This window comes from Ovis canadensis, chromosome 14 (assembly GCF_042477335.2).
Source record: "Ovis canadensis isolate MfBH-ARS-UI-01 breed Bighorn chromosome 14, ARS-UI_OviCan_v2, whole genome shotgun sequence".
NCBI lineage: Eukaryota > Metazoa > Chordata > Mammalia > Artiodactyla > Bovidae > Ovis > Ovis canadensis.
The window spans coordinates 39887000-39959088 of NC_091258.1; the positions used below are offsets into that span (position 1 = coordinate 39887000).

Genomic DNA, 72089 nt, shown 5'->3' on the forward strand with positions numbered 1-72089 from the left:
TCACTTTGATTAGTGTCTCCAAACCTCTGGGTTGTTTTTTAAAATCTCTGTTGGCAGGCATTATAGAAGTCATTTGGGATGGCACTTTGGGTCCGAACTGATATAATAAGGCAGAAATTTTATGATTAGCAATTTGCATCCCATTTGTAATATTTTTGCTTCCAAGTCATGAAGATATTTTCTTATTTTTTTCTAGGAGCTTATTGTTTTATTATTTACTTTTACAATTCATATAAAATTGAGTTTTATATATGGTGTGAGGTAGGAGGTCAATATTTCTGTTTGCATTTTCAATTGGCCCAGTAGCAATAAAGGCTGTTTCTCATTTTGTTGCGATTTCACTTTTGGACTTAAGAAAATCTTTCACTGGTCTTTTAGTCTTTCCTTATATCAATATCCAACAGTCTAAATTGTTGTAATTTGATAATTAAGTTCTGATTTCTAGTAGTGTAAGTGCACAGCTTTGATATTTAAAACAAAGCTTGGACTATGCTTCCCTAAAAATTGTTCTTACTGACATTAATTTATGCACATAGACACCTTTGAAATTTCTTTCAAAATTGCATAAGATCTGCAGATCAGTTTAAGTAAAATTGATACCTTTAGATCACTGAGTTTTTGAGCATGACTTTTCTTTCCATGTATTTTTCCCATTTTTTCTTTCATTCCATCTTTTTATCCTTTAAATTTTTTTTCTCAGTATTAGTTTTTAATTTTTAGCACCAAAGTCTTTCATACTGTTCTGAGATAAATTTCTGGGTATTCGATTTTTGGATGATATTTTGATAAACATTTTTGAAAAATAAATTTATTTTTGTTTCTGATATTTATCAATACAAATATTTTTTTGTATATTGACATTTTCATTAGGAATTCTTGCTAAGTTCACTTATTATGTCTAATATATTGTCCATAGAGTTGAACTATGTACACAACCATATAGTGTGTAAATAATGACACTTTTAATTTTGCTTTTCTTTGCATTTTTTAATTCTAAAGCCTTGGCTAGACACTTTTTCATTATTAAATGTTGGATTGAATTGCTAAACAGTGACTTTGTTTTGTTATTCCTGATCTTGGGGAAATCTTTCAATATTTCAACTTAAAGTTGGAAGAATTTTTACATGAAAGCATATGAAGTATGATTTTTTTTAAAGATGTGATTTCTCAGATAAAGAAAATGGCGTGCTATTTCTAATTTGCTGAAAGTTTCATTTTGAAATAATGAAAGAATTTTGAAGTTTATTAAATACCTTTTCTGTATCTGTAAAAATAATAGTAGATTCCCCCCCTCATTTTATTTTCTTATTTTGATGCATTATATTGAATTTTCAATGATAAACTAATATTGTTGAGAAGAAATGCAAGTTGGTTGTAACATATTTTCCTATATACTGGTGAGTTTTGTTGTGTTCAGGAATGTGTGTCTATGTTCTTTAAAAAATAGGTTTCTCTGATTAGATTTTGATGTTAGCTTAAAGGCAAACCATTTCTAAGGCAAACCATTCAATATCACAGTAATCCAAGTCTATGCCCCAACCAGTAACGCTGAAGAAGCTGAAGTTGAATGGTTCTATGAAGACCTACAAGACCATATAGAACTAACACCCCAAAAAGATATCTTTTTCATTATAGGGGACTGGAATGCAAAAGTAGGAAGTCAAGAAACACCTGCAATAACAGGCAAATTTGGCCTTGGAATGTGGAATGAAGAGGGCGAAGACTAATAGAGTTTTGCCAAGAAAATGCACTGGTCATAGCAAACACCCTCTTCCAATAACACAAGAGAAGACTCTACACGTGGACATCACAGATGGTCAACACCGAAATCAGATTGATTATATTCTCTGCAGCCAAAGATGGAGAAGCTCCATACAGTCAACAAAAACAAGACCAGGAGCTGACTGTGGCTCAGATCATGAACTCCTTATTACCAAATTCAGACTTAAATTGAAGAAAGTAGGGAAAACCACTAGACCATTCAGGTATGACCTAAATCAAATCCCTTATGATTATACAGTGGAAGTGAGAAATAGATTTAAGGGCCTAGATCTGATAGAGTGCCTGATGAACTATGGAATGAGGTTTGTGACATTGTACAGGAGACAGGGATCAAGACCATCCCCATGGAAAAGAAATGCAAAAAAGCAAAATGGCTGTCTGGGGAGGCCTTACAAATAGCCATGAAAAGAAGAGAGGTGAAAAACAAAGGAGAAAAGGAAAGATATAAGCATCTGATTGCAGAGTTCCAAAGAATAGCAGGAAGAGATAAAGCCTTCTTCAGCGATCAATGCAAAGAAATAGAGGAAAAGAACAGAATGGGAAAGACTAGAGATCTCTTCAAGAAAATCAGAGACACCAAGGCAACATTTCATGCAAAGATGGGCTCGATAAAGGACAGAAATGGTATGGACCTAACAGAAGCAGAAGATATTTAAGAAGAGGTGGCAAGGATACACAGAAGAACTGTACAAAAAAGATCTTCACGACCAAGATAATCATGATGGTATGATCACTCATCTAGAGCCAGACATCTTGGAATGTGAAGTCAAGTGGGCCTTAGAAAGCATCACTATGAACAAAGCTAGTGGAGGTGATGGAATTCCAGTGGAGCTATTTCAAATCCTGAAAGATGATGCTGTGAAAGTGCTGCACTCAATATGCTAGCAAATTTGGAAAACTCAGCAGTGACCACAGGACTGGAAAATGTCAGTTTTCATTCCAGTCCCAAAGAAAGGCAATGCCAAAGAATGTTCAAAGTACCGCACAATGGCACTCATCTCACACTCTAGTAAAGTAATGCTCAAAATTCTCCAAGCCAGGCTTTAGCAATACGTGAACCGTGAACTTCCTGATGTTCAAGCTGGTTTTAGAAAAGGCAGAGGAACCAGAGATCAAATTGCCAACATCCCCTGGATCATGGAAAAAGCAAGAGAGTTCCAGAAAAACATCTATTTCTGCTTTATTGACTATGCCAAAGCCTTTGACTGTGTGGATCACATTAAACTGTGGAAAATTCTGAAAGAGAAGGGAATACCAGACCACCTGACCTGCCTCTTGAGAAATCTGTATGCAGGTCAGGAAGCAACAGTTAGAACTGGACATGGAACAACAGACTGGTTTCAAATAGGAAAAAGAGTAAGTCAAGGCTGTATATTGTCACCCTGCTTATTTAACATCTAGGCAGAGTACATCATGAGAAATGCTGGACTCGAAGAAACACAAGCTGGAATCAAGATTGCCAGGAGAAATATCAATCACCTCAGATATGCAGATGACACCACCCTTATGGCAGAAAGTGAAGAGGAGCTAAAAAGCCTCTTGATGAAAGTGAAAGAGGAGAGTGAAAAAGTTGGCTTAAAGCTCAACATTCAGAAAACGAAGATCATGGCATCTGGTCCCATCACTTCATGGGAAATAGATGGGGAAACAGTGGAAACAGTGTCAGACTTTATTTTTTTGGGCTCCAAAATCACTGCAGATGGTGATTGCAGCCATGATATTAAAAGATGCTTACTCCTTGGAAGAAAAGTTATGACCAACCTAGAGAGCATATTCAAAAGCAGAGATTACTTTGCCAACTAAGGTCCGCCTAGTCAAGGCTATGGTTTTTCCTGTGGTCATGTATGGATGTGAGAGTTGGACTGTGAAGAAGGCTGAGCACCGAAGAATTGATGCTTTTAAACTGTAGTGTTGGAGAAGACTCTTGAGAGTCCCTTGAACTGCAAGGAGATCCAACCAGTCCATTCTAAAAGAGATCAGTCCTGGGTGTTCTTTGGAAGGAACGATGCTAAAGCTGAAACTCCAGTACTTTGGCCACCTCACATGAAGAATTGACTCATTGGAAAAGACTCTGATGCTGAGAGGGATTGGGGGCAGGAGGAGAAGGGGACGACAGAGGATGAGATGGCTGGATGGCATCACTGACTTGATGGATGTGAGTTTGAGTGAACTCCGGGAGTTGGTGATGGACAGGGATGCCTGGTGTGCTGGGATTCATGGGGTCGCAAATAGTCAGACACGACTGAGCGACTGAACTGAACTTAACTACCCTGGCATTATAAAATGAGTTGGAGGTTTTCTCCATATATTCTTCTGTTTTTAGGGAAGAGGTTGTATACTGTTGGGGTTCTTTATTTCTTAAATATTTAGAAGATTTTACTAGGCAAATAATCTGATTTGAAATTTTATTATAAAGTTTAATAATAGGTTTAATTTCTCTAAATTTGAGTATAAAACTATTTAGAAATTCCTTATTTTTCCCTGTATTTCTTTTAAGAAGATAGTTTAAGTTGTTTTTAATCTAGACAATGTTTTGTAGCATCTAATTTTAAAATTTATTAGCACAGAGATGTTGATAATCACATTGTATTATCTTGTTACCATCTGAAGAATCTATAGAAATATCCCTTTGTTCTTAACTGAAATGGATGGTTTGTGCATTGCTTTTGTCTGTTTTTGTGAATCATTTTTGTTAGGAAACTGTTAATTTTTTTTATCTTTTCAAAAAATTTTCAAGTTTGTAGACTTATTTAATATATTTGTCTTCACATTATTTTCTGCTCTCGTTTTGTTACTTCTTTCCCCCTGTTTCTCCAGATTTTATTTTTTATTCTTTATTTTTGAAGATTTTCCTCTTTGAAGTGATACTTAGTCATTTCTCTCCTAATACACGCATTTAAGAGTAGCTTTAACTGCATGCAAATGTTGGTGGGCACATTGCTCTGTTGCTGGATGTGTGTGTGTGTGCCTGTGCAGAGGGTCTCGTCCACTTAGGTTTACTGTTACATTAACTGACTTAGTATTTGTTCTCTGTTTATCACATTGGTCATATTCTTTTTTCTCTCATTTCTTGCCTTTTATTGATTATCATTAAAAGTTATTATTTCATTTCCATCACATTGTTATTTCACTTTTCTTTTTGCGGTTTTTCTAGGCATTAAGACATTAAGACATGCATCCTTAATTTATTCCAGTGTAATATAGTTTAATACTTTTACTAATTCAATAAAAATTCTAGGGCTGTAGCGCACTTTATTGATTTAACTCTTGCCTGTACTGTTATTATTCTACACTTTTTAATGTATATTAAATACCTTAATTTATTACTATATTCATTATTTTGCCTAATAAATACTTATTTTGATTCATCTACCTTAAAAAAAAAAACCATTTCCTTGCTCTTTATTTCATCTTCTATTCTCATATTTCCAGCTGGGATCATTTTCTTTCTGACTAACCAACACACTTTAAAAGGATGTTTACCATATTTTTTGCTAGTGTTTCTGGTTGTTTTTAGGAGCTTTTTCAGGATAACTAACCAAGTTCCAGAAATATAAATCTGTTGGTTCTTTCAGTGGACTTACTTTCTCTTTTGTAGAATTCTCAAATTAAACTGGATGAGCTCTCAGATCTTTTTTTTGTATCCTAATATTACTTTAAATTTAGAATTTAGTAGAGTAATTTTGGACTAATAAGCTCAATTAGACTTCATTTATTTTTTATAGCTAGATTGTTATGTAGTGTTGATGCTCAAATATGCAGGGAATTAATTTCTTTTAAACTTGTTGAAAACACATGGTTGATTGAGGCTTCCTAAAACAGAAATATTCTGTATCTATATATTTTTGCCTCTATCAAATATCACATCTACATTTTTCTATAGTTGTGTAGTCCTGGATTGAACCTGGGCCCCCTACATTGGGAAAGTGGGGTCTTAGCCATTGTGGTATTGGAGAAGACTCTTGAGAGTCACTTGGACTGCAAGGAGATCAAACCAGTCAATCCTAAAGGAAATCAATCCTGCATATTCATTGCAAGGACTAATGCTGAAGCTGAAGCTCTAATACTTTGGCCACCTCATACGAACAGCTGACTCATTAGAAAAGACCCTGGTGCTGGGGAAGATTGAAGGCAGGAGGAGAAGGGGACGACAAAGGATGAGATGTTTGAATGGCATCACTGACTCAATGGACATGAATTTGAGCAAGCTCTGGGAGATGGTGAAGGACAGGGAAGCCTGGTGACCTGCAGTCCATGGGGGTGCAAAGATTCAGACAAGACTGAGTGACTGAACATCAGTGAGCCACTGGATTACCAGGGAAATCCCTCATTGTATTTACTTTTGTATTTGATTAATTTTATCCCCTGAAACATCATGCTTTTCTGTATGGCAGCTTGGTGGTAATAGTAGTAGTAGAAATAGTTGTTATTGTTTTTACTTCCTGTTCTTTTACAGGACAAAGAAGAGCCCAAGGAATTTTGCCTGGTGAAACCCTGTTTTGAATTTGTACTAACACCTACCTTGTTTTCTTCCTGAGATAATACACACAAGGTCATGGTATCAGAAACATCCTAGATGTTAAAAATCTGTATTAGCAAAGGTCTCTTTCACAACCTGCAGATGGTGACTGCAGCCATGAAATTAAAAGATGCTTACTCCTTGGAAGAAAAGTTATAACCAACCTAGATAGCATATTCAAAAGGAGAGACCTTACTTTGCCGACAAAGGTCCATCTAGTCAAGGCTATGGTTTTTCCTGTGGTCATGTATGGATGTGAGAGTTGGACTGTGAAGAAAGCTGAGTGCCGAAGAATTGATGCTTTTGAGCTGTGGTGTTGGAGAAGACTCTTGAGAGTCCCTTGGACTGCAAGGAAATCCAACTAGTCCATTCTAAAGGAGGTTAGCTCTGGGTGTTCTTTGGAAGGAATGATGCTAAAGCTGAAACTTCAGTACTTTGGCCACCTCATGCAAAGAGTTAACTAATTGGAAAAGACTCTGATGCTGGGAGGGATTGAGGGCAGGAGGAGAAGGGGAGGACAGAGGATGAGATGGCTGGATGGCATCACTGACTCAATGTACATGAGTCTGGGTGAACTCTGGGAGTTGGTGATAGACAGGGAGGCTTGGCATGCTGCAATTCATGAGGTCGCAAAGAGCCGGACTGACCTGAACTGAACTGAATTTTCACAACCATAATCTATTAGCCTGGAAAACTGTTACAATGTTTCCCCCCCTCAGGCTTCATTTGGGATGTGAAATTTATAAACACTGCCTTTGCCTCAGATCCAAATGTTAGAAAATTAAATGCTTTTGAAGAATCTGACAGATTCGCCAAAGCCAAGTTTCATTTCTATTATGAAACAAGTATTGTCTGTTTGGATTTATTATATATCATTAGGAGCTTACTAGAGTCTAATGAAGGCTATCTGTATATCACCACTATTGCAAAAAGGTACTTTTGACAATCGATTTTTTGCGTGTAGAATAGAATTTAATTTTGTGTGTTAGAGATATTTTAGTATTCAGGGATTGTCAGACCTTTGGTTTAAGGAAGTTTGATGGGGTTACTGTGGACTTCATTGTTCAAATGAAAAGTTCAGAAATGAGAGTATAATGGAATTTGGAATCTACTCTATCTGCTTTTGAATACAGTCCAGCTATTATATTAATACCAGGATAGATAGAACAGAGCCGACCCTATGTGCAATTTTTCTTACTTTGAAGCAGGCTACATGAAGAATTTTTATGTTTTGTTTTTGAAAAGTAGGTAGATTATATTCTTGGTTCATCTTTGTTTTGCAGAGGTAAAATTAGAGGCCTCAGCCTCCTGCTGGCAGAACAAGCTCTCAATTTCTCACTGTCGAAATTCAATCTGATTTCTATCTTTTTCACTAAAAAGCTGTCAACAGCAAATAAGCATTCCCCATCAAAGAGCCACATTCATTTCTGAGGTATACAAATTCCTCTCATGGGAGAGGATTCAAGTAATTTAAATTGTTTCTGACTTTTAATTTCTTTTCTGGGAAATGGGAAATGATATTAGCATGGACTTTAACTGCAGTCCAAAATGAAAGAAGAAAAGATATGCACGGATAATCTTCAGTGTGACATTCCCAGTACTTTTATGCCTCAGAGTGCAGCATGCTTACAGAGCATAAAACAGTGTTTCCATCCACATTCTTGTTTGCAGCTAGTCATCTAGTCTGAGCTATAGTTTCATGCTTTTAAGATGCATTAATACAAACTCATTTTTTTAGAAGCAGATTTGCTGTTGGAATGTATATTGCCAACATAAAGGAAGGAAATGCCTCTGAAGTAAAAAAAAAAAAAATCTTTCTTTCTTAAAAGTTAGTTTGGGAAGTGGCCTTTTCTTTAGGAAAAGATGAAGTTCTGGGCATTATCTTGTCTCCTGATTTTTACTTTTTTGGGGCTTAGTTTATTTATGGAAGATAAGCGTTTAATTGAGTATATTGGTTTGTAGCTAAACATTTATGGTGAGCATATGCATTACTTTGGTTGCTGAACTTTTTTTTCATTTTTCCCTTTTATTATTTTTTTATGTTTATTTTTTAATATAAACTTATTTATATTGATTGGAGGCTAATTACTTTACAATATTGTATTGGTTTTGCCATACATCAACATGAATCCACCATGGTGTACACGTGTTCCCCATCCTAAACCCTCCTCCTACCTCCCTCCCCGTACCATCCCTCTGGGTCATCCCAGTGCACCAGCCCCAAGCATCCTGTATCATGCATCGAACTTGGACTGGCGATTCGTTTCATATATGATATTATATATGTTTCAATACCATTCTCCCAAATCATCCGACCCTCTCTCTCTCCCACAGAGTCCAAAAGACTGTTCTATATGTCTGTGTCTCTTTTGCTGTCTTGCCTACAGGGTTATCATTACCATCTTTCTAAATTCTATATATATGCGTTAGTATACTGTATTGGTGTTTTCCTTTCTGGCTTACTTCACTCTGTATAATCGGCTCCAGTTCCATCCACCTCATTAGAACGAATTCAAATGTATTCTTTTTAACGGCTGAGTAATACTCCATTGTGTATATGTACCACAGCTTTCTTGTCCATTCATCTGCTGACGGACATCTAGGTTGCTTCCATGTCCTGGCTATTATAAACAGTGCTGTGATGAACATTGGGGTACATGTGTCTCTTCCAATTCTGGTTTCCTCGGTGTGTATGCCCAGCAGTGGGATTGCTGGGTCATAAGGCAGTTCTATTTCCTGAACTTCTTTAAACAGACTTGTAAAAATGTGAGCTTTTGGTTTTAAACCATAAATTTCATTGTCTTTCATTGTTCCCTGGCAGTTCATGCAAACTTTCACAATCTCAAAATCTTATGATTTGGATAAAAGTAGTAGGCATGGTGCATGCATGCCAAGTCACTTCAGTTGTGTCCAACTCTTTGTGACCCTATGGACTGTAACCTGCCACGCCTCTCTATCCATGAGATTCTCCAGGCAATAATACTGGTGTGGGTTGTCATGCCCTCCTCCAGGGGATCTTGCCAATCCAGGGATCAAACTCGCGTCTCCTGCAGCTGCTGCACTGCAGGCAAATTCATCAGCTACTTGCAGGAGAGGCTGAACAGGGGAGCAGTGGTGGCAGCGCTGAGACTCTCCTCATGAGGAAGTTCAGCTATTGCGGGTTTTAGCCACTCAGCCCCTCTGAATTTCACCGTCGCCAGCAGTTCCATAGTACATACTCTAAAGGACTCCAGTAGATTCAATTTGTCTTCTCATTTCATTTCTCTACCTTTTCTAGAGGAGGACTCTGAAATGTTGGGTCTCCTGAAGTCTCCCTGAGAAATGGTGTTTAAAGAGCCTCTGAGGAGGAGGAAAAACTGTGCGTTTGAAGAAGGACTGGGAGAAGGAGTCTGAGAAAAAAGGAGCAGTATGTGCAAGAGCGCTGGGGAGAAGAGAGCAGCTGCTGAGACCAGGAGGTCAGCGGAGATGAGAGACACCAGGGGATCAGGGAAGGGATACAGAAATACGGGAGGCTGACTTGAGATGGGGCTAGAAGGGTGGGTCAACTTAGCCCCTTTTATTCACTTGTACCCGCAGTTCTATTCTTTTCCCTTTTCTGCTCTTTTCTTTGCTTTGCACAGTTGACCCTTGCAGATCACCTCACTGAGACTTCCTGGCTGGAAGGCTAATTGTTGGATTTAACCAGTAAGATGCAATGGCAGTATACTGAAAGGTGGAGGGAGTGAGAGGTTGGCATGTATCTCTCCAAACCCTCTTCCTGCTTTGGTTCCTGTCTCAGGCAAGAACTACATATCCCCAGTTTCTCTGGAGAACTCTCCTCCAAGGCTCCATCTCCATCTTGGGTTCCTAGAACATCTTAGCTTTGGCTTTAGGGATATTAATATCATCTCTTCATATTATTATTATTTTTAAAAAGTATTTATTTATTTGGCTGTGCCAGGTCTTACTTGCAGCACATGGGATCTTCCATCTTCATTGTGGTGTGTGGGATCTTTAGTTGTGGCATACGGGATCTTTTTTTTTTTTCAGTTGCAGCATGTGGGATCAAGATTCCTGACCAAGGATTGAGTCTGGGCCCCCTGCAATGGGAACGCAGAGTCTCAGCTGCTGGACTGCCAGGGAAGTCCCCACACTGTTACTTCTCATTGCCCATCATCTTGGATTGTTTCCTAACTATGGCTTCCCTGGTGGCTCAGATGGTGCTGTGTCTGCCTGCAATGTGCGAGACCTGGGTTCGATCCTTGGGTTGGGAAGATCTCCTAGAGAAGGAAATGGCAACCCACTCCAGTACCCTTGCCTGGAAAATCTCATGGACAGAGGAGGCTGGTAGGCTACAGTCCATGGGGTCGCAAAGAGTTGGAAAAGAGTTGGACACGAGTGAGAGACTTCACTTTCACTTTTTCTAACTATGCCTGTACTCTTGTAATTGTCCCTAATTTAAAATATCTTCATCTGAATGATCTAGGATCAGTTCTGCTTCCTGCATGGAGCCTGACTCATTTGGGTGCGTTCTAAGGCTGTGTAGTGGAGGAAACATCACGTAAATCCAATAAAAGTACCACTTTTCTTTCCTCACCCAAGATGTTTGATTCCCACATCCTAGCGACAATAAAAAGAGGGAGACTTGGTGAATCTTAGTAATTGCTATCATGCCCCTTTCTGGTATGAACCATATATGAGACTGGCCGCAGGCTTATCTGTAAGGTTGTGTGCATGCGTGCGTGCTAAGTCGCTTCAGTTGTGTCTGACTCTTTGCGACCCTATGGACTGTAGCCCATCAGACTCCTCTGTCCCTGGGATTCTCCAGGCAAGAATACTGGAGTGGGTTGCCATGCCCTCCTCCAGGGGATATTCCTGACCAGGGGATCAAACTCACGTCTGCCTATGTCTCCTCTATTGTAGGCATCTTCTTTACCCACTGAGCTACCTGGGAATCCCATCTGTAAAGTTAGGAGGAAGGTTTTCCATATCTCCTGATTTCCTCCTCTCCCTGCCTACTTGGAAGGCCATTTCTGACCTTTCATGTTGACTGCTATTGTGTGCTAAGCTGATGAATTTTAAAAAATGATCCCAAAAGCTGCACACATTTTCAGATCCGCAGCCAATACATAGGCTTCATGGATCCATGATATATGGCATATGATATATATATATGGTCTATGATGATTTAGTAAGTTACTCCTTTCTCCGAGACAGGAATCCTGGTGATAAAAACTTGGCCCAGAATGTAGTATTTCAATATCTACCTCATTTATGATGTGGGTCACAAGTAATTTGTGACCATTCATAGTTAAGTGCTGAAGTTTGCATATAATTACCTCTGGATTCATAGTTACCTTACAATAACAGAATACTTTCTTACAGAGTGCTGTGCTTCTTTGAGAAACAAAAAAGCAATTAAGATTAGCTAGCATGCAGGGAATTGTATAGAAAACCCAGCCTCTTTGTCTATGTCACAGTCATCAATGGAGTGGTGGTTCTGGTATTTAACCGGCACCTTGGAATAAAAAGACCGAGAACCACTGCCTTCACAGTTAACTATGACTAGAGGTATAATTTCTTATTTTGTGATGTGTGTATAAGGAGATCCTATTTTCTTTTTGTGGGAGAGTAGATAGCGAGGAATAATAATCGCTCAAAAGCCAAGAGTGTTTGCATCTAGGATGTCAATTTCAGGACGGTGGAGCCTTTGTTTTTCAGTGCTTTGGCCCCAGTGAGTAGACTAATATCTGGCATATAACAGATACTCAATACATATTAGTGGAAAGAAGGGAGAATTGGACAGTTTCCTTTCTGGACACACACAGGTACTTCCTTCTCAACCTCTGAGCCTGAGATGCATTATAAGAGGGCGGTAAGAGAACAGATTTTAGAGGCCAGTAAAACTGCTTGCATGCAGAGCTGTCCTTCCTTTTGAGTGCCATCTTAAATGTGATTTAACTAATTTTTTGCTTTTCAACTTCTTCATCTATTCTTTTGTAAAATAAGGTACTAATATTCATGTCACTGTTGTAAGAGTGGTATAACATGAGGTGTGTGGAAACATTAAACAAATGATTTAGCATTATTATTCTTTTTACCATATGATATTACTTATGAGCAAACTGTTTTTTGTAATTTCTGTGTCAGGAGAAATAGACAGATGCAAAACTGGTAGAATCTTTGGGACGGAAGAATAAATTGTTGGGGCTAACCATGGTTTACACCAAGACCAGGGTCTTTCTCCACCTGAGTTTTACTAAATATGGGTGAAAGATGGCTCTGATTAAAGGAAACAATTGTTTTGATCAGTTTGGTTCAAATTACTCTTCATGTCAGGGGAAGAACAGCCAAATAGTTTTTCTGAAAAGAAGCACAATAGGAAATTGAGTCAGGTTTCTCATCCCTGCCTTCTCTCTGTTACAGAGCTGCTAGGAAAACCATCTCAGAGAATGGACCGGAATGTCCTATGTTAACTTTGGAACCTGTACATATCTTAGAAGTTACCATTCCCTCCCTCCCCCTGAATTTTATTTATCAGTTTACATTACCATGCAGAGTGAAGTAAGTCAGAAAGAGAAAAACAAGTACTGTATATTAATACACATATGTAGAATCTAGAAAATGGCACAGATGAATCTGTTTGCAGGGAAGGAATAGAAACACAGATGGAGAGACTGGATATGTGGATACAGAGTGGGAAGGGGTGGTGGGATGAATTGGGAGATTAGGTTTGACATAAATACACTCAGTTCAGTTCAGTCGATCAGTCGTGTCCAACTCTTTGCGACCCCATGGACTACAGCACTTGAGGCCTCCCTGTCCCTCACCAGCTCCTGGAGTTTACTCAAACTCATGTCCATTGAACTGGTGATGCCATCCAACCATCTCATCCTCTGTTGTCCCCTTTTCTTCTTGCCTTCAATCTTTCCCAGCATCAGGGTCTTTTCAAATGAGTCAGCTCTTCACATCAGGTGGCCAAATTATTGGAGTTTCAGCTTCAACGTCAGTCCTTCCAATGAACATTCAGGACTGATTTTGTTTAGGAGGGACTGGTTGGATCTCCTTGTAGTCCAAGGGACTCTCAAGAGTCTTCTCCAACACCACAGTTCAAAAGCATCAAGTCTTTGGCGCTCAGCTTTCTTTATAGTCCAACTCTCACATCCGTACATGACCACTGGAAAAACCATAGCTTTGACTAGATGGACCTTTGTTGGCTAAGTAATGTCTCTGCTTTTAATATGCTGTCTAGGTTGGTCATAAATACACTACCATGTATAGAATAGATAGCTAGTGTGAAGCTGCTGTGTAACACAGGGAGGTCTCTCAGTGCTCTGCGAAGCTGCTGTGTAACACAGGGAGGTCTCTCAGTGCTCTGCGAAGCTGCTGTGTAACACAGGGAGGTCTCTCAGTGCTCTGCGAAGCTGCTGTGTAACACAGGGAGGTCTCTCAGTGCTCTGTGATGACCTAGAGGGGCAGTATGAGAGGAAGAGAGGTTCAGATGAGAGGGAATATATCTATGCATATAGCTGATTCATGTCACTGTATAGCAGAAACTTACACAGTAAAGTAATTATACTCCAGTAAAAAAATTAGTGAATCAGAATGGCCATCTCGGTAAAGACTAACCCATGATGGCAGGTGAGAGTTTGAAAAATTTGTAAACACCTGACTTATTGATTTTTTGTAGTCTGGCCTTTCAGCTCATGAAAGTTGCTTCCTGTTGCCTATCTAAGAAACCAGGGGAACAAACATCCCCAGTCCAAAGGAGAAAAAAGATGCCCAGTCTTTTCCAGGAAAAGTACCTGAAGCTTCCAGGGCCCCTCAGACTGAAGGCACAAGAGCTAAATACTGTTGCTCATAGAGAAATCAATACCAGCTTTTGTTGGACTTCCCTGGTGGCTCAGATGGTAAAGAGACCCTTCAATGTGGGAGACCTGAGTTCAGTCCCTGGGTTGGGAAGATCTCCTGGAGAAGGAAATGGCAATTCACTCTAGTATTCTTGCCTGGAAAATCCCATGTACGGAGGAACCTGATAGGCTATAGTCCATGGGATCACAAAGAGTTGGACACGACTGAGTGACTTCACTTTCACTTTTTCTGTTCTGAAGAATGAGACAACTCTGTTCCAACTGGAGTGGGATGCTCCGGGTCTCAGCTGGCCAGCAATTGCTGAGGTAGGACCCTGATAACTCCAGGTGACTGTGACAGTGAAACCCACCGGGGACTTGAAAATGAGAATGTTGGTGCATTGCTTCTATTTACCTATTTCTTTTCTTTTTTTTTTATTTTTATTTTTTAAATTTTAAAATCTTTAATTCTTACATGCATTCCCAAACATGAACCCCCCTCCCACCTCCCTCCCCATAACATCTCTCTGGGTCATCCCCATGCACCAGCCCCAAGCATGCTGCATCCTGCGTCAGACATAGACTGGCGATTCAATTCACATGATAGTATACATGTTAGAATGTCATTCTCCCAAATCATCCCACCCTCTCCCTCTCCCTCTGAGTCCAAAAGTCCGTTATACACATCTGTGTCTCTTTCCCTGTCTTGCATACAGGGTCGTCATTGCCATCTTCCTAAATTCCATATATATGTGTTAGTATACTGTATTGGTGTTTTTCTTTCTGGCTTACTTCACTCTGTATAATCGGCTCCAGTTTCATCCATCTCATCAGAACTGATTCAAATGAATTCTTTTTAACGGCTGAGTAATACTCCATTGTGTATATGTACCACTGATTTCTTATCCATTCATCTGCTGATGGACATCTAGGTTGTTTCCATGTCCTGGCTATTATAAACAGTGCTGCGATGAACATTGGGGTACATGTGTCTCTTTCAATTCTGGTTTCCTCGGTGTGTATGCCCAGAAGTGGGATTGCTGGGTCATAAGGTAGTTCTATTTGCAATTTTTTAAGGAATCTCCACACTGTTCTCCATAGTGGCTGTACTAGTTTGCATTCCCACCAACAGTGTAGGAGGGTTCCCTTTTCTCCACACCCTCTCCAGCATTTATTGCTTGCAGATTTTTGGGTTGCAGCCATTCTGACTGGTGTGAAGTGGTACCTCATTGTGGTTTTGATTTGCATTTCTCTAATAATGAGTGATGTTGAGCATCTTTTCATGTGTTTGTTAGCCATCCGTATGTCTTCTTTGGAGAAATGTCTATTTAGTTCTTTGGCCCAGTTTTTGATTGGGTCGTTTATTTTTCTGGAGTTGAGCTGCATAAGTTGCTTGTATATTTTTGAGATTAGTTGTTTGTCAGTTGCTTCATTTGCTATTATTTTCTCCCATTCAGAAGGCTGTCTTTTCACCTTGCTTATATTTTCCTTTGTTGTGCAGAAGCTTTTAATTTTAATTAGATCCCATTTGTTTATTTTTGCTTTTATTTCCAGCATTCTGGGAGGTGGATCATAGCGGGTCCTGCTGTGATTTATGTCTGAGAGTGTTTTGCCTATGTTCTCCTCTAGGAGTTTTATAGTTTCTGATCTTACATTTAGATCTTTAATCCATTTTGAGTTTATTTTTGTGTGCGGTGTTAGAAAGTGATCTAGTTTCATTCTTTTACAAGTGGTTGACCAGTTTTCCCAGCACCACTTGTTAAAGAGATTGTCTTTACTCCATTGTATATTCTTGCCTCCTTTGTCAAAGATAAGGTGTCCATATGTGTGTGGATTTATCTCTGGGCTTTCTATTTTGTTCCATTGATCTATATGTCTGTCTTTGTGCCAGTACCATACTGTCTTGATGACTGTGGCTTTGTAGTAGAGCCTGAAGTCAGGCAAGTTGATTCCTCCAGTTCCATTCTTCTTTCTCAAGATTGCTTTGGCTATTCGAGGTTTTTTGTATTTCCATACAAATCTTGAAATTATTTGTTCTAGTTCTGTGAAAAATGTGGCTGGTAGCTTGATAGGGATTGCATTGAATTTGTAAATTGCTTTGGGTAGTATACTCATTTTCACTATATTGATTCTTCCAATCCATGAACATGGTATATTTCTCCATCTATTAGTGTCCTCTTTGATTTCTTTCATCAGTGTTTTATAGTTTTCTATATATAGGTCTTTAGTTTCTTTAGTATTTACCTATTTCTTAAAGACAGAAGTGGAAGAGGTTTAAAGCAAATATTGTCTTTAAATAATGGAATGTACTGAAACTCTTTTGCTGTTAAACTAGCCCGAGATCTGAATCTGCCTTATACACAGTGGCTTCAAACACTTTTTGACTATGGGATCCCGTGCTGAACCCAGAAGCCCAGTAAGTGATACAGGTAACGAGGAACCTATTCCCGTTGAAGGGAAGTGGGGGCCATTGGTTTGGTCCCTGACTACGTTGTTTGCATGGTGATTGTCATCTCTAAGATGAAATTCTCTTAGCTCTGGCCACTCTGCTCAGGTTGTTCACCCCATATGTTGGGTCACCTAAATGATGCCCCTTCCTGCTGGGCCTCTCAGGTAGAGTCATCAGGGACCATGTGGGCACTTCAGATGAGGACTATCGCATCTCCTATCTTTCTAAGGTATAGTGAAGTACCTGGCACCTATGGATGTCGGTGTGTGCTTGCTTGGTTTACCTGGATTCCATTTTGTCCTCCTTTCTGTTACCACTTGTACCTGGGTTCTTCTTGTTTCTTCTATCTCTGTTCTCTGAATTCTCGCTGCCTTCAGGTCTGGGCTATCCTACTGACAATTGACCTTTACATTGACATGCCAAGATGTAATATTTGGGTGGAGATGTTGAACTCTTTGGAGACAGATGGGGGCCTTGAATGCCGAGAGGAATCACTGTGTGTTGAACAAGACCCCTCTCTACAATTTATTTATGCATGAATATATCTAACTTGTCTGTGTGATCAGTTGTTCTGTCGTGTCCAACTCTGCAGCTCCATGGACTGTAGACTGCAAGGCTCGCCTGCTTATGGAATTTTCCAGGCAAAAATACTGTAGTGGATTGCCATGCCCTTCTCCAGGAAATCTTTCTGATCCAGGGAGTGAATCCATATCTTTTATGTCTCCTGCATTGGCAGGCAGATTCTTTACCACTAGCACCACCTGGGAAGCCCCATATGTCTACTTAATGAGCATTTATTGAGCACCTACTATGTTTCTGACACTGTTTCTGATGACAGGAAAACAGCAAAGAATAACAAACAGAATCCCTGCCCCTAAAGAGCTTACTTTCTAAGGGAGGAAAACAAATATAAACAACATGGAAAAATGAAAAATATAGATACCACAGTGATAATTAATATAGGCTGATGTAACAGAGAGGCTGGGTGCCTCTGTTTAGTCAAGAAAAGCCTCCTTGAGAAGGTAACAGGCTGGGAACTGAGTGACAAGAAGGAACTAATCCTGCAAAGATTAGAGGAAGAGCATGCCAATAAGAGGAGACAATTAATGCCAAGGCCTTATGGATGCTTTCTGAAGGAGAGTGGAAATGTGGCAATAGATAGGATCAGAAAGATTAGAGGGGACAAGATTGGATAGGGCTCTGTAAGCCAGGACAGGTAATGTAATGTTATTCTCTTTTTTTAACTTTAAAAAATCCTTTTACAAGTTAAGACCTTTATTAAGATGGGGTTTGTAGTTTGTTGATTTTTTTTTTTGAAAAAATCAAGTTGTAAACTTTCATTTACAACTTAAAAATGAGGTTCTTAAAAATCTCAGCTTCACTAGATATGAAACAATTTAAAACCTTTAATGCTGTATTGAGAAAAACCAGGGTTCAAAAAAACAAAAAACCAAAAAACCAACCACATTTGTCATTACCAAAAAGAGATGTCTTTAGGTAAAAATGAAAACCCCATGCTGCAGGGACAGTGCAGATAGTTCTAGTCATTTGGTCAATGGGCAAAAAGTAACCAGTTAAGGTCTTCAGCGCCTATCTTCTGTTCATTTCTTACTGCTGGAATCTCATGTTCATTTCTTCTTCTTGGATGATTAAACTGGATGACTGCAGTGGTGATAAGCTGGCATTGACTTAGAACTGCCCTATTTAGTCAGCCCTGGGAGTGGATGAATTCTCAGTGGGTGGATGGACTGTATTTGTCTCTTTGCTCTCCTTAGGTTGAGGGTTTTCTGGGTGTCTGCGTCAGTAGTTGAAGTTGCAGCAGTATCCATGTTGAGGTGGCCATTGACCTTGGTCTGGTGTCCTGGGTTTTCCTTATCTTCTTTACTGCCCTTCTCTCTAGGCTGTCTGATAAGGAGGGTTCCTACAGAATTTTGGTCTCTAACCTGATATATATATTCTGTCTCACGGGCCTACCGTTTTCGGCACCTCAGTTGTCAGCTCCCTCTGTCCCTGCTCTGTGTGCAGGAGGCTTGGAATACTGCGGTCCCCGCCTAGGCGGTCTCTGCACGTGGTGAGGTGGACACTGGGAGCGTGCACCCATCCCGCAGCTTCTGCCGCTCTTACTATTTGGTAGCTCTGCTGCTCATGGTGTGGAGGACCCTGCCTGGACCACGCCTACCTGCTTGTGGTCCGCACTGACCGCCCTGCACTGTAACTCCACCAGCCCCTGCACCATGTGCTGCCTACCCCATCTTTTCTTTTTTCAACAATGTCGTACTCCATACTTTCTCCATCTCCTACCCTGCAAAGGTGCTTCTGGGGTTATTCTTCTTTATGGCAGTCTGGTGTACAAATACATCTTCCTTCCATTCCGTTTCTTACATTGAACTATTTGGTTATTCCCAAACCCCTGTGCAAAACCTTCTCGTCCCTCTTGCCTTCATTCATCATGCCTTTTAAAGCTCTCCAGAGAATGAGACTAGACACAGGATTTCTTTTTTCCATCTTACCACACTTCCAACTTCCTGAGATATTTTCTCTGCGGCAGACTCCCACCCTCACCCCATTAAATAAAAGACACTGATGAAAGGATTGTGGGTTTAATTGAGAGTGAAACAATAACCGCAGTGAGTTGGAGACAGTAATCTGGTCAGTCACACTGCAATGGAACTCAAGTGAATGGAAAACTGAACTTGAAACTCAGTATGTGAGCTGATAGCATCAACTAGAACTTGTCTAATCCCCTCCCATCTCTGGATTTCTAGAAGGTAATTAGCGATGTAGAAGGTAGTGTATGGAGTGCTTACAGTGTGCTACACTCTTAATGTATTTCATTTTATTTAATTCTCTATGTAATTCTACATGGCCGTTAGCTATCTATCCCTTTTACATATACAAAGACAAAGCTCTGAAAGACTAAATAATTTGTTTAAACTTAGTTAGAACACTAGTAGTAGAGTCAAGATTTAAATGTGTTCTGTGTAACTTTTGTTCTTTTCCTGTGCATAGGCTGAAAGATATGCAGTGGCAGAGCTAAGGTATTTTAACCTCTTTCCTATTTTCTGTAACCACGTTAATTAGGATTCTTTTAGTCTCAGTGATAGAAACCCAACTCTAAGGTGCTTTGAATAAAAAGGGAAGTTTGTAGGCTGACAATTTAAAATATTAGCTTCAGGTATAGCTAGATCCAGGTGCTCAAACAACATCATTGGGAATGAGTTCTCTACGTCTTTAGATTCTGCAGTTATGTTTTGTTCTCATTTTCAGGCAAGCTCTCAGTTCAAGATGGTTCCAAGATAGTGCTGGCTCACTTTTCCACTTTCTAAGTCTATGGAGAAAACTCCTTATCCAGTTGTTTTGAAACTGACTTTGAATTGATGTAAGCCTATTTCAATCCTATGGAACTAAGTGGATTGGTGAGACCTGTGATATGTATGGTTTCACCTCTAGAACATGTGTCACATACATAAACACAAAGTGGAAAAAAGTTAGCTCCTTGAGAAAAATACTGGGTTGCTATTATTACATTAGATAGGAATAAACGATGAAAGGCCACAGTGGTACTCTGTTAACACCACCTTACCGAGGCTTTTCTTTTCCCCTCCTTCCCTCTCTCTCCCTTCCTCTTCCTTTGCTTCCTTCCCCTATCCTTTGTTTCTATAATCTTTGTTAAGCACACATATACAGTATCTTCTTAGATTCTTCTTTGGACTTTATAAGATGTGTCTCTCTTGCATGCTCAGTTGTGTCCTACTCTTGCAACCCCGTGGACTGTAGCCTGCCAGACTCCTCTGTCCATGGAATTTTCCAGGCAAGATTACTGGAGTGGGTTGGCATTTCTTTCTCTAGGGGATCTTCCCAACCCAAGGATTGAACCTGCAAGGATCTATTATTATTATTCTCATAGAGTGGAATGTTGAGACCCAGAGGTTGAAATGACCCTCTTTTTTTCTATAAGAATTTGTCCATGAAGAAAACATAGTCAGAGCTGGCAAGATTCAGTGATACTTATGTCTAAACAAGAGAGGGATAATCATTTGTACCCATGAGAAATTAAACCTGGGACTTTGACCTCATTAGCACTGAGCTACTAGCTCTATGGAAATATAAAGCAGTGAATGGTATGAGAGCATTAATGCACATACCAAATGTCTAATGTGTTACTAGCCTGAGAAGGCCCAGGGGCAAATGCAGCTCATTCTATGACTACAATATGAGCTATAAGTCATTAGGAGGCCTCGAAGGGGATTTATAAGGAAACACCCTCCATATATTTAGAAGCAAACTCTTGTCTTTATTTATTGTCGACTGCTTTTTAACATTGAGGGAATTGATGCTTAGTCTAAAGAAGCTATAAATGTGTTTGAGGCGTAGTAGAATGGGATCTGTGGCTCTTTTGGAAGGGCGATAAATCATAGGTACCATTACCCTGGCTCTCCTTGATCAAAAGGTGTGTCAGGTCGAGCTTAGAAAATGAACCACCATTGCCTCCTGTGATTATGAGTCTGAGGTTTAACAGGCTTTTCTGAATCATCAACAGCGTTAAGATGTATCTCTGTCTGAGGCCTATGCTATCAAAAAATATCAGAAAGTGAATTGCATAAAATATCAGGAATATTTTTTTTAGATTTTGTTTTAAAAATACATTTTTACAACTTATTTTTAAAAAATTTATTATTTTAATTGGAGGATAATTACTCCACAATACTGTGATGGTGTCCACCATATATCAACACAAATCAACCATAGGCATACATTTTAATCTACCTCCATCCTTTACCCACCTCCCACCTCTTTCCCTACCCGTTCCTCCACGTTGTCACAAAGCACAGGCTTTGGTTGCCCTGTGATACACTTCAAACTCCCAAAGGCTATCTATCTTACATATGGTGAGGTATATGTTTCAGTGCTATTCTCTCAAATCATCCCACCCTCTCCTTCTTCCACTGAGTCCAAAAGTCTGTTCTTTATGTCTGTTTCTCCTTTGTTGTCCTGTACGTAGGATCATCAGTACCATCTTTCTAGATTCCATATATATGCGTTAATATATGATATTTGTCTTTCTCTTTCTGACTTACTTCACTCTGTATAATAGACTCTAGGTTCATCCACCTCATTAGAACTGACTCAAGTGCGTTCCTTTTTATGGCTGAGAGCCTTTGACTGTGTGGATCACAATAAACTGTGGAAAATTCTGCAAGAGATGGGAATACCAGACCACCTGACCTGACTCTTGAGAAATCTGTATGCAGGCCAGGAAGCAACAGTTAGAACTGGACATGGAACAACAGACTGGTTCCAGATAGGAAAAGGAGTACATCAAGGCTGTATATTGTCACCCTGCTTCTTTAACTTCTATGCAGAGTACATCATGAGAAATGCTGGACTGGAAGAAGCACAAGCTGGAATCAAGATTGCCAGGAGAAATATCAATAACCTCAGATATGCAGATGACACCACCCTTATGGCAGAAAGTGAAGAGAAACTGAAAAACCTCTTGATGAAAGTGAAAAAGGAGAATGAAAAAGTTGGCTTAAAGCTCAACATTCAGAAAACGAAGATCATGGCATCTGGTCCCATCACTCCATGGGAAATAGATGGGGAAACAGTGGAAACAGTGTCAGACTTTATTTTTTTGGGCTCCAAAATCACTGCAGATGGTGATTGCAGCCATGAAATTAAAAGACGCTTACTCCTTTGAAGAAAAGTTATGACCAACCTAGATAGCATATTCAAAAGGAGAGACATTACTTTGCCAACAAAGGTCCATCTAGTCAAGGCTATGGTTTTTCCAGTAGTGATGTATGGATGTGAGAGTTGGACTGTGAAGAAGGCTGAGCGCCAAAGAATTGATGCTTTTGAACTGTGGTGTTGGAGAAGACTCTTGAGAGTCCCTTAGACTGCAAGGAGATCCAACCAGTCCATTCTAAAGGAGATCAGCCCTGGGATTTCTTTGGAAGGAATGATGCTGAAGCTGAAACTCCAGTACTTTGGCCACCTCATGCGAAGAGTTGACTCATTGGAGAAGACTTTGATGCTGGGAGGGATTGGGGGCAGGAGGAGAAGGGGACGACCGAGGATGAGATGGCTGGATGGCATCACTGACTCGATGGACGCGACTCTGAGTGAACTCTGGGAGTTGGTGATGGACAGGGAGGCCTGGCGTGCTGTGATTCATGGGGTTGCAAAGAGTCGGACACGACTGAGCGACTGAACGGAACTGAACTGAACTGAATATTCCATTGTGTATATGTACACAACTTCCTTATCCGTTCATCTGTTGATGGGCATTTAGGTTGCTTCCATGTCCTAGCTATTGGGAATAGTGCTGCAGTGAACACGGGGGCACATGTGTCCTCTTCATTTCTGGTTTCCTCAGAGTATTTGCCCAGTAGTGGGATTCCTGGGTCATAAAAAATATTTTTATTCATTTATTTGACTTTGCCAAGTCTTATTTGTAGAATGTGGTATCTTTGATTTTGTTGTGGCATGTGAGATTTTTGTTTTTTAATTGTGGCATGCAAAATCTTTAGTTGTGGCATGTGGGATTTAGTTCCCTGATTAGGGGTTGAATCCAAGCCCCCTGCATTAGGTGCATGACATCTTAACCACTGGACCATTAGAAATATTAACTAATCTCTCTTCATTTTCTATTGGAGTGAATCTGGCAAAAGGAGGCGGCATACTCCTGTGAACAATTATTCATTTAAGATGTATTTCATAGATATTGATTGTGTATCTCGTGTCTGTTAAGCAGCAGGCTTGACATGGACCCGTGTGATCCTTTTACTCAAAATCATACAATCTAGATCTGGAATGGGTAAAATAATAAATATACAAGAAGACAGGCAGACATTAGATTGAATCCCCATTCTCTCATCTGCAAATGTAAAGTTTCTGCTTTTAGTTTCCTTTTAAATGGGTAAATATTACCTCCTATAGAAATAAAGTTAAAGAGACAATTTCTTTTTAAAAATTTTTTTATTTTATAAATTTGTTTATTTTAATTGGAGGCTAATTACTTTACAATATCGTATTGGTTTTGCCATACATCAACATGAATCCGCCATGGGTATACACGTGTTCCCCATCCTGAGCCCCCCTCCCTCCTCCCTCCCTGTACCATCCCTCTGGGTCGTCTCAGTGCACCAGCCCTAAGCATCCAGTATCATGCATCGAACCTGGACTGGTGATTCGTTTCATATATGATATACATGTTTCAATGCCATTCTTCCAAATCATCCCACCCTCTCCCTCTCCCACAGAGTCCAAAAGACTGTTCTATATATCTGTGAAGAGACAATTTCTTTAGAGTGCCTATCATGTGGCAAAAATTAGGATGTCAGAATTTTAGCACTTTTCCTGTTTTCTACCACTTTGTCTTGACAAATTGCCCTTTTCTCTTCTTCTTCCCTCCCTCCCAACTGATCAAGAGCTGAAGGCAAAACGTACGTTATTAGGGGAGAAGCCACCCTGTCCAGATTCTTCTGTATTCTCTCTTGTCTTAGGGCTCATTGACCGACTGGGATGGAGCATAGACTTGTCCATCTTAGAGGAAATAAACATTTTTCCCTCAAAGGAAAAGAATCTTAAATCTAGGGAGCATTAATATATGTGCCTTTTCTTTTTTCTTGTTTATTATGGTTTATTACAGGATGTTGAATATAGTTCTGCTGTGCTATATAGTGGGGCCTTGTTCTTTATCCATTCTGTATGTAATAGTTTCCATCCACTAGTCTCAAACTCCCAGTCCAGCCCTCCTTTAGCCCCTTTACCCTTGACAACTGCAAGTCTTTTCTCTATGTTGATGAGTCTGTTTCTGTTTCATAGATAAGTTCATTTGTGTTATATTTTGAATTCCACATATAAATGATATCGTATGGTATTTATCTTTCTGACTTGCTTTGCTTAGTATGATAATCTTTAGGTCCTTCCATGTAGCTGCAAATGGCATGATTTCATTCTTTTTTAGGACTCAGTAATACTCCATTGTCTGTCTACCGATCTATCACATCTTCTTTGTCTACTCATCTGTCGATGGACATTAAGTTGTTTCCATTTATGGTTATTGGAAATGCTGCTGCTATGAACATAGGGGTGCATGTATATTTTCAAATTATAGTTTTGTCTGGCTATAATGTATATGCTTTTTAAATCTGGGAGAAATATTTACAATTATCAGACCCAGATGTGCATCAGAATCACCCTGAGGACCAGGTTAAAATATGTGGAAAAACTCTGATGCAGTAAATCTCAGTTGGATTTTTCTGTTTAAAAAATGTTCACCACTGTAAACAGTAGATTTGATGCTAAAAACAAAAGACTGTCAAGCCATGAAAGGTATGGAGGAAACTTAAGTGCATATTACTAAGTGAAAGAAGCCAATCTGAAAAGGCTACAAACTATATGACGTTATGGAAAGGGCATAACAATGAGGACAGTAAAAAGATCGCTTGTTGACAGGATGAACAGACAGGGCACAGAGGATTTTTAGGGCCATGAAACTGTCTATATGATACTCTAATAGTGGATGAGTGTGTGTGCGTGCATACCAAGTCGCTTCCCTTGTGTCTGACTCTTTGCAACCCTATGGACTGTAGCCCGCCAGGCTCCTCTGTCCATGGGATTCTCCAAGCAAGAATGCTGGAGTGGGTTGCCATGTTCTCCTCCAGAGTATCTTCCCAACTCAGGGATCAAACCTGCAGCTCTTATGTCCCCCTCATTGGCAGATGGATTCTTCATCACTAGCGCCACCTGGGAAGCCCCTAACGGTAGACACATGTCATTATATTATGTGTGATGTACACATATTTAGGTGGCGTGTTATAAGGTTTGCAGATAGAGTAGGTGGCAGAGCTCAGACTTAAACCCACGACTTTCTAACTACAAAGTCTACTATCTTTTTTCTGAACCAGGCTGCAAACAAGATTATAAACACGGAAGGTGTCACCTCTGCTCTTTGCTCCTGGACTAGGGGAGATACATCCTCCAGAAGAGGGAAGCTGACCTTGCCTCAGTATGCCTAAAAGGACTACACTCTGGTCTGCAGATGGTTCTCTGTACTTCTCAAAATTCATAACAGGAACAAGAAGTTTGCCTGGAGTCCATTTGATGGTTTATTTCAGGATGTCTGGCCCTGGCAACCCATGGGATGCATATCAAACAGGGAGTGAGGCCCTTGGACTGAATAAACAGCTGAAGACAGAAGTGGTGGATTGGCATCAGACAGGGCAGAGGTGACTTGGCATCAGCCCAGCCACACAGCTCCTTTCATTCCTGTTCATTGGGATGATTATTAAATGCATTGCTTTTTCATCTTGATTTTTTTCCTCTTGGCATACAAGAAGGATATTTATCTCATGATAGGATTTTAAAGCCAAGTGTCAGGCTTTAGGTCTCTAAATGCCACTCCTGAATTCATATCACAAAATATATTATATTTCAATGAATGCACAAGCAAAGCAAAGCATACCAGAGACCCAGAGTTCTGAATGAAGAGGTTGGGATGTACTGGGTTGGCCAAAAACTTTGTTTAGGTTTTTTCATAAGGCGTAGTGAGAAAGCTTGGACAAAACTTTTGGTCAATCCAATATTTGCTTTCTAGAACGATTCCCTGGTTCACTTTGTGCTGTGGTGGATCAGAAAGACACTCAGCAAAGGAAAAAATAGCTGGGTGATGGAGGACATTGTGGAGAGATGATTCATATTGTACCATCAAAATGCAATTCATAAATTAGGATTTGTTAAAAATTGGGTTTGGAGTTAGAATGACTAGTGTCTAAATCCTAGCTCTTCCATCTACCAGCTTTGTTATTTTAAGGAATTCCAGCTTTGCTAACTGTGAAATTGAAGCATAGTGGGGATTTAAAAGGATAAGGCCTGTCAAGTATTTAAGTGCTAGGCACTTAGATGGTGCTCAGAAAAAGCAGGTTCCCTTTTTTCTCAGTTCTGTTGTGTAGAGCTGATTTACAAGGTTAAGGAGGAAGAGGAGAAGGAGGAAGAGGAGGTGAAGGAAGAGGAGGAGAAGGAAGAGGAGGAGAAGGAAGAGGAGGAGGAGGAGGAGGAGGAGGTGGAGGAGGAGGAGGAGGCTGTTTCTTCTTTATATTTCCTTTCAGACCTCTTATCGGCAGAGAGATGTATGGGGTATATAGCTGAGGAGAGGAACAGATGAAATTTTTAGTTGGATAGTGTGGTCAAGGGGCTTCCCAGGTGGCACTAGTGGTATCTACTTGCCAACGCAGGAGACATAAGAAATGTGGGTTTGATCACTGGATTGGGAAGATTCCTGGAGGAGGGCTTGGCAACCCACTCCAGTATTCTTGCCTGGAGAATTCCATGGACAGAGGAGCTTTGGCGGGCTATAGTCCATGGGGTCGCACAGAGTTGGACACGACTGAAGCAACTTAGTGCGCCCACAAGCGAGCGCGCACACACACACACACACGTACACAGAGTAATCAAAGCAAAGCAAAGAAGAAACTGAATGGTTTAGGTCCATATTGTGGGGGCTGGAGGTAGAAACAGAAGTGGAGAGTTGACTGAAGCGACTTAGCAGCAGCAGCAGCAGAGGGTAAAGTGAAATGTGAGACAGATATAGATAAAGTGCAGGCTTTTTATTGGGGCAGTCTTCTGTAGGCTCTTGTATACTTTTCTTGGATGGAAATTGTAAAAAGTTAATAAACAGAAACCTTGATTAGAGTTGGGAGATCAGTAGGTGGAGGGTTCACCCAGTGGGGTGAGCCAAGCCCAGCAGGAAGGAGAACACCTCCTCTTCTTTCCTGGCAAGGACTCAGCCAATGACCAGCCATGGACTCTGTTTATTATGAGCCTCCCAGCTTCTTTTTCCTCTCTATAGAAATGTTTTCCTTTTCTTGCTGTGGGGGGACTTGCCTGAGGCTTGCCATGGTTGCAGACCCTGAATTGCAGTTCTCTGCTGATCATGAATAAACCCATCTTCAGAGACATATCAGACAGTCTATTTATTTCAGGTCAACAGAATCGAAAAGTCACAATCAGGATGAGAAAAAAGGACCTGCCTTTATCTGCTTCAGTTTGAGTTATATTCTTTTCAGGTATTTGACCATCATCCCTGAAGAGGGTAATTTATTTATTTTTAATTTAATTTTATATTGGGATATAGTTGATTTACAATGTTGTATTAGTTTCAGGTGTACAGCAAAGTGGTTCAGTTATATATATATATATATATATATATATATATATATATATATATCTCCATTATTTTTCAGATTCTCTTCCTGTGCAGGCTATTATTGAGTAGAGTTCCCTATGCTATATAGGAGGTCCTTGTTGATTATCTGTTTTATATATAGTAGTGTATATATGTTAATCCCATCCTCCTAATTTACCCCCACCCCCCTCACCTTTCCCCTTTGGTAACCATAAGTCTGTTTTTGAAGTCTGTGAGTCTGTTTCAGTTTTGTAAATAAAGTGATTTGTATCATCTTTTTAGATTTCATGATAAGTGATATCATATGATATCATATGATTTTTCTCTGACTTCACTTAGTATGGTAATCTCTAGGTCCATTCATGTTGCTGCAAATGGCATTATTTCATTCCTTTTTATGGCTGAGTAATATTCAGTTGTATATATGTATTATATTTTCATCCATTCATCTGTCAATGAACACTGCTTCCACGTCATGGCTTTGTAAATAGTGCTGCTGTGATCATAGGGTGCACATATCTTTTCAAATTATGGTTTTCTCCAGATACATGCTTAGGAGTGGGGTCAGATATTTAACCATCATCCCTGAAGAGGGTACTTTAAATACACTGGTCCCTTGCTCACAGTTTGTGACCTAAATCCTCTCCATCTATCTTTTGTTTACCAAATTCCAGAGTACTGGTTTCCTTTCTTTTTTCATTCTAACGCCTTTCCTTGAATAAGGCAACTGCTTTCTCTTCTCTGGCCACTATTCTCTTTCCTGGATTTGCCTGAGCCTTGCCCTTTGATCCCTCATGATCTGGCTGCTGCCCTAGATAACCCCTCATATGAAGGAGCCATGTGTTCCGGAACTGACCCAGCCTTGGTTCACTTGACTGAGATCCCTCACTGAAATTAACTCACCTCCCTGTAAAGGGGAATGTGAAAGTCTTTGTCTTCGCCAGTCAGAGAATTTTGATGTGCTCATTGAACTTTACAATCAAAACAAATTTTAAGGGCCTCAGCTTGTTTCCAGTGGTAATCTGTTTGAAAAGGCGTATGAAAGTACAAACTTGTTTTCATCTCTTTATCTGAGTATCAGTGTAGAAAGGAACCAACCTGATGTAGAGAAATAAAATGAAATAATTAACAAGTTGCAGAATGTGAACCACCTAAGATAGAGCCAAGCAGGCCCATTGGAGATAATGGTTATCTATTTGCAGTAAACATGAAGTGAGAACAATTCTTGTCTTGTGATAACATTCAACTGAAAGGAAGTAAATTAGATGTAGACAAGGCCAGGAGAGGATTACAAACACATGCAGGGCCAGACAGTACAGAGGGAAGATGGGGGCACGGGGGCAGAATTTTTTCTTTATCAGGTAATTGAAATAATGCTTTTTATTAACAGTATGAGTTAAAGTGGAAACTGGAGTCAGGGAGGTACTGGAGAAAAAAAGAGGGAGATGGAGGGAGAGAATGCCAAGACCGCTAGAAACTGAGTTAAGAAAATAAAGAATAACTGAGGGGCTGCTGTGTGCCAAATGCTTTTACATATAATCTCACTTAAGCCTATGGGATCAGCAGTTCCATTTTTGATGGAGGGGGAGTGGACTCAAATATAATAACTTGCCTCGCATCTTTGTATCCAGTAAGTAGTGGAGCTGAGATAAAAGCTAAGGTGTACCTGACTTGAAAGTCTCGCTCTCTCTAATACACCTCACCATCTTATAACTGCTGAGTGATTTTGTACCGTTGAGACCGAGATTTGTTGTTGGTAGTCGCTAACGCATGTCCAACTCTTTTGCAACCCCATGGACTGTAGTGGGCCAGTTTTCTCTGTCCACAGGATTTCCCAGGCAAGAATACTGCAGTGGGTTGCCATTTCCTCCTCCAGGGGATCTTCCCAACCCAGGGACTGAACCCATATCTCCTGCCTTGGCAAGAGGATTCTTTACCACTGAGCTACCTGGAAAGCCCCTGACACCCAAAAGACTGTTACAAATCTAGATATGGCTGGGGCATTAAGGGGCGTGGGCTACTCTGTTTCTCTGTTACTCATGTATACACACTCACATGCACACATGCACACACACACACACACAGCCTTAGTCCCACATTGAGTTGCTAGCTTTTTATATCCATTTGAGTGTTTCACAAACAGATCAGATTCAACTTATGTAGAAATCACTGAAGCATCCTTCTTTGATTGTCACTTTTTGCCTCCTCTGTCCATCAGCTCAAGTCAGAAATTTGAAGTTTCCTTTGATCCTTTCTTTCTGTTAACCTCATGTTCAATAAATCTCCAACTCTTATCAATTCTACCTCCAAAATGTCTCTGTTTACTTTTCCCCCCCCATTCATTCTATATCAGCTTTGGTGCGGGCTAACATCCTCTCCTGCAAAGCACACTGGTCTTTTCTAGCATTTATTCCTCTCTCCCCAAATCTACTTTCCATGTTGCAGACGCAGAGATTATTATAAAATACAAATGTGCATTAATCTTCTGTACCTCTCCTTTTCTTTAGTATAAAGTTCAATGTCTGTATATAATAAGTCTGTTTAATAGTTTTTGCGTGGATATCGCCTCTCCCCGGCCTCCAGTTCCGTGAGTAGGTGCAAAAATTGCATTCTCTGCGGTGTCATCACGCTTTCATAATCATCCAGCTTTTTGAACATGCTCTTCGTTCTATACGGTTCTACATGGAATATTTTTCTGCCTTTATTTTGTTTTTACCTGGACTAATTAGTTCCTACTTGTCCTCCAGAAGCCAGTACAGATATGTCTTCCTGCATTATTTCAGGAGAAAGAGCAAGAACATTAACCAAGATCAGATCTGTCTTTAGAGAAGGGGAAAGATGTTTCATCCTTCTTCACAAGCTCCCTTTCTGATTGGAGAGGTCCCTGTCTCATTTCATCACACCACAGCATATAGTCATAACACCAGTTATCATGCATTTCAGGGTAAATAATTCTTCTAAAGAGTTGTTTTCTATCTAGTTCACGTCTTCTCTTTATGGTTCTGAATAGGAGAGCAATTGGTTGCTGCTGCTGCTAAGTCGCATCAGTCGTGTCCAACTCTGTGCGACCCCACAGACGGAAGCCCACCAGGCTCCCCCGTCCCTGGGATTCTCCAGGCAAGGACACTGGAGTGGGTTGCCATTTCCTTCTCCAAAGCATTAAAGTGAAAAGTGAAAGTGAAGTCGCTCAGTCATGTCCGACTATTAGCGACCGCATGGACTGTAGCCTACCAGGCTCCTCCATCCATGGGATTTCCCAGGCAAGAGTACTGGAGTGGGGTGCCATTGCCTTCTCCAGAGCAATTGGTTAATCCTCCTTATTTGGGGAATAGTATGGTGCCCTGGTGGTGTTGGTCTTGAGAGTCCCTTGGACTGCAAGGAGATCCAACCAGTCCATTCTGAAGGAGATCAGCCCTGGGATTTCTTTGGAAGGAATGATGCTAAAGCTGAAACTCCAGTACTTCGGCCATGTCATGTGAAGAGTTGACTCATTGGAAAAGACTCTGATGCTGGGAGGGATTGGGGGCAGGAGGAGAAGGGGACGACAGAGGATGAGATGGCTGGATGGCATCACCGACTCGATGGACATGAGTTTGGGTGAACTCCGGGAGCTGGTGATAGACAGGGAGGCCTGGAGTGCTGCAATTCATGGGGTTGCAAAGAGTCGGACATGACTGAGTGACTGAACTGGACTGAACTGAACTGATGGTGCCCTGGAACCCACTTCAGTATTCTTGCCTGGAGAATCTCTGTGGACAGAGGAGCCTGGCCAGCTACAGTCCATGGGTTACAAAGAGTTGGATATGACTGAGGGACTAAGCACAGCACAGCACATCTGCCTTAGAGGATTGCTGGTGGCTCAGATGGTAAAGAATCTGCCTGCAGTATGGGGGACCTGGGTTCAATCCCTGGGTTGGGAAGATCCTCTGGAGAAGGGAATGGCAACCCACTCCAGTATTCTTGCCTGGAGAATTCCATGGACAGAGGAGCCAGGCAGGCTATAGTCTGCCTGGGGTTGCAAGAGTCGGACACAACTGAGCAACTTACATACACACACACACACACACACACACACACACACACATGCACACAAGGTGCCTTTGGGCTTTCCCTGGTGGCTCAGTGGTAAAGAACCTGCCTGCCAATGCAGGAGATGCAGATTCAGTCCCTGGGATGGGAAGATCCCCTGGAGGAGAAAAAAAGCAACCCACTCCAGTATTTTTGCCTGGGAGATCCCATGGACAGAGGAGCCTGGCAGGCTACCATCCATGGGGTCGCAAAAGAGTTAGATATGCCTTAGCCACTAAGCAACAACACGGTGGCTTGAACATAGTAGATACTTGCTATGATCTGAATGTTCGTGTCTCCCGCAAACTCACATGGTGAATTTCCTAATGGTGATGTGATGGTATTACCAGGTGGGGCCTGAGAGGAACTCAGGTCATGAGAGTGGAGCCCTCCTGTATTGAATTAATGTTTTTATAAAGGAGACCCCAGAGAGATCTCTCACTGTTGCCACCGTATGAGGACCAAATGAGAAGGTGCAGGCTGACTATGAGCCATGCAGAAAGCTCTCACCAAAATGTGACCATGCTGGAAGCTTGATCTTGGGCTTCCCAGCCTCCAGAATTGTGAGAAACAAATGTTTGTTGTTTATAAACTACTTGGTTAATAGTATCTTGTTACAGCCCCTGCAAAAAACCAAGATAATACTGAAAAGGAAAATACATTTAGTTAACAAAAAAGAAAAAATTAAGTTGAGAAAAATCAGAAGAAATACTTCCACATTTCTATCTACTAAACATAGGGCTTCCCTGCTCTGGCTCAGACAGTAAAGCATCTGCCTACAATGTGGGAGACCCGGGTTCAATCCCTGGGTCGGGAAGATCCCTTGGAGAAGGAAATGGCAACCCACTCCAGTACTCTTGCCTGGAAAATCCCATGGATGGAGGAGCCTGGTAGGCTACAGTCCATGGGGTCGCAAAGAGTCGGACACGACTGAGCGACTTCACTTCACTTTCATTAAACATAACAGTTATAAATATTTTAGTATATTTCCTTCCAGTCTTTCTTTGTGGTAGGTGGTCTTAGTTACCCCATGGCATGAGAGATCTTAGTTCCTGACCAGGAATCGAACCTACATCCCTTGGATTGCAAGCAGATTCTTAACCACTGGACTGCTAGGGAAGCCCCCTTCCAGTTTTTCTTATAGGCACAGTCTTAACAATTACCATGTACTAATACTCTGCTGTAAGTTTCCTGCCTTTCTCATAGGCAGACATTTTTAAAAACAAAAAGATTATTACATTGCTAGGAGGTTAATTCTGCCTCAACCCATCAACCTAAACATAAAATACTCTGTTTGGAGAATCTCGGGTGATAAGATATTCAACATTCATTTTATGTATACCACCTGCCAGACCATGTGTTAGGCACCTGAGGAGGGAAAGAAAAATCAAGCTTGGTTCTGCCCTCGAAGCACTTGCATGAGAAAGGAAGCTTCACATTCATATTTTATTTCCTGGGAGGTGACTCTCTAATGTTGGCGTAAGCTTGTTCTGTGTAGTTGAGATTATGCTTTTAAAGTATGAGAAAAATAAGTTAGGCCCACTGAAGAAGTTTCAGCAAGGAGCCCATTTCTCAAAAAATAAACAGACAAATAATCCCTGCAGATTAGCCAGCCGCTGTAAAATAATTTTAACACAATATCCAGCTGATCATTTGGGAGGCAAGCAAGTCAGCTGGTGGGGAGCGAATGTTAGCGACTTGGTTGTCATGGAGACTTTTCTTCCAGACCGGGAAAAAGGCAGTTGCGGGGAAACAGGCGATGTGGAAAAATAGCCCACTTCTCCGTGATCTATTTCTCTGTTGATCACAAGTCGACACCCTGCTGGGGCTGGGACTGGGGAGAGAGGCAGGCATCCCAAGCTTACAGAGGAGAGCAGCAGTCCCCCTTGTGCAGACAGACCCATGGGACATGGTTCAAACAAGCAGTGTGTTGATAAAAGTTGGCGAGCCAAGGTCATATGTTTATTTTTATTCTCTTTTTTCCTTTTACTGTTTTTCTTTTTAAAAATGATTCCGTGCAAGTTGTTAAAAGGCTTATTATTCTCAGTTGTCCTCAGATACTGTTGATGTGAAAGCTTGACTAGGATTTTCAGTGCTGACTCAAGACGTATCAATCTTGCTCAGAAATGAAGTCTGTGTCAGGTGGCTCAGTGATAAAGAATCTGCCTGCAGTGCAGGAGATTCAGGAGACACAGGTTTGATTTCTGGGTCAGGAAGATCCCCTGGAATGGGAAAATGACAACCCACTCCAGTATTTGTACCTGGAAAATTCCAGGGACAGAGGAGCCTCCTAGGCTATAGTCCGTGGGGTTGTAAAGAGTTGGACATGACTTAGCGACTGAGCACAGCATAGCTTGTTTAGCCCCATTAGGAAAGTGTTTATCACTCAGTTGTGTCTGACTCTTTGTGACCCCAGAGGAAAAGCCAGAGTTAAGCTGTGATGGGTATGACTGTCAGTCTTTAAACAGTCTTTAAATTGTACATAGGTATAAAAATTACTTCTGGAACTTGCTCTAACTTGATTAGGATATTGTTTATTGATGCTTATGATTCTTGCCAGTCTCTGTCCATGTTTGCCCAGGTTAATCTGAATTTACATAATCATAATAAAATAATTTTTTGAAAAGTAGAATTATATTCATAGCTACATATCCAGCATTAACATGTGTTATAGCTCTTTGTTCACATTTCAAACTCTTCTAATTTGTGAGCTCTTCTGTGCTTTGAATGGTGCATTGTTCATCTTTATGAGTTTACTATTAGCACAATGCTCAGTTCTTTTAAAAAATTTTTTTTTAAATTTTAATATCTTTAATTCTTACATGCGTTCCCAAACATGAACCCCCCTCCCACCTCCCTCCCCATAACATCTCTCTGGGTCATCCCCATGCACCAGCCCCAAGCATGCTGCATCCTGCGTCAGACATAGACTGGCGATTCAATTCTTACATGATAGTATACATGTTAGAATGTCATTCTCCCAAATCATCCCACCCTCTCCCTCTCCCTCTGAGTCCAAAGGTCCGTTATACACATCTGTGTCTTTAAAAATTAAAAAAAAATTTGATGTGGATCATTTTTTAAAAAGCCTCTATTGAGCTTGTTACAATGTTACTTCTGTTACAATCTTACAAGGCACATGGGATTCTTAGCTCCCCAACCAAGGGTTGAACATGCACAGCTATATTGGAGGGTGAAGTCTTAACCACCTGATCACCAGGGAAGTCCCAATGCTCAGTTCTTAAGTGTTTGATTCATGGAGCAACTTCTGGGTGCTAATCTCTGGGATATGTTGGTAAATGATGTTTTGTTACAAGAATAATTGGATGAATGGATGACTATATTCTGGATTTTCTTGGTTTTCTGTGTTTTGAAGAGCTGAACAATTATTTCATAAGCCATCACACAATTATTTTCCTGGTGGCAGCTTTGTAAGTTGTAGAAAATAATTAAGATAGAACCTCTGTAGGGATTGGCTGGTAAATCATCATAGACTGGTAAAGTCTTATCTTTGCTTTCTATTACTCTTTGGAAATCTTTTATTCATAGGTTAAATAAGATCTACTGATCTACTCAAGAGTTTGCAAGAGTTTTTTCAGTACACATTTCTATTTGTATACAAAGACTAATCCCGTTACATAAAGAGTTTATTTCTCTTGCTCATAGTTAAGTGGCAATAATCCAAAATGTCTTCATTGTCAGAGATTGTTTTTTCTGACCACAATATTCTCCAATTTTCCCCACTTTCTTCGTTGTACATTGAACATGCTCATAATCTCATACTATCATTTTTGTCTTTACCTCATTTAAATTTTTTTAAAATTAATTTTTATTGGAGTGCAGTTACTTTACAATGTTGTGTTAGGTTTTGCTACACAGCAAAATGAATCCGGTATATGCTTTCCTATATCCTCTCCTTTTGGATTCCCTCCCCATTTAGGTCACCACAGAGCACTGAGTAGAGTTCTCTGCGCTGTGCAGTAGGTTCTCGTTAGTTACCTAATTTACCCATAGTGTCAGCAGTGTGTAAGTCAGTCCCAGTCCCCAAATTCATCCCGCCCCACCACCTTTCCCCCTCAGTATCCATACATTTGTTCTCATCTGTGTCTCTATTTATGCTTTGCAAATAGATTCATCCCTACCGTTTTTCCAGATTCCACCTATATGCATTGATGTACAATATTTGTTTTTCTCTTTCTGACTTCATTCCATAACGCTTCCTTTCCTTAAGCGTTTATTTACTTATTTATTTGTGGCTGTGCTGGACCTTTGCTGCTGTGAGGGTTTCTTTAGTTGTGGCCAGTGGGGGCTGTTCTCTAGTCGCGGTGCGCAGCCTTCTCGTTGCGGTGGCTTCCCGTTGCTGTGTTCTTCTATCTCCATCATGTGACTTTCTCTTTATTCCCCCAGGTTTACTGAGATATAATTGACAATTAAAAAATATATATATATAGTGTAAAATTTGAAAATTTGATTTTCACATACAGTGTGAAAGAACCATCACAATCAAGCTAATGAACATATCCATCACCTCACATAGTTACCACCTTCTTTTCTGCGTGTGTGGTGAGCACACTGAATATCTACCCTTTTAGCAGGTTTCAAGTATACAGTATAATATTGTTATGCTCATCATGTTGTATGATGAGTATAACTTATTCATCATTATAACTGAAATATATATCTTTCTAGAACTTATTCATCTTATAACTGAAAGTTTGTACCCTTTGGCCAGCATTTCTCCAGTTTTCTACCCAGAGCCCCTGGTAGCCATCATTCCACTCTCTGCTGCTATGAGTTTGACAGTTTTAGATTCCACATATAAATGATATTATAATATTGTTATTCTGAATCTGGCTTATTTCACTAAGCGTAATGTCCTTCAAGTTGAGCCATGTGGTCACAAATGGCAGATTTCCCTCTTTCTTCAGCCTGATTGATTTTCCTCTTTCTGTATATACCACATGCTCTTTATCCATCCATCCACTGACGGACATTTAGGTTGCTGCCATTTCTTGGTTATTGTGAATGGTGCTGTAATGGACATGGAGTGCAGGTGTCTTTTCAATACCATGATTTCAGTACCTTTGGATGGATACCCAGAAGTGGAAGCACTAGACCTCATGGTAGTCCTATATTTAATATTTTGAGGAACTTCCATACTGTTTGCCATAATGGCTGTACTGATTTACATTTCCATCCATGGTGTGCAAGGGTTCCCTTGTCTACATATCTTACTAACACACCACTTATTTTTTAAAAAATAATAGTCACTCTAACAGGTGTGAAGTGATACCTCAATGAGGCTTTGACTTGCATTTTCCTATGTTGAATACTTTTACATGTATCTGTTGGCCATTTGTATGTCTTCCTTGGAAAAATGACTGTTAAGTTCTGCCCATTTTTAAATTGGATTGTTTATTTTTTTTGCTATTGAGTTGTATGATAAAGACGATGTGTGTGTATGTGTGTGTGGTGTTGCTCAGTTGCCAGGTCATGTCTGACTCTCTGCAACCCCATGGGCTGCAGCATGCCAGGCTTCTCTGTGTGTATGTCTGTGTATATATATATGTGTGTGTGAAAGTGAAAGTGAAGTTGCTCAGTCGTGTCCGACTCTTTGCAACCCCGTGGACTATAGCCTGTCAAGCTCATCTGTCCATGGAATTCTCCAGGCAAGAATACTGGAGTGGGTAGCCATTCCCTTCTCCAGGGGATCTTCCTGACCTAGGGATCAAACCTGGGGTCTTCTGCATTGCAAGCAGATTCTTTACGTTGGAACCACCGGGGAAGACTGTGTATGTGTGTGTGTGTATGTGTGTGTGTGTATGTGTGTGTGTATGTGTGTGTGTGTATGTGTATAAAACCTTTGTGTATTACAGAGGTTTTAAAGATCAATTTGTCACTGGAAATCCTTGCCCCTGAACAAGCTTATATAGTACTATATTTTTTGTAAAAGTTGTTTCTATAGTGGTGTGTTTTAAAAACAGAGTTGCTTATGTAGGATATATTAATAGTGTATCATAATCCTGATTAAAGTCTCATGTGGAATCAAGCATTCTCTCATTTTATATTTTACCTATGCTATTTTGAAATTATATATTTTTTCAATGATAAAAGTAATACTTGCTTGTCACAAAAAAGTAAGGGAAAAGCGTAATCCTAAACACTTAGGGACAGACATTGCTTTCATATTTTTAAATTTTACTTTGTTTTGATTATACAAGTTAAACATGTCTAGAGGAGAAATTTAGAAAATTCTTTTAGAAATTTAGAAAATGCAAAAGATAAGAAAATGAAATCAATCACAATTTCACCACTAAGAAGTGACACTTTTAACATGTTGGTCCTAAGTACTTATCTAGATTATATATTTGTCTACCAGATATTTAAAATATGCACTTTATTTTTAACAAAAGAAACCACACATATTGGATGACAGTTTTATATTGTGATTTATTACTTCATTTTCATATTTCTAAGCTAATAAAATACTGTTATAATGCCACTTTTACTAAGTCTATAGAATTCTATCACACTATAATTTATTTTAACAGTCTCTTATTTTTGTTTATTTGTGTTAATGGGCTTCATAGGATCATAGAAAAGCCAATCACCAAGGAGTTGGACACTGAATGTGATAGAGGAAAGATTTTTGAGATGAAGTACAATTCTAGCTCTCAGATCTGATAATCTTCTGCCCTCAGTAAGAGATTCAAAAAATATATATTTTAACTTTTTATTTAAAATTAAAAAAATCTTAGCTTTTATGTATAGTAATGACATATTCAGTAGAAAAGACTGAGAGGAATTCAAACAGTTTGATAGCAGAAAACAAATAGCTGAATTGAAAAATGGGCTAAAGACTTGGATAGATATATGCTAAAAAGAAGATATGCAAATAGCAAATAGATATATGAAAAGAAGTTCAATATCAATAATCATAAGGGAAATGCAATTAAAATCACAATAAGGTATCACCTCACACTTGTTAAGATACCTATCATTAAAAAAAGAAGATAATGAGTGTTGGTGAGATGTGGAGAAAAGGAAACCTTTATATACTGTTGGTGAGAAGTAAATTGACAAAGCTATTATGTAAAATAGTATAGAGGTTTCTCAAAAAACTAAAAATAAAACTACTGTATGATCCAGCAATCCCACCTCTGGGTATCTATCCAAAGGAGTAAAATCATTATCTTGAAGAGATATCTACATCCCCATGTTTATTGCAGTGTTATTTATAGCATTTAAGACATGGAAACAACCTGCACACTTCAACAGAAGAATGAATAAAAAATTATACATACAGGCACACAGACATACATATACACACTGGAGTATTACTGAACCACAAACAAGGATGAAATGCTGCCATTGTGAGAACATGGGCGAACCTGGGGGACATTATGCTAAGTGAAATAAGTCAGATACTGAAAGAAAAATAGCATATGATCTCACTTACATGTAGAATCTAAAAATGTCAAAGTCTTAGAAGCAGAGAGTAGAATGGTGGCTACCAGGCGGTGAGTGTGGGGGAGATGGGTGGACATTGGTCAAAGGGTATGTAAGTAATAAGAGGAATAAGTCATCATACAGCATGGTGACTATAGTTAACAATGCTTTATTGTATGTTTGAAATTTGCCGAGAGAATTTTTACTATTCTTCAGCACTCTTCCGTTTTGATGTCTTACCTAATATTTCTTACTGCTTTCTGCTCTTATTATCAACTTTATACACTCTATTTCTCATATTTTAACTTCCAGATAAATAATATCATTGGGTCAGAGCATCATGAATGTTCCTCTTGGGTCATGCTTTTGGTCCACACTGCTTTATAGGTCAACTGGCTTTCCAAGTCCAATGGGAAGCAGAGAAGCAGGGCAGAGACAGACAGAAAGGCAAACTGTGTAACAACCCCATTCACAGGTTGGTCTTTATTTCTGGTAGAAACTCAGAGCAAAATAGGTTTCCCTCCTCCTTTTTATTTTAAATTACATTTCACTATATATAAACAGCACTGAATAAATTTTATATAACCACCAGTCATTTGTATTTCTTGTTTTGTAAATTTATTGTTAATATATTCTAAGATTAAAATAAATAGAAATGCAAGCATTATTATTTAACAGGAAAATGTTTAATTAATGATGTTTTTATTTCCTGTTTGTTTGAATCAAGTACCTTTGAAGTTGGGAGAGTATATTGGAAATCCTTAAATCACTTAAGATAATTTAGACCCGCTATTAATTTTATATCACAAATGAGTAGTTAATGCAGAGTTAGCAAGTTCATCACTGCTTTTTTAATTAAACATGAGTTGATTGTAAAGAGAGAGTTATTGAGCATTTGAGAGATATATCTAATGGCTATATAATTAGATAAAAATTATATAAGCAAGGAATGCCCAATTTAATTCTTGCTATATATTAGTTGTAGGAAAAATACACAGATACTTCATTCACATTTATCAAAATAGCCTACAGCAAGATAATTAGGGATCACTTTTGAAAATGGTGGTGCTTAATAGACATATTAATTGATATCAGTCTTCCTTCAAATAGTCCATTAAGTGGAAAACTATTACATCAAAAATAGTTTATCAATAAAAATAAAAAATGCATGTCTTTTATTTGAAAAATTAATTGCACTCATATATTTTCATTTATTAAAGTTAAATAATAATTTGCTTTGTTGATAATTAAATAGCCATAATAATAGTCAATGAATCTGAATTAAATACTGATGGTAGTTAACAATCACTTTATAAAAATAATAATGATATGCCACAGAATCAAACACAATAAAATGTAAACTTATTATATTGAAATAAAACCATATGACTAAGTTTTATTTATTTGTGTTCATGATTAGGTAGACTTCTAATAATAACTTTAAAAATCATCTCTTTTTGAGGAAATTGTAATAAATTGGTGGAATATCACACCAGAGCTTTTGTGTTAGGAAGTGCTGACTGATTGAGGTCTGCTCTGAAAAAAATGAGCATTTCCAGTCAATTTGCATTATATATCAGATACCAATTTGTGATAAAGTTTACAAAGCTGAAAAAGAAAATAAATAATAATAGCAAATACTATAATAATAAGTAAAATTTCAAGGTTTGAGAAGAATAACATATAAGTAGTCTTTGGATCTACTTGATTACTGTAAAATTTCAATCAAATGAAATCAAAACAAAAGCCAGGAAAAAAGACTGCAATCTCAGAAGAAGGTCTTGGAATAAATGGATTCAACTAACATTACATAATTTTGTTTTTCTAATTGAAAGTCAAATCTATTAATTAATCATAGAAGTAATTTTAAAAGTTACACAAGCATTAATAATAAAATAGAAAAAAGAGTTCAGCAGTTCAGCACCTATAATAACAAATAATTGGCATGAGATTTGGTTTTAGTTTAGTTGTATACTTGATGTGTATGTGTGCATGTGTTGTGCTGCAGTTGTTGGTGATATAAACTGTACTTCTATCGTAGGTCACAGCTTGTATTAGTAAGCCTTCTTCAGAGAGCTAGAACCAGTAAGGTCTATCTCTCCATCTATCCATAGATACCAGGCTTATCTATCAAAATGCAGGCAAGGGTCTTGCAAGTCTTTCTGGAAAGCTTGAATGTATTATCCTGAAAGTAATATGTAGTCATTAAAGAATAAAATGGGAGAGTGATAGGATAAGATTTATTTTAGAAACATCAGAAAGAAGTGATATGGAAGGTGGATTATAGAAGAGTAAGGTTTGATTCCAGCAGTATAATTAGGAGGCAGTGAGACTGAGGAAAGAAGAGGGGATAGATTCGAGATGTATTTAAGAGGACAGAACCGATAGTCCTATCTGGCTCAAATAATGGGTGAAGGATAATGGAGTAAGAGGTATGAAGGACAACTCATAGCTTTGTGCCTGGGAATTCTGAGCGGAGACCAGTGCCATTCAATAGGATATGGAACAAGAGAAGGAGTAAGTTTTAGAGGGTACTTGATGATTCGATTTTGAATTTGTTGTTTGAGGCCTTTGAGGACTCCTAAAGGGAGCTGTCCAGTACCCAGAATGATATTTGGGACTGAAGGTCAGTGGAGAGGACTAGTATTATTATGCTAAGCATTTGAAAGTGTTGAGCATTTCCTCTGACTTGGAAATCAGAGTCACAGATGTGAAGCTTCACAGGAAGAGTCTATATAATAAAAAGAGAAAAGCATGGGAAAGGTCAAATGTAACTCTGGAAGGAAACAGAATTTAAGGGATAAACAGAGGAAGAGAAGCCAGAGTAAATCAGAATTTATTTTTTGGAGGTGCCTAGAGGCATAAAGAGATGAACAGGGAAGCTTGGTGTGCTGCAGTCCATGGGGTCACAAAGAGTTGGACATGACTGAGCGAGTGAATTGAACTGAACTGAGGGGTATAAAACTGTCAGAAAAAATCAATCAGTTGATCTAAGAAAGAACTGGAAAATTTTATTCAAGCCAAATCTGAGGAATATAACCCAGGAAAAGCATCTCAGAAAGCTCTGAGAATTGTTCTGCCAGTTAGAAATCAAGGCATAGTCATACAAGTTTTTTTTGAGACAGAGAACTGTACGTCAAATGACGTATTATCAACATTTTACATACTCCAAACCTAAGCAGCATCTTGGTGGTCATGTGACCCCTTCTAAGAGCAAGAAGGAATAAGGAGTCCTTTAAGGAGCTGTCTTGCTGATGCCAGGAGAATGTTGCTCTCTGTGGTTGAGCAGGTGCTCCTGCCAGTGAGGGAAGTATGCTCGCTGCCTAACACAGCCACACAATGCACAGGGTAGAGAGAAGAATTTTTATATTTAAATTGTCCTTGACTTGTCATAAAACAGGACTTTTACCTCACAAAGCTAATTTGGATTCTGTACGTGTATGTGTGTGACAAGTAAAGGCCCTGCCTAGGGATCTTGTCTTGAAGCCGTGTTTCCATCAGAGCACATTGCTTTTACTCAGAGTATATGTTTACGTGGGAGGGCTGTTGAAGATAAACGTTGTCACTGTTTCTTGACCACACCAAGACAGACTCATTAAGGAGACTAAGCAGCAAGAGTCAGAGATAAGAAGAGAGGGGACAGTGGCATCAAATGTTGGTGAGCGAGAGAGGGAGATAAGAACTGTTGTCTCCCAGGCTGCCAGCCGCAAACAGATCACACTCTCAAACTGCGTCATATGAGGAGAGCTTAATAAAGAGATGGTTTACCAAGGTGTGGGAAAGGGGCGGGGAGGCTCCGTGCGACAGTGCCTTCCAACAGGGCTGGTGAGAGGGTGATGCTGGCAGGTTCCTCTGCTTAACGGGGCAGGAGGAGGGTGCAACTGTTAGAACCTGCTGTGGGAGAGCTTTGTTGGGAGGCTGCCTGAAGGAGCTCTGGGATGTGATCCTGGGGCTTTGCAGGGAGGGGCTGGAGGGCAGAAACCCTGACTGCTACTCTCTCTCTCTTTTTTATAAAGTTTGTAATTTTATATTGGAGTATAGCCGATTAACAATGTTGTGATAGTTTCAGGTGCACAGCAAAGGGACTCATCCATGCCTATATGTGTATCCATTTTCCCATCTCTCCTCCCACCCAGGCTGCCTTAGAACATTGAGCAGAGTTCCCCGTGCTGTACAGTAAGCCCTTGTTGATTATCCATTGTAAACATAGCAGTGTGTACATGTTGATCCCAAACTCTCTATCTCTTCCCCAAATCCTCCCCTGCTCTGGCAACCATAAGTTCGTTCTCTAAGTCTGTGAGTCCATTTCTGATTTGTAGCTAAGTTCATTTATATGCATGTGAGCTCTCCAACATGCTCTCTCCCCCCTGGAGAGTAGGGATTCTGCTTTAGATGTCATTACAGATCTTCCTCAGCTTACAGTGAGGTTATGTCCGGAAAAACCCACCATGAAGCCAAGAATTTAATACACTTAACCCACCAAACACTTACATTAGCCTACACTTGGACAAAACTGTCCAACACAAATCCTGTTTTATAATTATTGAATGACTCATGTAATTTATTGAATTCTGTACTGTAAGTGAAAACAGAATGGTTGTCTAGGTACATGATGGTTGTAGCTGTTATCCACTGTTTACTCCAGTCATGGAGTAACGGGAGCTGCCGCTCGCTGCCTCTGCCCAGCATCAAGAGAGAATTGTACTGCAGATTGCTAGTCTGGGAAAAGGTCAAAATTAAAAATTCCAAGTATGGTTTCTACTGTTTGTGTATCTCTTTCTCACCATTGTCAAGTTGCAAAACTGTAAGTCTTACCATCATCTGTATAACTCCAGTGCCTAATGAAGTGTTTGAAACATAGCAGGTGCTCGGCAAAAATTTTGAATACAAAATGTTCAAATGTCCAAAACCCTAAAAACATCCCAGAGGCATAATCCAAATGCATGAACGCAGTCAGCTATTGTGTTCTATTTAGCTCTTCAGTATGGCCCCATCCCTCTTCAGTATGTGTTATACATCTCAGTTTATTGCTCCATTCGCTCCTCCCATGAGTAGTCTTCCTTAAATGAGTTTTAACCCCTTCTATCCCGAGAAAGTTCAGTTCTTGTTTGAGAAGCCTTATCAGCTTTGCACAAATGCTGGAATATCTCTCATGTGAATTTAAGTTTATTGCTAAACTCTTTTCTCTCCATGAAGCTTCTTTGGAAAGCTTTCTTAGAAAGTAGTTTTTCTCCAGTCTTAACTGGTTCCATTTCCATCCTGATATTACAATGTTTGAGTTCTAAGACTGACAGAAGTATTTCCTGTCTAACTGGCTGAAGGGGGTTGAAAGTTGCTTTTAGGTACTCTTATGAGCATTTTAAATATGGTTCTCTCGTTTAAGAAGTATTTTGACATATTTAGAAGTTCTTAGTAACATTTTTGGAAAGAAAAGTATAAAAAAGAATCTTGCTTTTTCTATAACTCTTTAATTTCTTTTTGACAATTCCCATTTCTCTCTTCAAAGATACATAATTTGAAACCAAATTTTACTCTTTATTTCATTCTCAAACCATAATATTATGAAGTATGATAAAAGCAAATTAGCCTGAATAACAAAATAATAAAACATAATGAAACTTGGAAATTTTAAAGTATAGAACAAAAGATGAAATTAAAATCTCTATTCTGAGAAAGAATCTGGCAAATTCCAGTTTGGCCCCTAAAGGACTCTTTATACAACAGGCTGAAGCAAAATATATAAAGGATAGTAAATCAAGCTGAACTTAGTGTTTCTTTGTTTTTAATGGTTTGTGTTTAACCCTTATGACTAAATGCTCCAAATGGTTGTTTAAATTATGGTAGTGGGATTAGTAGGCATAGTTGCACAGGAAAAGCAGGATTTTCTGCTTTGAAATTTGCATATTTCACAGATTATGTGCTTTCACATGCCAAGACATGGTAAAATTTTGCTTGTTTAGGAATAGCTCCATTTTTAAGCTTCCTAAGTACCTCAGCTGAAATGATATATATATTTTGCACATAAATATTGGAAGGGTTGGGGCAGTCAATGTGATTCTTGCATTGTGGAGACTAGACACAGTGGTTATCCATGTTTTACATAGTCCTGAGTCTTTGTGGTTCCAAAACACACCCATTTTATAGGACAGGTTAGAAATACGTTGCTTCAATATCTGACTGAATTATTCATTTTGAACATATTATCTTTTTGGCGTGTATAAAATGCTATTTAAGTAATTGAGTATTTTTTTCCCCCAGTTGTTTGAGTGCTGAAAATTCAATCTTCTATAATTAAAAATAAATCTTCTAACTGAACATAGCAGTTATTTCCTGTATACTTTATTGAAAGTGACAGAAGTGGGTAAAATATAACCATGAATTGTGCCTCATTCCTGTGACATATCAAACTCCCATTTCATTAAACTTGGGAGGCTTTTTAAAAAATATGATCCTGAAAGAAGGGAAATAAAATTCTTAGGTTTCGAAAGATTATTAATAGATGAGATTTGAATAAGACTGATCAAATGCTGGAATGGATGCTTTCTTTCTTTCTTTTCCTTTTCCTTTTTTTTTTTTTTTTGATTGCCTACATTGTCTGAAAACTGTTCAGCAGAACAAAGGGTTTTATGGATGAAAGACTGGTATGAAGAAACATGAATGTCAACTCAGGCTCTGAAAGACAGTCTGCTAATGAAATATTCTAAAAGTCATTTTCAAGGTGGTTGAAAGTTCTCACTGATGTGCACCAATGCTTTTGATAAAAAAATTATATATATCAAATAATTACACAAGTGTTGGCTCCAGGGATAGAGAAAATAAGGTGAGTCCATATGCATCCAAACATTAATGAAAGACTTGTGTATCATACTTTCTTTCCATGGGTAAAAATAATCAGACACGTGGTAACATTATTTTGGTAGTAAATTTCTTACTTTGTGCATCTGAAAAGTGCTCTTTTCTGCTATCTTGGTAATGCTAACTAACTGTGATCTATGATTTACTACTTAATAGTTAGCTTTTTATGTGGAAAGTGTATTATCTTTTAAAATTGAACTTCCCCAAAACATCATTCAGTGAACTTGCCTTATAAATGCAAGAAGTAATGACTTTTCCCCAAAGATCCACTGATCCATTCTATGAATATACATACCTCCCAATAACATCTACTTATCCTCTATTCTTGGAGAAGGGCATGGCAACCCACTCCAGTATTCTTGCCTGGAGAATCTTATGGACAGAGGAGCCTAGCAGGCTACAGTCCATGAGACTGAAGAGTTGGACATGACTAAAGTGACTTAGCATATATGCATGCATCCTCTTTTCTATGGTATTCATTCTTTCTTTAGGATATATATATACACACACACATATAATCTTGGTAATAATTTTGAAAGATGTATATCCCCCATATATTTATATACATATAACTCTACCTGCCATATATATATGACACATATGTCTGTGTGGGTTTATAATTTGATGGAACTGTATATTCAGATGTCCTTGGAATCTGTATCAGTTTTCTGTGATTGAACTTAACCATGCAAGTTTGGTGAAGATTCTCTTTCAGGAATGTCTATCAGTTCAGTTCAGTTCAGTCACTCAGTCGTGTCTGACTCTTTGTGACCCCATGAACTGCAGCACGCCAGGCTTCCCTGTTCATCACCAACTCCCAAAGTCCACCCAAACCCATGTCCATTGTGTCGGTGATGCCATCCAGCCATCTCATCCTCTGTTGTGCCCTTCTCCTCCTGCCCTCAATCTTTCCCAGCATCAGGGTTTTTTCAAATGAGTCAGCTCTTCTCATCAGGTAGCCAAAGTATTGGAGTTTCAGCTTCAACATCAGGCCCTCCAATGAACATCCAGGGCTGATCTCCTTTAGAATGGACTGGTTGGATCTCCCTGAAGTCCAAGGGACTCTCAAGAGTCTTCTCCAGCACCACAGTTCAAAAGCATCAATTCTTCTGCACTCAGCTTTCTTTATAGTCCAACTCTCAAATCCATACATGACCAGTGGAAAATGCCCCTTATAGGGAGGCCCTTAATTAGGCCAGCAGTGGTTCTATGACATGTTCAGATTAATGGAGGCATGGTTGGTAGGTTTTTAAAAATACTCTAAATCAGATTGACCATGGTATGTCTACTTCCTGACCCTTCATAGTCCCAGAGGACTGGGCTAAATTGCAATGGTCTAAGCGTTAAACTTTGTATGCCTGGGTCTGGGCTGGGCTTGGTGTACAAGAGGCAGCTAATCTCTGGGGAGTGGAGTCTATCCTCCTTTCATTTTATATTTTCATGAATGGAATTTTAATTACATGATATAAACATAAACAAGAATTTTGCATGACATTTAATATTTTTTGGGACCAACCCAGTCCCAATCTCTCAAACCCATCTGCCTTTGTATATAATATGTATCATAAAATTGCCGGTTTAATAATGAATTTTTCTTTTATGCTCTTTGGACTTGAAACTCCTTCTCAGCAGTCTATATCCAATCATAACGCTGTCTTTTCTTCAAAACATCAGCTAACATTCTTACAGGGTTTTTTTTTTTTTTAAATACGTTGTTTAGTTGCTAAGTCATGTCTGACTCTTTTGCAATCCCATAGACTGTAGCCCACCAGTCTCCTCTGTCCATGGGGTTTTCCAGGCAAGAATACTGCAGTGGGTAGCCATTTTCTTCTCCAGGGGAACTTCCTGACCCAGGGATTGAACCTGTGTCTCCTGTATTGGTAGGTGGATTTTTTTTTTTTTTAACCACTGAGCCATCTGGGAATTCCTTTTATACATGTATATCAGGTGACATATATTATATGATTATATTTAATATCACATTATAATTTTGGAGTATTTTTATATGTTTTATACTAGAGAGGTTCTAGAGCTGAGGGGCTAGAGCTTATTCATTCAAAAAAAATTCCCATCATCAAAAGTAGGCACTCAGTGAGTGAATATTAGTTTTAAAAAATTGTTCAAAGGTAAATAAAAATGTGTAAAATAGGGTTTTTACAATTGATAAGGAAGCATAAAAAAAGATGGAGACCAAGATGTGGTGACATTGAGATAGTAGAAAAAGTGGAATCACCTTGTAGAGAAATTGGGACCCTTGTGCACTGTTGGTAGAAATATAAAATGATGCAGCTGCCATGGAAACTGTGTAACAGTTCCCCCCAAATTAAGAATATAATTCTTATATGACTCAGCAATGTCACTTCTGTGTATATATCTGACAGAATTGAAAACAGAGTCTCAAAGAGGTGTTTGCACAACCATTTTCATAGCAGCATAATTCATAACTGCCAAAAGATTGAAGCAATCCAAGTGTTGGATGAATGGATAAACAAACTGTGGTATATACATACAATGGAGTCGTAAAAAGGAGGGAAATTCTAATGCTTGCTACAACATGGATGAACCTTAAGGACATTCGGCTAAGTGAAATAAGCAAGATGCAAAAAGGCAAATGCTGTATGATTCCACTTACATGAAGTACCTAGAGTAGTAAAAATTCATAGAGAAAGAAAATAGAAGGTTAGTTAGTTGCTAGGGACTCAAAGGGAGGGGAAATGAGTTAATGGGTGTGCATTTCAGTTTTGCAAAATGAAAAGAATTTTTGAGATTGGTTGTACAAAGATGTGAGTATACTTAAAGGAGTACGTCAAAGCTGTGTATTGTCACCCTGCTTATTTAACTTCTATGCAGAGTACATAGAAATGCTATGAGAAATGCTACGTTCATGAGAAATGCTGGGCTGGAAGAAGCACAGCTGGAATCAAGATTGCCAGGAGAAATATCAATAACCTCAGATATGCCGATGACACCATCCTTATGGCAGAAAGCAAAGAAGAACTAAAAAGCCTCTTGATGAAAGTGAAAGGGGAGAGTAAAAATTTGGCTTAAAGCTCAACATTCAGAAAACTAAGATCATCGCATCTGGTCCCATCACTTCATGGCAAATAAATGGGGAAACTGGCAAACTTTCTTCTTTTGAGTTCCAAAATCACTGCAGATGGTGAATGCAGCCATGAAATTAAAAGATGCTTACTCCTTGGAAGGAAAGTTATGACCAACCTAGACAGCATATTAAAAAGCAGAGACATTGCTTTGTCAACAAAGGTCTGTCTAGTCAAGGCTATGGTTTTTCCAGTGGTCATGTATGGATGTGAGAGTTGGACTATGAAGAAAGCTAAGTGGTGAAAAATTGTTGCTTTTGAACTGTGGTGCTGGAGAAGACTCTTGAGAGTCCCTTGGACTGCAAGGAGATCCAACCAGTCCATCCTAAAGGAGATCAGTCCTGAGTATTCATTGGAAGGACTGATGTTGAAGCTGAAACTCCAATACTTTGGTCAACTAATGTGAAGAGTTGACTCATTGGAAAAGACCTTGATGTTGGGAGGATGTTAGGAGGAGACGGGGATGTTAGGAGGAGAAGGGGATGACAGAGGATGAGATGGCTGGATGGCATCACTGACTCAATGGACATGAGTTTGGGTAAACTCCAGAGCTGGTGATGGACAGGAAGGCCTGGTGTGCTGTGATTCATGGGGTTGCAAAGAGTCGGACACGACTGAGTGACTGAACTGAACTGAACTGAATTGATACTTAACACTACTGAATTGTATGACTTCACAGTGGTTAGAGGGTAAATTTTATCTTAATTATATTTTACAATAATTTAATATAACTGAAAAAGAGAAGTCATCCTCATTATATATATTGCAATTATGTCAGATTAATTCATCCCAAAAGTATTTTAAAATCTATAATTTTGGTTATACATTTTGGGGCAGCTGCGTGCATGCAAAGCTGCTTCAGTTGTGTCTGATTCTTTGCAATCCTATGGACTGTAGCCTGCCAGGCTCCGCTGTCCATGGGATTCTCCAGGTGAGAACACTAGAGTGGGTTGCCACACCTTCCTCCAGGGGATCTTCCCAACCCAGGGGTCAAACCTGCATCTCCTGGGTCTCCTACAGCTTCTGCCCTTGCAGGCAGATTCTTTATCCCTGAGCCACTGGGGAAGCCCCTTTGGGGAAGCTAGTTTACTTTTATTCTTATTTTTAATTTTTTTTTACTGAAGTATAGTTGATTTACAATGTTGTATTAATTTCTGCTGTGCAGCAAAGTGACTCAGTTATATGCATTCCTTTGGATGTTCTTTTCCATTATGGTTTATCCCAGGAGATTGGTTATAGTTCCCTGTGCTATACAGTAGGGCCTTGTTTATCCACTCTGAATTTAGTAGTTGGCATCTACTAACCCCAAACTCCCAGTCCCTTCCTCTCCCTTCCTCCCTTTCCCTTGCTAATCACACATCTTCTCTGTGAGTCTGTTTCTGTTTTGTAGAATATACATATAAGTAATATCATATGGTATTTGTCTTCCTCTTTCTGACTTGCTTCACTTAGTGTGATAATTTTAGTCACATTCATGTTGCCAGAAATGGTACTGTTTCATTCTTTGTTATGGCTGAGTAGTATTCCATTGCTATACACACACCACATCTTCTTTATCCATTCATCTGTTGATGGACGTTTAGGTTGTTTCCACATCTAGACTGTTGTAAATAGCGCTGCTATGAGCATAAGAGAGCATGTATTTTTTCAATTGTAGTTTTGTTTGGCTATATGTCCAGGAGTGGGATTGCTGGGTCATATAGCAGTTCTGTTTTTAGTTTTCTGAGGACCCTCCATATTGTTTTGCACAGTGGGTACACCAACTTACATTCCCACCAACAGTGTAGAAATGTTTTGGGGGCAGATAGTTTAAATACAAGCTATCTGGTTGTTGTAGAATTATTCACATGCAAAAGGGAATTTACTGTTTCATAATTTTTAAACCAATCCACTAAGATGTATTTAGTGCATATTCATAGTGTTTCATAGCCTTTAGTCATTGGGAAAAAGGAGAACATAAATATCAAAAAGGTGACTGACTACATTCGAGAGTTTTTATATAGCAGAGTCATAACTCATAACACATTAAGGGAACTGACGCAGCTGCTTCTATAAAGTCAAACTTTCTGGAATTGTTCTAGAATAAATCTTAGCTAAAAATTAACTCAAGAAACTCAGAGCTCTGATACTAGGGAGAAAGGAGAATGAGATTTCCAACACGTATACTCGGTCAGTTAGATCTGCAATGTGGTAGTGGCTTGAGAGTGAGATTTCAGATAAGAAAATTCTGAATTTTAATCCTGGCTCCATTGGACAACTTCACCAAATTATTTTATCAATAAATAAAGATAAAATATTTACCATGACATGTAACTAGAGGTGCGTGTGTGTGTGTGTGTGTGTGTGTGTGTGCATGTGCCTGCAAGTGTGCACTCTCAGTCATGCTGACTTGCTGACCCTATGGGTTGTAGGCCACCAGGCTCCTCTGTTCATGGGATTGTCCAGGCAAGAATACTGAAGTAGGTTGCCCACTCCTCTCCAGGGGATCTTCCAAATCCAGGGATCGAACCTGCTTCTCTGTTTCTCCAGGCAGGTTCTTTACCACTGCACCCCCTGGAAAGCCCGTTAGATGCAGTGCTGCTGCTGCTGCTGCTAAGTCGCTTCAGTCGTGTCCAACTCTGTGCGACCCCAGAGACGGCAGCCCACCAGATTCCCCCGTCCCTGGGATTCTTCAGGCAAAAACACTGGAGTGGGTTACCATTTCCTCCAATGCATGAAAGTAAAAAGTGAAAGTGAAGTCGCTCAGTCTGTCTTAAATGCTCACGTAGCAATTGCTTTAGCAATATTATCGCTCTAGTGGAACAGAAAAGGCCAAACAGAAAAATCTAGCCATTTTTCAGCAGTAATGTAAGCCTTTTAAGTCTGATCTGTCGAGTTTCATGTTCCTACCTCTGAAGCTGTTGGGGATGACCTCGAGAAAGGCAAGTTGAAAGGCAGCTATCAAAAGTGGGGCCGGGGGCTTGCTGCGCATGCGCAGACAGGGCAGGCGTGATTAGTTGGTGCGCCGGTGGCAAAGAGCAGGGTGGAGGGGAGCTGTTCCCGGAGATGCCTGACCTGTTCTGTTCTGTTCTGTTTTGAGGAGTGGCTAGCGGCGCGACAGAGCAGGCCAGGGACAGTCTACACCTGAGGGGGACTATGGAGCAGCTCTGTACGTGAGGTAGGACCCCAAGTCAAATGGAGGGCAGCCTCACTGAGCAGCCAGCGGTGTCACCTGTACCGGAGGCACTCACTGAGCAGGAGCAAGTACCTGTGGTAGATGTCCAGGCAGAACTGAGACAGGTCTTCTTAGCTGAGACACCAAGAGGTCATTAAAGCAGTATCAGAATAGCCAGGTAGCTGATACCAAGAGGAAACAGATCAAAACAAAGAGGCTTCTACTATTGGAAGCTTCTGCCCCAGCTTGCAGTGTGTGGTGGAGAACCTGCATCATACCTTAATCCGTAGGCTTTCTTAGGTCTTAAGGATCCCGAAACTGTCCTGTGGACATGGAAGTTGGTGGAACAGCAATCGTGACTCTGGGAAAGAGGTGCAAGATGCTGCTGCACATTGACTACAGGTGAGATGCGTCCGGCAGGATGGTTGGATCTTCATTGGCCCTTTTAAGGGTTTTGACAAATAGGTGAACTCGATCCTCTGTGACTGTGATGAATTCAGGGAGATCAAGGCAAAGAATTTAGAGCATTCAGAGTATGAAGTAAAGCAAGTTTGGGGTCTGGTGTGGCTGCCCGGGAGAATTTGGTTTCCATGACTGTGGAGGGAATACCCTGTAAAGGTACTGGCATTGCTCAAGTACCATTTACTGGTGATGCTGGGGACTGGTGGAGCAGCTGGCAGAGGTGTTCCAGCTGGTGTTCCAATTCCCCAGACTCTTGCTGGATTAACCGGCCCTGTCCATGCGGCCGGGGGGGCCATCCCAACAAGTCATGACTCCACAAGGAAGAGGTATTGTAGCAGCTGCTGCCACTGCCAGCATTGCTGGACCCCCAACTCAGTATCCACCAGGAAGGGGGGCTACACCCACACCTGTTGGTCGAGCAGTCCCACCTCCAGGAATTATGGCTCCTCCACCTGGTATGGGCTTTCCAGGTGGCACTACTGGTGAAGAATCTGCCTTCCAGAGCAGGGGACATAAGAGACATGGGTTTGACCCCTGGGTCAGGAAGATACCCTGGAGAAGGAAATGACAACCTATTCCAGTATTTTTGCCTGGAGAATCCAATGGACAGAGGACCTGGTGGGCAGCAGTCCTTGGGGTTTGCAAAGAATCGGACATGATTGAAGCAACTTAGCACGCCACATGGTATGAGACCACCCATAGGCCTACCAATTACACTTCCCATACTCGAGGGATGCCAATAAGCTTGCCCCTGTTAGACTGAGACCCTCCACCAGGAATCAGAAGTCCACCTCCTCTAGGAAGGTGTCCACCAAGACCCTAGGATATTATTGATCCTTCTTAGTCAATTTTTTTTTTCCCTGAAGTGTATCTTGTGAAATGTGTGCAGTACTTGAAAGCTTTGGTCCCCTCTGCTGCATTAATGTAAGCTAATGCATAGAGTCATTAAAAAAAGCGGGTTCAAAGGAGGTAGATGAACTTCACCTAGAAATTTCAGAGATTGACTGGGGATTGAGACAGCTACGAAGAGGAAAATTGTGGACCTAAATAGAGAACCAAGATTAGCAGGTCAGAGGAGACAAATAATACTAGATACCAACTAATAAATTTATGGACCACAGACTGTATACCAGGTGCTTTTCTAATCACTTTGCTTGTATTAACTCAGTGAATCCTTTCAACAACTTTATGCGATAGATACATGATTCCCCAATGTCTTCCCTGGTATCATCCTGACAGGATACCTGGGGACAGGGATTTGTATTCAATCCCATGAAAATTATCTCAGATACTCTGTCTTCTAGAGCTTCCCTAGAAGCCGTAGAAGGTGGCACTAGAGGTAAAGAATCCGCCTGCCTTTGTAGAAGACATAAGAGATGCATGTTCAATCCCTGGGTCAGGAAGATTCCCCCAGAGGAGGGCCTGGCAACCCACTCTAGTTTTCTTGCCTGGAGAATCCCATGGACAGAGGAGCCCTGTGGGCTATGGGCCATAGGGTTGCAAAGAGTTGGACACAACTGAAGTGACTTAGCAGGCAGGCAGGCACTCTGTCTTCTCTGAGAGAGTGGAGAAATGGACCAAGGAAGGAAGGAAAACCAAATGAATTTTTGTGAATTAGGGGTGTCTACCATGGGCAACCAGGGCTCCAAATGCCACTGGAAATCCTGTATAATCTCAGAGCTGTTCCACTGAAGGACAGAGAAGCTGGAGATTTTATCCATCATCTTTTTGGGGCATTAGTTCCCGGGCACTGCCATGTTACCATATTCCAAAAGCACCGTCAGGCAGAGAAGCAGTCCTTGGTAATATAAGGAGCTGCCGATGGTGTCAGAGCAAAGACAGCATCTGCTTCCTTGAGTTCACAAATGGGGAACATGGGACACAAAGTTAACATCATTCAATTTGCTTTATTATAAACCCATCATTGGATTTATTATAGAAATGACGATCACTGACTGAAGCTAGGTTCTATACTCTGCCTGTGTTAACATCAGTAACCCAGTACAGCTGAAGCTGATGAAACAGAAAAGAGTATAAAGGCATCTTACTCATGAAATCCACTGGCAACACTGGGACACAGTTCATTGGTTCATTCATTCAGTGATTTGTTCTTTCATCCAAAAATTTGTTAAGTGCCAAGGTGGAGAAGGCAATGGCACCCCACTCCAGTACTCTTGCCTGAAAAATCCCATGGACGGAGGAGCCTGGTGGGCTGCAGTCCATGGGGCCGCTAAGAGTTGGACACGACTGAGCAACTTCACTTTCACTTTTCACTTTCATGCATTGGAGAAGGAAATGGCAACCCACTCCAGCGTTCTTGCCTGGAGAATCCCAGGGTTGGGGAAGCCTGGTGGGCTGCCATCTATGGGGTCGCGCAGGATCAGACACAACTGAAGTTTCTTAGCAGCAGCAGCAGCAGCAGCAGCAGGGTTGAGTTCAGTACTGTTCTATGCACTGGGGATGGTGTGGGGAGAGGAATATAAGGAGAACAATTATGACCAGATTTCTTTTGTCATGTATCTGGCCTGTTATTAGAGAGACAAAATAATAATTTCAAATAACACTGAATACCTTGAATAAAAGGGACATCTATGTGGCTAGTTACAATGCTAATAGTCACTCAGAGCACCAGGAACTTTGCCATAATTGCTAAAGAGAAAGGAAATTTCTACTTTTTACCAGAATAAGACTCCTAAATATGATACTGAGGGCTGTGTAGTTAGCAAGTGGATGACAATACAGCAAAGAAGAGGTGGATAAAGAAATTGTAAACACATTGCCAGCGGGCCTTGGTGCGCACCTACCCTGATTAAAGACTGATGAATTGTGATATTTCAAAAGGAAGAAAGTAGATGTGTATATTATTCTTTATTTATCTTTGCGTAAAAGATTAAAAGCAATCGTCACATATTCTGTATCATTCATTCTTAGTGTATTGAATGTGTGCTCAGATATGTGAGAACTCTAGTTCAGGGATTAAGAACTTCTTTAGAGCATGCTTTTTTTTTTTTTTTTTGGCCATCCTGCTTTGCTTTCAGGATCTTAGTTCCCTCACTAGAGATTGAACCCAAGCCCTCAGGAGTGAAATCATGGAGTTCTAACCACTTGACTGCTAGGCAATTCCTGGGGCATGTTTCTTCCTGTGCTCCAGGAATGTTGAGTTACATATTGTAGGTCGTACTTGGAGACTAATCTGTCGTGGGATGTTTATAATCAAAGAATGCTCATGCATTCCCTCATTAGCTTTATTTTTATTATCATATTTACTGAGTGCCCTTATGGGGCAGGTACAGTGTGGGGCACTGAAATGAGCAGGAGAGACATGGTAACTAGGGCTCACATTCTAGTGGGGGAACCTGACAACAGGTAAACAGAACCTGATCTACGAAATTGCTAACAAGCCCCAGCAGGGTCCTCCTGCCCAGCGTTGTTCAAACCAATAGAATGATACTGAGTTCGGTCCAGAAGCAGAGGAAGGTTTTACTCTCTGATCAGAAAAATGGAGAGGTGTGAGCTCTTGCCCTCTGAGCACTGAAGAATTGATGCTTTTGAACTGTAGTGTTGGAGAAGACTTTTGAAAGTCCCTTGGATAGCAAGAAGATCAAATTAGTCAATCCTAAAGGAAATCAACCCTGAATATTCACTGGAGGGACTGATGCTGAAGCTGAAGCTCCAATACTTTGGCCACCTGATGTGAAGAAGTGACTCATTGGAAAAGACCCTGATGCCGGGAAAGATTGAGGGCAGGAGGGGGAGGGGGACCGCCAAGGAACAGACGGTTGGATGGCATTACTGACTTGACAGAAGTGAGTTTGAGCAAGCTCTGGAGTTGGTGATGGACAGGGAAGCCTGGCCTGCTTTAACACATGGGATCGCAAAGAGTTGGATACAACTGAGCAACTGAACTGACTGAGCCAGGAGGAGGACGAGATATTGCCGGTCTGGTGCAGGTGTGCCGCTCAGGCTCCTGGTAGGGTGCAGCGCCCCAGCGGCGTCTCTGCACTCCGCCTGCGGCCACCATCTTGAATCGCAGTGCGGTGCGCAGCGCTCCTGCACAGGGCACGTAGAGCCCAGGTGTCGGGCGCAGCATTCTTGCGCTTGGAACTCTGGTCCAAAAGTTTCGGGTACAAGACCTCTGCACGCGGCAGCCAGTGAGCAAGTGAAACTAGCACAAAGGAAACAGACAAAAAAAGGTTAGGCTTTATTACCCAGCTTCTATTTTTATTTCTCGGGAATTGTTAATTGGCTTTACCAGTGGCAAGTCCCTCCTCTGTCTTTTGCACTCGTTGCAGAGGGGCGTGGAAGGGCACAGGTCCAGCTTCTGTAACTACTGCCTACTGGTTTTGGGCGGTGGTGCAACCCCGGGTGGAGAAGTGAACTCCCTGGCTATCTTGAGCTACGTATGTTACCCGACCTTAGCCCTAACTGTTTGAATCCCCGAGCGATGGCAATTTATCTAATCTTTTGGAGACAGAGGATGTTACCCAATTAGATGTGAGCACCCCCACTCTTGAGGTCCCTCTGAACTGAAGCACCCCTGGATTGGACAGGGAGTTCTTTCCTGCTCAGGTTCCCAATGCCAAAAACAAAACTGAGTTTGGCTCAGGCGAGACAAGCTGTTCTTGGATGGCCAGGGAATGGAGAAGGGGAGCTCATGTCTAGACACCTGCTCCCCAAAGGGAGGAAAGTGGGGAGTTTTGCGGGGTGAGAGGCAAGTGCATCATCAGAAACTGGGGCAAAGGACAAAGATTTCCAGCAACAGCTGGTGCATGGGCAGTCCCTCGCGCCCCCTTGCTCTCCCACAGATTGCGCTTGTGTGCTGTGCTCAGTTGCTGTTATGTCCGACTCTTTGCGACCGCATGGACTGTAGCACGCCAGGCTCCTCTGTCCGCGGGATTTCCTAGGCAAGAATACTGGAGTGGGTTGCTGTTGTTATTTAGTTGGTAAGTCATGGATTGCCGTAGCAGAGTACAAATGACCCCTTGGAGTGGAGTTCTTAGCATGGTAATGAGGCAAAGGTAACTTTTGGACTCCTCCAGGTTTCATCTGTGCAGGTAGGTCCCTGAGGTCAAGTCAGAATGGATTTGGGGCAGTTGACCAGTGTGTAACTCTCAAAACATCTTTCTCTCTCAAAGTACAGCTGCAGAGCATCTCTGCCAAACACTTCGTATTATTGAAACAAACACAGAGCTGAATCTGGGCAAGTGTCCTTTAGCTCTCAGGGGCTGGTGTGGGAACATAGAGATCAACCAAGGCAAGAAAAGCAGCGAGCTTTAGCCTACACTTCCCTCTATCTTGGATCTAGCCAGTTTGGTCTGGTTTTGCAGTGGGCCTTTGTGGCATCCTGTTAATAGAACACAATTAGCTTCTGTGATCAGCCATATGGCCGGTGACAAGGACACTGGTTGACTTAAGATACATGGCCCACATACTAGCAAGAACAGCATGCCTCAACTGTCTCATTGATTATACTCCTCATGCCAGGGGCTACTATGACCTCAACCAACCAATTACATGGGGCTTCTCTCCCATAATGAGTTCCCTGATGGCTTGACAGGCTGTGGTTTAGGGAAAGAGGTTTGGCCCATGTTCAATAACTAGCCACCCATGGCCTCCTAGACCTCTGATGGAGCCCTGTTTCCACATTGTCTACTTCTTCCTTATGTAGATTGGGGGATGATGGGATGGATCTGGCCCTTGAGGTGTAAGGGGTGGTTGCCAAGTTACTGGTTCCCAGGCCGCCTTTTGGCAGTTGAGTCTGCCTTGTTTCCCTCAGCACCACCCCACCCCTGCCGCCGCCCTTTTTGGTGACCCCTACCATGAGTCACTGCCACCTTTTTGGAAGCTGTACTAGTTCTAAGGGTTTCAGTATGATTAAGCTATGTTGCAACTGTTCATTCTCCGCAGTAACCACAACTCTTTCCTTCCAAATAGACCCATGGGCATGGAGGATGGCCAATACGCCCTGGGAGTCTGTGTAAATGTTTCAGATCCTCCCAGTCCTGAGCTCTAAGGATCACCCTTGAGGGTTGTCAGCTCTGCCTATTGGGCGGAAGTCCCTGGAGGGTAGGCTTTTCGCTTCTGTGACCTGGGTCTGGAAAGTTGTTACATATCCTGCAGACTTCTCCCCTTTCTCATAAAACTGCTCTGATCTGTGAACCATTCCTCTTCCATGTTTGGAAGAGGCTCACTTCCTAGGTCGGGGCAAGCAGAATAGATGATGTCTACTGGACTGTGAAGAAAACTGAGCACCGAAGAACTGATACTTTTGAACTGTGGTGTTGGAGAAGACTCTTGAGAGTCCCTTGGACTGCAAGGAGATCCAACCAGTTCATTCTGAAGGAGATCAGCCCTGGGATGTCTTTGGAAGGAATGATGCTAAAGCTGAAACTCCAGTACTTTGGCCACTTCATGCGAAGAGTTGACTCATTGAAAAAGACTCTGATGCTGGGAGGGATTAGGGGCAGGAGGAAAAGGGGACGACAGAGGATGAGATGGCTGGATGGCATCACCGACTCCATGGACGTGAGTCTGAGTGAACTCCAGGAGTTGGTGATGGACAGGGAGGCCTGGCGTGCTGCAATTCATGGGGTCGCAAAGAGTTAAACACGACTGAGCGACTGAACTGAGGTTTCTGAACAGTTGTGCTCCAGGAGCCCTGTGGGTATCGTGGTGGCAGGATTTAGTGTGTGACAGGTTTTTATGGTAGCCACTGGATTGTCTGAAGACATAGTCTGAACTTGAATCAACCTTCTGGGGGATAGCCACTCTGTTCCCTTAGAACTTACTAAAATCTGAATCTTTTTTTTAGATGAAACTTAATTTTTATTATTTTTTAAATCTGTTTATTTATTGTGCTGTGTCTTCATTGCTGCATGGGCGTTTCTTCAGTTGCAGTGCGCAGGCTTCTCACTCTGGTGCCTTCTCTTGTTGCAGGCTGTGGGGTCTAGGGAGCTCGGGCTTCTGAAGTTGCAGCTCAGTAGTTGTGGTGCACTGCCTGTAGTTACCCCTGGTGTGTGGAGTCTTCCTAGACCAGGGATTGAACATGTATCACCTGCATGGCAGGTGGATTGTACCACTCTGGAAATAAACTTTATTTCATTCAAGGATAGCCAGTTAACAATGTTGTGATAGTTTCAGGTGGACAGCAGAGGAACTCAGCCATACACATACATGTATCCATTCTCCTGCAAACTCCTCTCCCAAATGAGCTGTTATATAATTCCCTGTGCTATACAGGAGGGCTTTGTTTAAAACCTGAATCATAATGGAGTCCATATAGTGATTGGCTGACCAGGCGTTAACTTTTCAGCCTCCTTGAGCAGGCTGTAATAGCAGCTACTTCCTGAAGCCAAGGAGGCCATCCCTTGGTGGCTGGATCTAATTGTTTAGAGAAGTAAACAACCACTCAAGTAAAGTACCCCAGTTTTTGAACTAATACCCCAAGGATGATTGTTTTTCTCTCCTGAATGTAAAGTTCGAAGAGTGTAGCTAAATCTGGGAGGGCCAGGGCAGGGACCGGAAGCAATTACTTTTTCAGTTCTTGAAAGGCCCCTTTGCATTGTGAATTCCATTCAGAATGATCATCATCCTTTCTTTTGAACTTTGCATATGGCAGCATAACTAATAGACCGGAGTTAGGGATCCAGAATGGCAAAACCTGGCAATGGGGAGGGAGAACCCTTAAGCTGTCTTCTAATTTAGGAGGGGGTGAGGCTGCAGATGTCTTCTCTCTTTTCCTGGGTGGGCTTCTCTGACCTATGAGAATGAAGCCTGGGTGGGTCACCCTAGTTTGTGCCATTTGAGCCTTTTTCTTGGACACCATATATCCTTTCAGGAGGCTAGGTGGTTCAGAAGCCTCCTTAGGTAGGCTGATGATCAGGATGTTGTCTGCACAGTGGAGGAGGGTTCCCTCTTCCAGATGGAGATCTTTTAGGTCTTTGGCTAAAGTTTCTCCAAAGGTGGTGGGGGGAATTTTTGTTTTTTTTTGTTTTTTGTTTTATTTTTTTATTTTTTTTTATTTTATTTTTTTTTAATTATAAAATCTTTAATTCTTACATGCATTCCCAAACATGAACCCCCCTCCCACCTCCCTCCCCAAAACATCTCTCTGGGTCATCCCCATGCACCAGCCCCAAGCATGCTGCATCCTGCGTCATAGACTGGCGATTCAATTCACATGATAGTATACATGTTAGAATGTCATTCTCCCAAATCATCCCACCCTCTCCCTCTCCCTCTGAGTCCAAAAGTCCGTTATACACATCTGTGTCTCTTTCCCTGTCCTGCATACAGGGTCGTCATTGCCATCTTCCTAAATTCCATATATATGTGTTAGTATACTGTATTGGTGTTTTTCTTTCTGGCTTACTTCACTCTGTATAATCACCTCCAGTTTCATCCATCTCATCAGAACTGATTCAAATGAATTCTTTTTAACGGCTGAGTAATACTCCATTGTGTATATGTACCACAGCTTTCTTACCCATTCATCTGCTGATGGACATCTAGGTTGTTTCCATGTCCTGGCTATTATAAACAGTGCTGCGATGAACACTGGGGTACATGTGTCTCTTTCAATTCTGGTTTCCTCGGTGTGTATGCCCAGAAGTGGGATTGCTGGGTCATAAGGTAGTTCTATTTGCAATTTTTTAAGGAATCTCCACACTGTTCTCCATAGTGGCTGTACTAGTTTGCATTCCCACCAACAGTGTAGGAGGGTTCCCTTTTCTCCACACCCTCTCCAGCATTTATTGCTTGCAGATTTTTGGATCGCAGCCATTCTGACTGGTGTGAAGTGGTACCTCATTGTGGTTTTGATTTGCATTTCTCTAATAATGAGTGATGGGGGGAATTTTTGAACCTCTGAGGGCAGGATTGTCCAGCAGCATTGTTGTTTTTGTTACATGTTTGGGTCCAGCCACTGGAAAGCGAAACTTCTTTATGAGTCTGGGACTCATGGAATACAGAAGAAGTCATCTTTAAAGTCTAATACAGAGTACCAGGCCCTGGTGGACAGTAGGGTGGTCAGCTGGATGCAGAGGTTAGGGATGACTGGAGGTGTATAAGGAACCTTGGTCACTTATCCATTTTTTTTTTCAGTAGTAAATAGTGTAGTACTAAACGATCTCTGACTGGTTAAATCTTTAAATGTGGAACCTGAGATACAAACCATGTGTACTGATGGCTAACGGTAAATTATAAGGGATTTTTCAACTGTGTGAGGAGGGTTGGTGCCCTAAGCCCCTGTTGTTTAAGAGTCAAGTGTGCAGTCTTTGAGTGACTGCTGAGCCACTAGAAATTGCAAAGAGAGCCTCCTGGGACTGACGATTGTTGGTATATTCTGAAATATTAGTATTTAAAATTAATTAATTATTCTTTGGCTATTAGTTCTTATCTCACGTATAATATCATTGAAGATGTTTGCTTTTTGTCGTTGTTGTTGGAGTCTAGTTGATTTACCGTGTTGCGTTAGTTTCAGCTGTGCAGCAAAGTGAATCAGTTATACATTTACATATATCCACCCTTTTGTATATTCTTTTCCCATATAGGCCATTGCAGAGGAAGGTGTTTTTATTGATTCATTCATGCAAAGTGCCTATGGAGCATCTCCTGTGTGGTAGATATTTATGTTGGATGCTGAGGAGATGAAGGCAAATGCTTCATGGTCACCATTCTCACCACTTAGGGTGAGAATTTAATATAAAAAAGCAAGTGTTATACAACATCAGTCATGCAGTTACAGGGTCTCTAGAATGTGCAGTGCTGTCATGCATGGTGATGCAGTGAGGGTCTAGTTTTATGCAAAATAGCTGTCAGGCAAATCACAGCATGCTGACATTTATCACCAACAACTGTTGAATAATGTCAAATGATAGGGCTGTTTGTACATAGAGATGACAGAAACATACACGGCAGATTCTTGAGAGTGCACTAATTCTCAGAGAGCCTCAATACTTCACTAAGTAATGATAACATAGAGGGTTTTTAAAGGAACTATTTCAATAAAAAATTTCCTTGCATAAGATACTGAGAAAATTCTGATTAAAAAATGAGCGTATTTTTGACCTTACAAATATACTCCTGGGAATATTTTCTCATGATGTATGTGTAAAGATTCAGGCACAAAAGTTTTATTGTTTTAAAATGATTTTCTCCTTTACATTGTATCAGCATGTCACACATTCTCCTTTTCCTGCCTCTTCTCTCTCTCGTTTTCCTTTTGGCCTCAACACGTAGCTTGCAGGATCTTAGTTCCTCGACCAGGGTTGGAACCCAGGCTCTGACAGTTAAAGTGCCCAAACCTAACCACTGGACTATCAGGGAATTCCCTATGCCTCTTGTTTCACTGAATCTGGAAGGTTTGTCACCTGAATTTCCACTGGGCCAATGCCATACTCTCATTCAGTTCCCTGTTTGAAGGTCTTCTTATCTTAGAGACCATGTATTACTTCTTGCCACTGTCTTCTTATCCTGCCTTATTATGATATTATAGTTTATTGTAGGACTTAATCACCAACTACCATATTTATTTGTGTTCATTGTTTTTCTTGTCTGTCTTTATCCCTAAGTCTCAGAAATATAAGCTCTACAAGAACAGAGGCTTTGTATTCCCAATCCGGGACAAGGCAGAGATTGAGCTATGAACAAATACTGCATAAATAACCATTTAGCAAATAAATAACATAAACAAAACAAGCAACATGTCCATCAGTAGATTATTCACCAGTGCCTTAAGTAGCCGTATCATGAAATTCTAAGCAGCCTTTAAAATGACAGTTTTAGAAATGTTTAAGTGTTAGTTGCTCAGTTGTGTCTAATTCTTTGTGACCCCATGGACAATAGCCCACCAGGCTCTTCTGTCCATGGAATTCTTCAGGCAAGAATATTGGGAGTAGGTAGGCTTCTTATTGTGGTAGTTTCTCTTGTTGCTGAGCAAGGGCTCTAGGGCGCTCAGATTTAGTAGCTGTGGCACTACTCGGAGGCATATGGGATCTTGCCAGACTAGGGATCGAACCTGTGTCTCCTGCATTGGCAGGTGGGATTTTTACCACTGAACTCCCAGGGAAGCTCAATAAAGGCATTTTTTATCCTCATATTAAGAAATTGTGTTGAGCATTACAGATTTTGAGGGTTTTGCTAGTTTCTCTCTCCAGAGTGACCCATACGGACCAAATTTTAAACTTGTCATTGGATTGTTATCCATTGCCTCTAATATATTTATATAGGCAGCCAGTGACTTAATGCTTAATTCAAGAATTTGCATGTGTGAAAAGTTGAGTGAAAGTGTTTGTCACTCAGATGTGTCTGGCTCTTTGTGACCTCATGGACCATAACCTACCAAGCTCCTCTGTTCATGGGATTCTCCAGGCAAGAATACTGGACTGTTCTTGAATACTATATTCCAGGAATACTGCCATTTCCTTCTCCAGGGGATCTTCCCTACCCAGGGGTTGAGCCTAGGTCTCCCACATGGCAGACAGATCCTTTGCCATTTGAGCCACCAAATTGTCCCAATTGTGTTGAAAGTGAAAGTCACACAGTTGGGTATAACTCTTTGCGATCCCATGGACTGTAGCCCACCAGGTCCTCTGTCCATGGAATTCTCCAGACAAGAATACTGGAGTGGGTTGCCATTTCCTTTTCCAGGGGATCTTCCTGACCCAGGGATTGAACCAGGGTCTCCTTCATTCTGCAGGAGATCAGTCCTGGGTGTTCTTTGGAAGGACTGATGCTAAAGCCGAAACTCCAATACTTTGGCCACCTCATGCCAAGAGTTGACTCATTGGAAAAGACTCTGATGCTGGGAGGGATTGGAGGCAGGAGGAGAAGGGGACGACAGAGGATGAGATGGCTGGATGGTATCGCCGACTCGATGGACATGAGTTTGGGTGAACTCCGGGAGTTGGTGATGGACAGGGAGGCCTGGCATGCTGCAATTCATGGGGTCACAAAGAGTTGAACATGACTGAGCGACTGAACTGAACTGAACTGAACTCCTGCATTGCAGGCAGATTTTGAGGGTTTTGCTAGTTTGTCTCTCCAGAGTGACCCATATTGACAAAATTTCAAACTTGTCATTGGATTGTTACCTGTTGCCTTTAATATATTTAGCCAGGGGCTTAATGCTTAATTCAAGAATTTGGTAGAGTTGCTAAGTGGAAAAGTATATAGTAATATTCCTGTGATATACGATATTAAGAGTAGAATATGACTAAGCTCACACACATATGATATTTTTGCATCCTAAATATACACTTTTAAAATTGACACCTAGTATGTGTTTTTAAATAAATGATAGTTTAATGTAAATAGCAAACTGTGTCTTCTGATTTTAATGTGGTTTTTGAGTTTTGGTTGCTTACTTTCCTCTTTTCTGTGCCAAATTTAGCATTAGTACTGTTACAGAAAGAATCTATTTATTCCTTCAGTCTTTTGATAAGCTTGAACTCTTTAGATAGTATTTACAAGAAAATCATGGTTCTACTGCTTCGAGAGTCTAAAAGGATAATTTTATGAAAATAATACCCCATATAAATGACAATCCTTGGGCAATCTCTTAGTGTTCCCCCCAATATGAATCAGCCCATGAATTTCTGAGAAAGATTAAAAATACATTTTAAACTTCTTTAAACTTTTTAAATTTTAAATTAAATGCTTAACTCTTTTTAAATGTGTGACACCATCCATCACAATTTTATATTTAGACACATAATAATGTATAATCTCAGCTTGCTGTCCACTTGTAAAAATGGGAATAGACTTGGAGAAATAAGCAATTTCCCAACAGAAAATTGGAAATTCTGCCAACCAATTCCAGGTGACCTGCCATCAATCAGTGTTAAATTCTCTGGGGCTATTGTTGAAGGGTACTGCTATTAGTGAAGGGCTTCACTGGTGACTAATGGTATATAACAAATACATTGAAGAACTATAGAAACCCCCCGAATTTGTAATTGTCTGGCAACTTTCCGCAGAGACCTTTCCTAGCAATTGAGAAAGTGAGATTTTTATAACCTCCTTTTAGTTCTCTTATTAAAATACCTGTTTTTAGAGAAATAGGTGAAACGATTATGCCATGCAATTAAATTAAATTAGCTGACAAAATATTTCTTTATGACTAAACTGTTTAATGTAGGCATTTGGCAATATGTGGTATCATTTAGAATATGTGCAAATGTGACAATTATTCTGATTCTGAAGTTAAATAAGAAGTCTCAGTTTGCAATAAAATCTCCTTGTTTGGTATTATTAAGCAATTATGATTAATGTCTGAAATGTAATGTTCCATGGTTATAATTTTCCTTGTTTGCTTGAGTGAGTACATTAGGAATTCATTAAAAATGCAAGCCGTTCAGATACCTGCAAACTACAAATGTAGTGAGGACTTTCTGGAGGTTAGGAAACATTTCAGAATAAGAAACCATGACTGGGGTGAACCAACAGCTGGCAAATAATTATGATGGATTTCTATTCCTGCAATGCAGGGATAGACAAATGGGTTTGTTCATTGATGTCAAAAATCAAATCCATTCTGATGTAAAAATCTAATTACAAGACATACCTGCCATTCTTCTGACTCTTAAAAGCTGAAGCAGGTAAGGCTTCAGACTTACAAAAGTGGCTTATGCTGTTGTGTAAGCCATGGATAAATGAAGGCAGCTAAGAATCTGATGTTGTTAAAAAGCAGTTTGTCTTAAAGTAGTGAAAATAGTAAAATCAATTGATCAATCAATCCAGCATTCCTGGAGCACTTGCCTCACCAGATGGTTGTGAAAAGTAGATTAAATGAGGTATATAAAGTACCCAGTCTGGTGTTTGCTCTGTTTGGAAAGTGTCATTTAAAGTGTTGCTCCAGAGTTAGTTGTGTGCTGATCAATCAGTTGGCCTTTGTCTACTTAGGATAAAGTCATGCAGTAAAGGGCTTCCCCATTCTGGGAAGACTGTTTCCAGTCAAAGAAGGCTGAGGTCTGGTGTCATTTCTGATTTTTATGAGGACACAAATCCCAGCATGAGGGCCCTACCCTCATGGCATTATCTAAATCTAATTGTCTGTCAAAGACCCTACCTTTTAATATCATTTTATTGGGAGTTAGGTCTTCAACCTATGAACATTCATTCAGACCATAACAAAGGGAATGAGGGCATCTCTTTAAAGCCTATAAATCATAACAGGTATACAAAGGAGAACTTCCAGGAAAGTATGTCTAAGATGCCCTTTTTTTTGATGTTGTTCAGTCATTAGATCCTGTCTGACTCTTTGTGACCCCATGGACTGTAGCCTGCCAGGCTCCTCTATCCATGGGATTTCTCAGGCAAGAATACTGGAGTGAGTTGCCATTTCTTTCTCCAGTGGATCTTCCTGACCCAGGGATCACACCCATGTCTCCTGTATTGGTACGTGGATTATTTATCACTGAGCCACCTGGGAAGCCTGAAGTGTTCATTTACTGTCTGTTAAAGAATACTCAAACTACTGCACAATTCACTCATCTCACACGCTGGTAAAGTAATGCTTAAAATTCTCCAAGCCAGGCTTCAGCAATACGTGAACCGTGAACTTCCAGATGTTCAAGCTAGTTTTAGAAAAGGCAGAGGAACCAGAGATCAAATTGCCAACATCCGCTGGATCATCGAAAAAGCAAGAGAGTTCCAGAAAAACATCTATTTCTGCTTTATTGACTATGCCAAAGCCTTTGACTGTGTGGATCACAATAAACTGTGGAAAATTCAAGAGATGGGAATACCAGACAACCTGACCTGCCTCTTGAGAAACCTATATGCAGGTCAGGAAGTAACAGTTAGAACTGGACATGGAACAACAGACTGGTTCCAAATAGGAAAAGGAGTACGTCAAGGCTGTATATTGTCACCCTGCTTATTGAACCTCTATGCAGAGTACATCATGAGAAATGCCGGGCTGGAAGAAGCACAAGCGGGAATCAAGATTGCCAGGAAAAATATTAATGACCTCAGATATGCAGATGACACCACCCTTATGGCAGAAAGTGATGAGGAGCTAAAAAGCCTCTTGATGAAAGTGAAAGAGGAGAGTGAAAAAGTTGGCTTAAAGCTCAACATTCAGAAAACAAAGATCATGGCATCTGGTCCCATCACTTCATGGGAAATAGATGGGGAAACAGTGGAAACAGTGTCAGACTTTATTTTTTGGGCTCCAAAATCACTGCAGATGGTGATTGCAGCCATGAAATTGAAAGACGCTTACTCCTTGGAAGAAGTTATGACCAACCTAGATAGCATATTGAAAAGCAGAGACATTACTTTGCCGACTAAGGTCCGCCTAGTCAAGGCTATGGTTTTTCCTGTGGTCATGCATGGATGTGAGAGTTAGACTGTGAAGAAAGCTTAGCACTGAAGAATTGATGCTTTTGAACTGTGGTGTTGGAGAAGACTGTTGAGAGTCCCTTGGACTGCAAGGAGATCCAACCAGTCCATGCTAAAGGAGATCAGCCCTGGGTGTTCTTTGGAAGGAATGATGCTAAAGCTGAAACTCCAGTACTTTGGCCACCTGATGTGAAGAGCTGACTCATTTGAAAAGATCCTGATGCTGGGAAAGATTGAAGGCAGGAGTAGAAGGGGAGGAAGAGGATGAGATGGTTGGATGGCATCACGGATTCAATGGACATGAGTTGGGGTAAGTTCCAGGAGTTGGTGATGGACAGGGAGGCCTCGCATGCTGTGGTCCATGGGGTCGCAAAGAGTCAGACATGACTGAGTGACTGAACTGAACTGAACTGAAAGCTGTTAGATTGTGAGGATAAGGAGCATGGCTTATCTCCTTCCGTATTATGCCCACTACATGACACAGGGTTCTGTACATGATAATGAATATGTAAATGATAGGATGAGTAAATGAACACATAAGAGGTATTCTAGCTTGAGGTTGCACAGCTGAAAAATAACTGCTCAACTTTCTTTAGAATCATGCATGTTCCTGTAAGATGAGACTTTATGAAAACAGAGAAACTTATCATTCCTTAAATTTGATTAAGTCATGATTTTACCTAGTTTAGAGAAGGCATGGGTAAACAGTTTGGCAGTTACAAACTGAAGTTTAACATAAAAACTATTCTGTACCTTCTGGGTTTTGAGAGAAAGTCAAGTGAGATGTTTATTTTGCCACATAAATATTAATCATATCAGTGACTATATTGTGCTAGGCCGTTTTGTGTCAGGAGCTGTGCTAGGTACACTTGGTGCAGAATTTAATTCTTAGAATCACCTGCTTTCGTTTTTAGGGTTTTTGTTTGTTTTGGCTGCTTGGGTGTCTTTCAGGGGTCTTAGCTCCCAAATCAAACCCACACCCCCTGCATTGGTAGCACAGAGTCTTAACCACTGAGCCACCAAGACGTCCTCATCTGCTTTCAGTTTTAGAAGAGGTGTCAGGGTGAGAAAAGGGAAGAGGCTTGCTGTGTGCCCCACAGCTGGCACACGTTCCAGCTGGTGATCTCAGCCTGGTTGCTGTTATTCCAGAAGCTGTGCTTTTAACCATTCTACAACCCTACCAGACTTGGTCATCCAGAAGTCTAAAAGGCTTTAGTCATACTTTTTGTTTATGACATAAATTCAAGTCAGAATCTGTATAGCAGCTATAGGAAAACAGAAAAAGGCCTCTGTAGCAAGTAGCCAAGAGAGACAGTATCATCCAGAAGTAAAGCAAGATTTGTATCATGTGGTTCTGTAAAAAGTAAAGTCCCGCTAATTTGAGAAATGATCAATTCCGTGTGAGACAACGGACTGTATTAGATTTCCCATAGTTTGGCATTTGCCTGGTTTGAGTGCCTTTTCATACCATTTCCTAGGTCCACCACATTGCAATTGTGTTAATTTCTTTCCTCGTCTTTGAATTTATCAGATATTTCTGTCTTTGGACCTTTGTACCTGTCTCTGTCCCCATCTTCTGGAACTCTTTTCTTTAAATGCTTGGTTTACTTTAAATGTTTGGATTATTGTCATTCTTTGTGCCTAGAGCATAGTACACAACCAATAAATATTTTCTCAACAAAGGAAAGAAACAGAGACAGATGAGATACTGGCCTTTTTAGCCTGATTTTTATACTGATTTCCTCGAGGTCTCTCTCCCCTACTGTTGAGATATGTTAAGCATGTGCTGTTTTTCCTTGTATCTCTGGAAGATGGGGAGGGAAAATAAACACATGATAACTACTTGATTTATAACATTATAAAAGTTTCATGTATACAGTATTATATTTTGACTTCTGTATATCCTATAGCATGCACATCATCAAAAGTTTAGGTGCCATTTCTGATGTGCCAGGTTCTTACATATAACTTCCCCTTAAATCCTCAAAACCTCTCTTTGTAGCAGTTTAAAGACACGAAATTTGAAGCTAAGAGAAGTTAATAGTGTGGTCAAAACTATTAAAAGATAGAGAGTTCCCTGGTGGTCTAGTAGTTAGGACTTGGTGCTTTCACTGCTGTGGCCTGGATTCATTCCCTGGTGGGGGATAAGATCCTGCGAGCCTCACAGCATGACCAAAAAAAAAAGCACGCAAACTTGTTGGGATTGACATGTACACACTGCTATATTCAAAATAGATCATCAACAAGGACCTACTGTATAGCACAGGGAACACTGCTCAGTATTCTGTAATAACCTAAATGGGAAAAGAATTTGAAAAGGAAATAGATATGTGTATACGTACAGTTCAGTCACCTTGTTGTACACTTGAAACTAACAGAACATTGGTAATCAACTATGCTCCAATACAAATAAAACTTTAAAGAAAAAAAAATATTATTGTATTTTAAGAGATATATTAAAATTGTGTTTAAAAGAATTTTTCTTTGAAATGGGGCAAGCCAGCACTGTAACCCAGGTCTATCTGATTCCAGAGGCCACCATCTTTCCATTGTACTAGAGTGACCTGTATTTATGAAATAATCAGAAACATTTCTTATGGAAGGGAAGAGCTGACAGGATAGGGACTAACTTTAGGAGTGGTTAGGAAAGATGTTTGCATAAGGTGGATGTCATGAGTTTTCTTCCTTAAGTACATCCCCTTCTTAGTCCTGGGATGATTGTATTAGCTCTGGCTATTGTGGACAAAATATATCTATCTAGACTCTTGAGAGAACAAGAGGTTAAATGATATCTTAGTAGTAAAGAAGTTATCTTAGATAAAGCAAAAGTGTACTTTTCTCTTCCAGTAAAATTGAGAGAAACAGGAATTAGGATATAGAAGTAGGAACATACTACTTCTAGTAAATGAAAAAGGAAAATAAGAAATTGAGGGTAGAAGACATTGAATTGCAAAATTGTCTTGCCCTCAAGTGGCATTTTGGGCTAGGATGTGTAGAGAAACTCCTCTGTTATTGCGTGCTGAAACCTATTATATCAAGTGTGTTATCTTTGACTCTCATAGCTGGTGGTAGTGTGGGAAGGACCAGACACATGGAGACAAGCAGACAGAAATTTAATTCCTAGGCAGGTCTTCCAGTTAACTACCTGATTGACACTTAGATCTTTAAATTCTCTTAGCTTCAGTTTCTTCAACAAGAAATGAAGAATATCTAACTCTGGGGTTGTGTGGACTAACCTCAGTAATACTGTGAAATGCTTTGCACAGAAAAAGTGCTGTATAAAATGAACTGTGATGATAGTTAATAATATTATTAATATTAACAATAATAATCCTTTGTAATGATAAAGATACTATAAACAGTAATGGTGCATTATGTTGTACATAACATGTAATCATTAAATAGAATTACTTATAATTTGTTTTTTATTAAGTGGTAAACTACATAAAAAAAGATGCTTTACTTGAATTGTGTATCACTTATGTACTTTATCTTAAAATGAGACATTATTCCTTTAATATTTAGTGCAGTTATGGATTATGCTGTCTTCCTTCATTTGTTTGAATAATTACTTTCTGCCTAGGTCTCATGGGAACCTGATTAAAAATCACCAATAATGCTGCTTCTTTAACTGCTCTTCATGTTATTTAGGGAGGTGTGAAAAATAATTATATCTATTAACAAAAACTCTCTACTTATGCAGCTGAGCATCAGTATCTTTACTTTACCTGGGTTTTCAAGATCATCAATGGCCATTTTTGTAACAGTGAATAATTGAGCTCTCCTTTTGGAACCTGAAAATAGAAAAATAGGAAAAAAAAAAAAAAGACTTAAAGAATTCACAGTCACCCATACATGTTCTGCATACTAATCTGAAACTCTGCC

The 72089-nt window shown here is 40.3% G+C and overlaps 2 pseudogenes; both read left to right on the forward strand.

Annotated features, from left to right (window-relative positions):
- The first annotated feature begins 24912 nt into the window (after positions 1-24912).
- LOC138418496 (SNRPN upstream reading frame protein-like) lies at positions 24913-52555 on the forward strand (annotated as a pseudogene).
- A 203-nt stretch (positions 52556-52758) lies between these two features.
- LOC138419079 (small nuclear ribonucleoprotein-associated protein N-like) lies at positions 52759-53682 on the forward strand (annotated as a pseudogene).
- Positions 53683-72089: the final 18407 nt, after the last annotated feature.